This window comes from Chinchilla lanigera, unplaced genomic scaffold (assembly GCF_000276665.1).
Source record: "Chinchilla lanigera isolate Chin_1 unplaced genomic scaffold, ChiLan1.0 scaffold00011, whole genome shotgun sequence".
Classification (NCBI taxonomy): domain Eukaryota; kingdom Metazoa; phylum Chordata; class Mammalia; order Rodentia; family Chinchillidae; genus Chinchilla; species Chinchilla lanigera.
The window spans coordinates 14185917-14258005 of record NW_004955412.1 but is presented as its reverse complement, the minus strand read 5'-3'; the positions used below and the strand labels follow the sequence as shown (position 1 = coordinate 14258005).

Here is a 72089-nt window from a genome sequence, read left to right as displayed (position 1 = left end):
TCTGCATGCCACTGACAGACATCCTTGCTTAGGGAGCTCTCCTGCTCTAGACCTTTGGTGCTCTGCAGGGAAAACTGAGTTGCTAGCCTGCCAGTTCTCAGTTCTGATTCTGAATCATGCATCCTGGTACAGGTTGAAATGAACAAGGTGATGGATATGCACACTTCAAGCCAGACCCAGAAAAGACACTGAAGTAGGCAGAGAAGAGAAATCGTCATCATTTCTATACTCTGATGCCTAGCATCAGACCTGATATGCAATAGCTATTTGTCTCTTGGTATTTGGAAGGGAGAATGGGTGAATAAAACATGTCTTCAGATCTTGTTAAGGGCTTTACTACCCCATTGTTTCTGGACTCCCCTCCTACCACTTTCCATCGCTGTAAAAAAGATTCCCCTCTCTAAATCCCTCTCCCTCCCCACGCCTCTCACCAATATCTCCTGTCTTGTGTCCATTACACTGGCGTTTTGCTGAGAGACAGGATAGCTCAGCAGGTGTGCCAGCTGGTGGGAGACTTGATGCTGAGGAAAGAGCTCTTCCCAGTGACTTTGTTTTTTTTTTTTTTTTTTGGTTTTTGGTTTTTCTCCGGTACTGGGAACTGAACTCACGACCTTGCGCTTGCCAGGCAGGCGCTTTTGCCGCTGAGCTAAATCCCCAGCCCCTTTCCCAGTGACTTTGTGACAGGAGTTTGCGCGTGCCTTTTAACTTTGGTGGCCCATCCTTGCCAGCCTTATCTCCAAGCAACACGCCCTCCTGTCTGCCCCTGTCCTTCTTCATACACCAGTCACAAATATTCTGTCGTTTATCACCTGTGGGTCCAGGGCCACCTTCTGTATAGGAAGAGCTTCCAGCTATTGAAAAAGAGAACTAGCAGACTTGCCTCGGTGTTGCAAAGCTTGACAAGCACAGAGTTTGTCTTTATGGTATCTGTTTATTGAGGGTGGCTGAGGGCCTCCCATAGAGAACTTACTTGGGGAGTTAATGTTTACAGTTTGCAGAACCATCAACTGTTGATTATGTCCTACATTTATACCTTTGTTTGCTTTCCAGGGGCAGGAAGGGCTGTGTTCCTGCTATCTGTCTGGTGAGATTCTATTCACCCACCAAGGTTCCATGAAATGTAAGATATTTCCTACCTGGATACCCTTGGTCCCTGCAGAATGTACTTCTGCACCCTGGGCCTGAGAGGCAACGTGGCTACACCGTGACATGACCACGTCAGTCAGCAGCATCACAGCCTGATAGCCCAAGGATGTGCTGTCCCTATTCAGTGCCAGACAAGCGCTGGGCCCTGCAGGCCTCAATGCACTTTATAACTGTCCGGAGACAGCCAACAGAAAAGGCAAGTGGGGGACAGGAGTCAAGGCCCCGCTGGGCACCTAGCCCTGTTCCTTGGCCTGGGGTGAGACCCACCTGCAGGAAGGGAGCATTTTCAACCCACAATGGCCCAGATCAAGCCCTGTACTAGATGAGTCAGACTGGAGTACCACGCTTTAGACAGAGAGCAAAGATACCAACGTGTGCTCGGAGCAGCCGGCTCCGATGCGAAGAGCAGGATCCTGCTGGCGCAGCCCTGTGGTACTGTCTCAGCTCCTTCACCTTTTCACAAGTAATCAGTCACATTCAGCATTCCACAACTTTGTGCAGACATTATTGAAAATCTCATGAGCAATAAGACAGAGCATTTTGTATCTCACACATGATAGAACATAACCTCCGTAATCTTCCTGGCCCATTTGTGTCCTCTCTCAGCTCTGCTCCCATGAGAAGCACAATCATTTCTTTCTCTCCTGGCACAGCCCTTGGCAACAATACCTCCCAGCTCCTAAGATGTGCTTTCTTCCTTCTGTGTTCCCTTCCTCCTTAACCCAGCTTATGGTCCAAATCCACCTCACCTCCTACTTCAGACTGCAGACCTCTTTCTATCACAGCTCAGCAACCAAACTTCAGCTGCCAGGTTGCCTATTTCTTCTCTTTACTCTTTTCTTTTTTGCCTCTCCCATCTCCAGACTAACAATGACAAGGTAAAAAATACCCTTCTGTTTCACTCATCTTCCAAATAAAATATGACTTCCATGAGGGCATGGGTGGTGCATTATTTGCCTTTTTCTGCCTGGTGAGTCTTAGACTCAAACTCTCTTTCACATACTAGTTGTGTGAGCTTGGGCAAGTTCCTTAGCTTTTGTGGACCTCAGTTTTCCCATCCATAAAATGGGATCGATAATCATACTACTGCAGAGAGTTATAACAAATGAAATAACTTCAATGCAGTGATGCATGTAAGTGTTCTATAGATGTTAAGTTTATCAGTAGGTATTTTCACTATTACTAAGTGTTAGTGGCATGTGTACTGAACAAGATGATATTCCTCCCACTCAACTTCCAGACACAGTCACCACCAATAGTACCCAATGCCTTCTCACAGAAAACCCTGCCGCGTATGTACTTAGACATGAACACAGGAACTTTTTTTGTCCAAATAAAGTATCTGTATCTTAGCACGGCTTATCCCCAGGATTGTACATTTTAAGGATCTGTGACTGCTGGGACTTCTTTCAGCCTCAGGGCCTTGCTGCTCTTAATTGGTTCAGTTTCAAAATAGCTCAGCCCTTCCAGGCAGAGGAAGCTGGAAGATAGGTCCTGACCAACAGTTAAGAGACATGTGTGGGCAGGTGTATATGTAAATATTTAACAACTTCAGAAGAAATGCAACTCGGAGCATGAGCACAAAATTCATATGACAGGCCTGGGGATTTAGCTCAGTGACACGGTGCCTGCCTGGCAAGCAGGAGGTTGTAAGTTCAATTCCCACTACCAAAAAAAAAAGAAAAAATCATATGACAAGTTGGGGACCTTCACTAAAAGCCTGTCTCTGAAGCTGCCTAGTGATAGCAGGCACATTTGATTCAGTTCAACAGATATTTGCTCAGCATCTACTAAGTTCCCAACATTGTAGCCACTGGTGCAATGTATATAAAAGCTGTGCCCCATCTTGCTAGATAATGCTGCGTAACAAAAACTCCAGCACCTGAGATTTTTTTCCTCACCTAGCAGAGGTGATCCAGGGTCGGATGGTCTAGACAGGACTGAGCTGCAGGTCTAGGAGTCAGCTGGGCACTGTGCCTTGTGTGTTTCTCATTATTTGTGGTCCCATCAGATACTCCAGTGATGTTCTGTGCGTGGTCATGGCAGAGGAGAAAACCCCGTCTAGGCGTGCAAGATTCTGCCTTGTTGTGGCTATTCATTCCATTGTCCAAAGCGGGCCCCAGTTAAAGTGCAAGAAGATATACTCTACCTACTACAAAGACAAATCATGCACACAGCCATGCCATTATCTGTAGAGCAGAAAAACATCCTATCACCAAGAAGGTGAGAGGGGAAAGTGAATATTTCTGTGCAGTAATTGTGCAGAAATCATTCATAATTATTTCATAATTAACAATAATTTAATTATGATTCAGTATAAAATAGAGCTGCATTTTAACTCCAAAAGTGAGCTCAAGCTTTGCCAAAAAGAAGTGGTGTTTGAGCAATATGAGTGTGATTTTTGTTGCTTGTGTTATCTTTGGAGCTAACAGGACAAGGAATAAGCAGGACTAGCACTCAGAGCTGGTGTTGTGATTCCTTCTAGGAGTGTCTCAGTAGTGATGCTTGTACATTCTCAGGCAGCAAGGTACTGTTTGAAGCTTTAATTTCTCATTGGAACTGTTATATCATGCTCTTTATTTCTGGATAATTTTCTCTGATAGCTTTGCTCAATAACTTTTGCTCAAAGGTTTCTATAAGTATAAATAACATGCTGGAATAGGGTCAGTAGTTTCATTAGATTGCCAAAGGGGTAGTAAATGAAATGGGAGAATGTTATTCTAGCCTCCAGAAACAAAAGCTCCATGTTGAACATCAGTAAAAGTCCAGACTAGATAATTAAGGAAACAGTTTCAGAATCCTAATAAAGTGGTGATGTCTATGGCTAGCTTCCATTCAAAACAGCCAAACCAAATTATCTTATTTCCTTTTGGAAAGTTTGTGGATTTCAGTAAGAAATTTGGCAATGACTGCTACAATACTCTTATAGTCAAACTAAAAATATGGGCAATATAATAATGGGGTCAGGCCAAATCTTAGTTATTTAGAGTGCTATTTAGAAAATGTTGATTAAGATCCCTTTGAAGGTCTGTCTCTGGCAATGTGCCCCAGGACTGAGCTGTTGGCCCTCTACATTGAATAGTTTTATTAATTGCTTGAATGTAAAAATACCAGAAAACGCACTAATCAAGTTAGTGGATGACTCCATACTAGAAGGGTCAACAAAAACAACATGGACAAAATACACATTTAGATAACAGATTAAAAATGATAGATGAAATTTTACAGATGGAGTCACAAAACACCAGAGTTTTCCTTGAAATAAGGGAGGCAGTGAAAGTCACCTGCCCTGACCACAAGTTAGGTGCAAACACATGGAAATGCAACTTAATAAGGATACAAAGATGACATAGCCACCCAAGGAGCTGACAAAACCTAGGCTACATTTACAGGCAGTAGGTTCCGGGCCACAGAAAGTCATAGGTTCCCTGAGCACACCACTGTTTTAGAAAATTCTCTCAGTCTGGCAATGGCTTAAGATGACTTGATTTTTCTGCCCATATAGAAAAGCATCTTCTAGTTCTCTCTGACACTTTTTCCTCATTTTCCTTCTTGAAATTCTACCATTATGCACAGAAAGTATGGCTTTTGATTTAGCAGACAAGTACTTCATGCATTCAACAAATATTCCTGTAGTGCTTATCATACGGCGGGCATTCTGCTGAGCACCTTTTCAGATGCTAGAGGTGGAATAGAAACCAGGGTAAACCTCAGGAGACCACAGTAATGGGGGATGCATACATGCACACACACACAAACACACATGCACCTGCACACCCACACACACCCCCCTTACAATGGGATAATTCTAGAACAATGGTGTCTGTAAAACGTTGTGTTAACATAGCTTACTCCAGACTGAGCTAGAGTGGATGTGGTAGAGGGAGCCTGCACTGAGACAATTTCATTCCCAGGGCCAAACATGAAGCCTAGCATAGGGTATGCAGTACATAGATGATGAATGGAAGGAAGGAAGACAGTGTGATACTTAAGCTTAAGTGTGTCAACTTGCTTGGCTTTGGAATCACCAAGGAGAGTGATATAGCACACTTCTGAGTGTGTCTGTACAGGTCATGGAGGTATGACCTTGGGTACTATATTTGGTCCCTGGCTCCTTCCTCTTGGGCACTGCCCCCCTGCTGTGCTTCCTGGGCACCATGAACTAAGCCTCTTTGCTCCATCATGCTATTCTGCCACGATGCTTCCATGTTGCAGCCAGCCAACCATGGACTGAATCCTCTGAAACCATGAGCTGAACTAAACCTCTCTTCGTTTAAATTGTGAGTGTCAGATATTGTGCCCCAGTGACGGAAAACTGACTGGCACAGATGGCCCCTGTTGTCTGAGATTAAGCCCTAGCGTTGCCATCCCAGCCAAGTCGAATGAACTCACTGAGCCTCAGTTTCTTAAAATATAGAGATGGTGACCCTCATCTCATTGGTCTTTTTTTCAACTTAAATTAAATGGAATTGGCTAACAGGCATAAAAGTACCCATCAAGGTACCTGCACCTACTACAAGTAAACTTCAGTACTATTTCCCTCTCAACTGTGTGCCAGTGAGATCATATATGGATAACTGAGCATGTATTTACAAATTATAATCTGCTCAGAGAAAAGATCCAAGTGAAGAGAGGATTAGGAAACAGGAAAGTTTGAAAGGCTAAGGAGGTTAAAACAATTCAAGAGTATTTTTTTGGTAATGGGGGGAGGTATTTTATTTCATTTTGTTTTATTTTGTTTGTTTTCAGCCTTCCTTAATGCCCCACAAGTCTCTGTGGGATTCCCAAAACAGGGATGAATTTGAAAATTTCAGTTTCAGCTCTAGTATGGAAGAACATTCTGAAAATTACAGCCACTAAAAATAAAACGAGCTGCCTTATCAATCAGAGAGTGCCTCAATACTGGGACTTTTAAACCAAAATCTAGAGGAACATTCCTTTGCCAGGAATGCTCATATAGTCATTCATCAACAGAATTATTTATTGAGTACCTACTACATGTTCATTTTGTTCCAGGGAACTTTGGATTAAAAAGGAAAAAAAAATCATAGTCACTGAATCTAAAATAAAGTACTCACAAAATCAAATAATTGTGTGTTTTATTCTACAAACTGCTGTGTGATCTTTGGATTTTGTAGGGGGGATTGTACACGTGGGTGGGAGGTGGGACCAACGAGCTTTAAGGTCTCTTGGCTCCTACTATTTGATGATTCCACGTAAATCATAATCGCTTTCTACAAAGAATTTGCTCATCTAATCCAAAGATTTTTCTTGGAATTGAACTTTGGACATCCAGGTCCCTAAAGCTGTAACGTAAGACTTCACAAATGCAATAATAATGTGTCTTATGTCAGCAAAGCATTTTCTCTCTAATCTTCTGGAAGAAATTTTCTACTACAACATTTAAATTCACATCTAACCTATGCTCAAGGCCATGTTTAAGCAGATAAAGACGTGGAGGAGCAGGACATCGACATGGAGCAGGACATGGAACTCACCTAAGTCACCCAGCTACTCACAGCAGAGCTGGGTAGAACTCAGGTCTCCTAAGTCTCATTTGCTTTTCTTGCCAAGAGACCAGAATGCATTTAGTTCCCTCCTTTGGTGGGCTTTGTTCTGGACTGTTTCTTTTTCCCTCTGCCTCCTCCCCTCCACTCCACTCCCTACTGCAAGCCCAAATTCTGGCAGATGAATGCCCTGGTGATCTCCCAAGCTTCCCTCTGAAATGTTAAACCTGACATCTTTACATTTAGAATTCCAAACACAGCCACTGCTGTGTCAGAAAAATATTAACTGTTTGAGCAGTGGGCCTTGCCACCAGCCCCGGAGAATGATAAGCACCGACAGCAAAGGAAAGCCACTGTGTGCATTTGCTCTTGCTCGGCTCTAAAGGAGGAGGCCTGACTGGGGGTGGGGTGGGTAGATGCTGCTTTTTAAATATAGGAATTCAGAGGCCTGTGCTGAGAGCATCAGCTCTATGGGGAAACAACTTTCTCAAAGAGATCAATGCATGTGTGCTTTGGCTTATTTATTCAGCTCCATTGGAGGTTGAAGTGACAACCAGTGGGCAAGTTTTGAGGCCAGGCATCCTGTAAATGCTGGGCTATTTCAAATGCCGGCAGTTATGGTGTCACTTTTTATCCCTCTGAGTGAATCACACTGACAGCCCAGCAAGGCTGCTAAGAGAGCACACGGCTCCTGTTTCAACAGTTGTCCCACCAGGCTGAGTAGCCTGATGTCTCTTCACAAGCAGAAAGCAGGGCAGGAAGAGGACAGAGCAAGGATGTGGAACCAAGGAGACCTGCCGAGGCCTGAGGGTGATGGCCCGTGGCCAGGTGCCCTGTAGGTACCTCTGAAGTTGTATCAGCCTGTTCCCTGGGCTGGTTTGGAAATCTCAGTATTGATCCTTCAGGTGATTTATGTGATTTGCTTCCAGAAACACCAGAGAGACAAACATAAGAAAATCTCCAGGCTTTCATCTTTCTCAAATCTTTCATCCAGGAAAGATTGAGCTTTGAGGAGAATTCCTAAAAGAAATTTCATATTTCTGGACACAGAAGTATCTTTGGAAGATTACTCACACCTACACCACACCAGCACACCCACACACACTTTTACTCACTCATCTACATACACACACACTCGTGTGCCTAGCACCTTCTAATTCCCTTGTTTTGCTTTATTTTTCCCCATTGTACTTAACATTGTTGGAGTCGCTTATATTTGCATATTATCTGTCTCCTTGCACTGGAGAATATTAGCCCCCTGAGGGCAGGGACTTTGTCTGGTATTCATTGCTGCAGCCCAGTCCATAAAACAGTGACAGACACATCGTTAGTTCTCATTAAGTAACTGTTCCTTCATTTTAGCCTAAAGTCTTATTATTGGAGATTTATTAACTTCCTTTTCAAAGACTTGAAAGTTATTAAATGCAAACATCCCTAGATTAGCACTTTAAACTTTAATAATAGGTTTTAGCTAATAAATTTTGAGGATGGGAGGCTTTGCTATGACATTACAAAGCACGGATACTTCTAGAATTGTGCTTAAGAGACAAGTATTACAGGGCACAAGAAGCTAAAACGCAACCATTAGAAACAGGAAGAAGACAGTGATTAAGTCTTGAAATGGGCCTCTTGATTATTTCACTCCAGTCAGTCCCACTAGCAGCCATGATTGGCCCTCTGGCCTCCCTGAATCCAGCATCATCAAATCCTACCTCACCTTTTACAAAAAGACCCTTTCCTCTCCGCTCTCACTACTAACACCGTAGTGCAAGACCTCACCACCTAGTTTCCCCATGACACCAGTGATTGCCTAATTGGTCTCCTCATTTTACCTTTGTCGCCAATCCCTTCCAGGCCAATCTTCCAAAGTAGCACTTTCCTCTTACTACCCTATGATAGATGTCCAGGCTGTTTATTAATATTTCTCCCCTTATGACATGTAATGCACATATACGTGACTAGTTCTGTTCAGTGGATTGAAAGTAGAAGTAACATTCATTCCTGACATGAGACCCTCCAGAGTTCTTTCTCTCTGACACTATTAGCAGCATCAGAGATGTGCTGGATCTCTGAGTGAACAGGATGGGCAAACAGCCCTGTGAACCCACAATGGACAGAAAGTAAAAAATTAACCTTTGTGTTTTGAGGCCCTGATAGTTTGGGATTGCTTATTACTGCAGCATAACACAGACTATCCTCACGAATACCTAACTCACTTACCAGAACCTGCTGGGTTTCTCATGATTTTTTATCATGAGTGCTGTACTAAATGGGCTATTATTTAATAGACCTGGGTCTAATTCCTAGTTCTGCTACTTAACACCAGACAAGATAAGCTATAAAACCTCTTAAGTCTTCTTATTTGTAGAACTGGAATAATACTTGGGGATAATGAAATGAAATAGCCTTGGTACAGCACCTGGCCTATAGCAGCTATTACCTCTTAACCTGCCCTCATTTAACTCATTAACCTGCCTCTGCTTACGTTCCCACCCATCTGCTGTTCAGTGTATCACAAACAGAGATTCTCCGCGCTGGCTTTGCATCTGAAACAAGGTGCTATATTTCCATGCCCATACCTCACCTTCACCTTAGACCAATTAAATCAGTCTTTAGAACTGTGGACAAATCTCTGGTGACTTATTGAGAGTCGATCTAGAAGCCCAATGCAGGGTGATGAATGTGGATTCTACAGCTGGTTGCCTCCTTTCCTTTTGGAGCCTCATAACCACGAGAAGTTTTCTCTGTCTCCACTCTTTCATTTCAGAGTGGGGTGAGAATAACGAAGCAACTATCTCACAAAGTCTTTGTAAATGGAAGACTGTCTAAAGAACTATTGTTGGGCCCAACCCGTTATAAATTCTCAATGAATGGGATTGTTCCTTCCCTCAGACTTCAGAGCACCCTGGGATGACCTCTTCCTCCTCAAGCGCTCTCTTCCTCAACTCCTGCCTGAAGCTTTTCTCTGAAATTCCTTCACATGCTCCTCTACTTCAGCTATGGCTGCATGTGAAACACGTATTGTGATGTAATGCATAATTCGCATAATTTCTATGTAATAGAAATTTTCTATTATAACATTTAAAATTCACATCTGACCCACACACAAGACCACGGGACCTGTGAATACGCAGCATAGGGCTGTTCAGCTTACTAAGCCTCTCTCCTCGTGAGGCCAGAAACTGCGAAAGGAAGTGACGCTGCTCCATGCTTCCTTTTACTCTCTATTTCTAACAGCACTCTGAACGGAGCTGTGCACCCGGTGCCATTTGCTCACTGATCAGTGGCCACTGAATTCAGATATTCTCAGTGTTAAGTACAGCCACCAGGAGAACAAGTTTTAGCAAGTCACAGCCTCAGGGCTGGCTCCCCATCGCGAACCTGGGCAGAGTTTAAATACATAAAGTCCTATGTGCTCCCTTCGGGGGCACATATAATAATACTTAAGGACCCAGACCCACACCAGACCACAGAGTGGAGATGACAGGGCCATCCTCCTCTCCTCAAGCCCCCTTGAGTTTGGAGACCCCACTCTGGCAGAGGAGAGAACTGAATTTGAACTTGTATACCATGACTAATGAATAGTATAACTCCAAAGAAAGAATGAGCTGGAGAAGATTTCATTTCTCCTCCTTCCTGATCTTTTGAAAGCTACTGAGAAACATTTCTCACAGTAGTAGGTCCCCAGCTTTGGTCCAGGTGACCTGGGGTCCATCTTGGAAATCACAACCTACGGGGCCCTCTTTGTGACATTCTGCGCCCACTTCAGATGGGACAAGGAAAACAAAACTTAAAACTTTCTGAGAAATCAGGTTGGGCCCTGGGCCTACTAAATCAGTATCTGCCTTCTTCCTAACCATCTCTACCATAACAGAGTAGATAGTAACTGATAGTCGGGAACTGAGGCAAAAAAGCATTGGGTTCATAGGATTCCTGCCAGGAACTCACACTCCATCCAGTGTTCTCAGGTAACAAGAGGGAGAGAAAGAAAGGAAATGAATACCACTGCCTATGCCCTGCTCCAGGTTCTGTGTGCTTTATATATTTGTTGAATTTTGTGTGTTTGTCAGTATTATAGACTGGTCTTGTTCCCATTCCAAATACAAAGGAACAGTCTCGGGCATGTAATATGACTTTTCTAGATAAGTTCAGAGCCAGAGCTGAAACCAAGTCACACATTTATCCATTTACTCCTCCCCATGTAGGACATCCTGCCAGTGATGCCAGAGTTAAAGTAGAAAGGAGGAGTAGGAGAGACTGAAGCCCACGTGAGTGTGCAGGTGTTCAGAAAGTACCCAGGATTTGTTTTAATAGGGCATAATAAGAGAACAGACGTGGAAAAGATGCTCATGAAGGAAGACATTGTTAAATTATTATTTTAATTATATATTTTATAGAGTACTGTGCCACAATTCAATATACACAAGCTGTACTGATCAAATCAGGGTAGTTAACATTTTTATCCCTTAAGCATTTATTTTGTTCATGTTCTGATTAACATATAAGGATGAGGTTTATACTCACAGATCTGTGGAAACAGGAAGCATAGCATGTCATGCAGGGCCATGTGGCAAAGTCCCAGGATGATCAGGAGAGAGAAGAGGGAGAGGGTGGAACGTGGCCCACAATTTTTATTGAAGATTTCATAACAAAGAATGAGAGGGGAAAGGAATAGATGAAGCAGGTTCAGTAAACTAAAATTGTTAGATAATTTGAGTAATTTTGGACTACAACATCAGCTCCTAATTGTCCAGCATCTAGCTGTGAGATGATATAGAACTGTAGAAATATGAGCTTGCTGTGTGAACGTTTAATAAAGGAGGTGATTGGAGAGGTGGGCTCTAGATGGATTAGTTTGCCTATCAAAGCTATACTCAGAGGGAAGTCTACCTCTAGAGAAGTCCTGAAGGACAGTACCCCTAGGATCAATGCCAGAGCAGCAAGAATACAGAAAATGAGGTAAATATAAGGTGTGACAGTGAAATCTGTAAGTGAAAACAATTGGGAGCAATAAAGTTATTTAGTCCTATGACTCAAACCATAAGGGAGGGAGGCTCTTGCTGAGATGAAAGTCTGGAAATGGCAATGATAAACTTAGGAAAGAGACAACAGCTCCTCCAGCATTCATGCAGTGAAAGAATCACATCCTTAGGGAAGAACCCTGTTTTGGTTTAGGACTGTGATCACTAACTGCAGTGTCAACTTGAATAAAAACAAATGCCTGGCTGATTGGTTTAGCACAGTCCCAGACATATCTGGATGATTGACTTACTGAAGAGGAAAGACCCACCCTGGCTGTGGGTGGCACCAACCAATAGACTTACACTCTGGAAGGAATAAAAAGGAAAAGAAGAAGGAGGTCTCCTTTCTGCTCCTTTGGAGGAGTTCCAGTCTTTACCATCACCTTTGGACATCAGTCTCCAGGCTTCCAGTGCAGACCTTTCAGTCTTCCAGCACAGACCTGTCTGCTTCCCCATAGAGACTCAGATGAGACTCTGTGGAGAGCTCTAGATCTTTGACTTTTGACTGGATCCTTTCACTTTGCAGTATACAGATGGCCCTTTTGTATTCCTCACCTGATTTTGTAGGCACCCATTGTAAATCTATCTTGTAAATCCTTTATATATCATACATATTGTATATGAAATCTGCCCTGTAGTAAACCCTAACTGATACGAGGTCAGAGTGAGGAGCCAAGAAATGCAGGAAATTGAACAGTATGATTGTTCCAGAGTAAACAATGGGTGGGGAAAGTGTGGGAAAGAGATCAGGAATAGAAGGCATCAAGCCGGAGAAAAGGCATAACACAGTAAGAAGGGAGTTGCAATGACTGAGGAAACAAAGGATAAGATTGGGACTGTATGGACTGTCCCGGAGCATGGACCTATGGTCCCAGGTAGTTCAGGAAGCCTCATGCTGCTAACATTTGATGCTACTTGCCACGGAGTTCTTGTACTTCTTAGCGAGAACTCGGGGTAGCTGTAGAAAGAATTTCTTGGCCTCTGAATGATCTAGTCTCAATAGAATTACCAAAGCTCAAGGTGTCTCAGAGACTTAAGGCTTCACCTGTGCAAAGTAAAAAGCCTGGAATATCTGAGAGAATTGTCTCTGACTTCTCCCCACAGAAACAGGGAAATGATGGACTGAATTCCTGGTGCCTATTAGTGCAATCCCTTTGGCCTGTATTTCTCAGAGGCTCTGTTTTCAAATCTATTACTGCTTCAACAGACAAGGTGAGCACACAGATAGCAAGATACAGAGACTGAGGAAGTGTACATAGCAGTAGTTGATAAGATCACTTCCAAGACATCTAGATCCAATACCCAAAGAATTCCAGGTGGTCACTTTAGGATATGGAAGGGTTCCCCAACATTCTCCTCTCACCTGGAGGAATCAAGCCTTGCTAGATTTTCCTAAGCTTGTCATGTAGAATGCCTGAAGCTTAAATTCTTCCCATGGTCTGAATCTTTTTTCCCAAATTTTCCTTTCTGATCACTTGACAGGACTGACTCTGTTGTCGCTGCTGACTTTGATTCTTATTTCCCTTCCTACCTCTTTCTACACTTTTTCCTCCATGCTTACCTTACCTGGATGCTCTTTAGTATATTTACTTCTTCACCTCTCAAATGCAGACCCCCTATCATGTTCCAGGCACTATTCTTAATGTTGACATCCCCAGAGTTCCACCCTAAATACACATCTTCAATTAACCCTGACTTGTGAAGAATCCCCTGAAGCAAACATGGGGAGCATCACAGGTGCTGGGTGTGCTGCAGGCTGGGAGAAATATTTGACTTAGTCCCTGACCAGCTGGAGCTTACAGGATGTGTAGGATACGTAACCTGTACATGTCTTCAGTCTATAAGACAAGATGAGCACTAGATGGAATGCTGCTAGGAGGTACATTTTCAGTTACAGGAAAAGAAGCATTAAAATCTCAGACTGCTCAGTGGCACCAACAAGTGCAAGGTCCTGAGTTCAATTCCAGATACCAGAAAAAAAAAATCTCAGACTGTCATTTAACTCACTGTCTGATCTGGGGTAAATTGCTTATACCTCTGGGAGTTCCAGCATATTAGGCTATAAAATGAGAATACTTTGCACCCAAAGATAATGTGAAGAGCAAATGAATTATGTCTGTGGAAGTGCTTGACAAAATGTAAAGGGGCATGATGACTATTACCATATTCAGGCAATACTAATTACCTAGTTATCCACAGGTTAGAAACAAACTGTGCCTCTAACCCTCCCTCCTCAAGGCACAGCTATAGCGGTGAAAATAATCCTCACGTAATCCAGACCTCAAAAACCAAATAAGTGATTTTTTTCTCAACTTTCCATCTCTGTAACAAAATTTTTTATTTGAGGAAAACAACTTGAAGGATGAAAGGTTTACTTTGGCTCATGACTTCAGAAGTGTCAGTCCCTGGTATGCTAGCTCCATTGTTTCAGACCCGAGATGAGGCAGAACATCATGGTGGAAAGGCGTGGTGGAGGAAAGCTGCTCACCTCATGGCAAACAGGAGGCAGAGAGGGGCTCAAGATAAAATACCCTCCTTCCAAAGAATGCCCCAAGTAACCTACCTCCTCCAACTAGGCCCCACTTCCTGGAATTCCCACTGCCTTCCAATAGTATCATCAGCTGGAAATCAAGCTTCCAACACATAAGCCTGGATGGAACATTTAAGATCCAAACCATAACCAGCAGTCTCCTGAAAACTCTGTAAACATTAGCCCTGAGGAGACACTCTGAATCACAACTCTTTCCAGTTTATTCTACAAACTCTAACCGAGCACCAGAAGCTGAAGGGGTAAGGATAGTACTTAGCTGCCTGAGATGCGCGCACCTAATCAGGGCTTCCAAACCTCATGGAGAGCCTGCATTCGTATAATGACCTGCACAGCTGTGCAGCAGCAGATATTTCCCCAATTATGGTGGCATTAGGGAAAGTTACTGGAAAGGGCTTTCTCCCACCATTGAGTAGTAAATGCTTTGCTAATTTGCCTGATGATCCATTTATGAAGGTTGCTTGCTGATCCTCTACCGCAATCTACCTTTAATAGCCTGTCTGTTAGGAAAGGCCAGTCTTCTCCAATGAACCAACTTGATTTTATTAGGGCTTCTTATTGTATTTTGTTCAGGGAGTGCCTGAAAATGAGAAAGTGGTCCACAAAACTCTCTCATCACAGGCATAATTATTGCCAAAGTGCTTAGAAAGAAAGAAAAACAAATAGTAATCTTTGCTAATTGAAACAGTAAAATATGTGCAGTGCAGAATTATGCTCTGTAGATGAGGAAAAGAACCAATACCAAATGCACACAAAGTACACACTCACACACAAGATGAAATTATGAGTTATGAATATGTAAGACTCTCCCATTTCTTGTTCACTCATCTGTCTCCCACAGCTCCTGATTTCATGTGTGTTTGAAGCTCAGTGCATTGCTACTAATTATTTTTCAGATTTTTTGGCAGGATTGTTTTATAATGAAATCCATTTCCCTGGAGGGGAATTCACCTCACTTGTTTGCATTTCTGGTCCTCCTTTTACGGAATGAGATGGGAAAAGAAGGCTTTGTTTGCCTTCATTCTGCAATTCTTCCACTTTCTCCCCTACCCTTTTCAATTTCTGTCATCCTCTGGCCCTACATACACAAATCAAGTATTCTCAGAATATTTTTGTTCAACGTGGAGTGAAATGATGGGGAAGGTGGGGTTGCCACCCATAAGAGAAGCCAACTGGTAAGTGAGCACATCATAATGCAATTCATTTTTTTCTTTTGTAAAGATACCTAACTGCAGGCTTCTGCTAGTTTTACCTCCTTTACTGAATGAGAAGCACCATGTGCAAAGAAGGCAGATGAAGTTTTGTGGAAAACATTTTGGCCAATCTGGGATGCATGTATTTAAAAATCAGAGGTAGTGTGATGTGTGAAAAAACAGAGGCATTATGGTCAAACAATCTGGGATTTAAATCCTACCTTTGCAATGAGGACATTCCAAGGTAGAATAAGCCCAAGAAATCTTCTCTCTCCCACTGACTGTACTAAAAGCTTTGGACAAAATAGAAAAAGCAATGTCTGGGAGGCCCAAAAGTAAACAAAAGCAAGCTTGGTGTGAAAACACATTTAACACCTGGAGCAGCAAGCCACATGGAGATGAGCTCCTCAGACGTTGCTTCTTTAGAATATTGCCCTAGGCAAGCGCCACACAGGGAGTCATGCTAGTTGGTAGCCCTTGCAGCTGAATCTGGGACTGAAGCACCATTTTTCTGACCAGAGGAACTGGAAAAATGAAATCCAGTGAGCTGTAGAGTATGAAAGAAATATTGCAGAACGAGGAGTTGGAGAAGTAAATCTCCTAATTCTATGGACAACCCAAGCAGGCCTGGAAGACAGCTCTGTGCTACATATGCATGAGGCAGACCAAAGCAGCACAGGGAAGGCTCTGAGAATCCATTGAGACAGAAACCACTACTGGAAGAGGAAATATGTGCACTCTGAGTCTAACTGACTCAGACTAAATCAAAGCAACAATCAAGATTCTCTGGAGGGCTTTTACAGAACACGGTCAAATGCACAACACAGCATTTGCACTGGCCAAAAGTACTTAACATGCAAAGAAGCAGAAAAATGGGACCAAATTTAAAGGAAAAGACAATCATCAGATGCTAATTCAGAAATGATCTAGAAGTTGAAAGTATCAAAAACTTCAAGGTAGCTATTCCTATCTTGCATAACCTAAAGTTGGAGTTGGGTTTCCATACTTGAAAATAATGGAAAGAAAAAAGTTACCACAGAAATAGAAACCAAGAAAAAAAAAAAAAAAAAGGAAATTTTAAAATATCTAAAATTTTTAAAATTCTTGAATAGCCTAAATAGAACTTGAAGATAGATCAAGAGAAATTTTCTAATCTGACACAGGAGAAAAATTTAAGCAGATAAAATGAACAGCTCTCAGGCCTTGTGATAGTAAGTGCAATGGTGATTAATATCCCAGAAAGAAAGGAGAAAGAATGAAGAAATTATGACTGAAAAGTCCAACTAGGTGGAAAACATAGATTTACGGATTCATAAAGCTAGGACAGTCCAAAATAGGATAAACTGAAAGCAAACCATACCGAGACTCATGATAATTAGACTATTGAAAAACAAAGATAAAGAAAAAATATTGAAGATAGCTAGAGAAACAGCACAATGTATATAGGGGAGCAGCGGTTTGGAACACTCTTGATTTGTCATCAGAATCCATGCAGACCAGAAGACAGTAGCACAATATTTTTAAAGTATTAAAAGAAAAGAACTGTTGATAGAGAATTCTATATCCAGTAAAATACTTTCTTTGTAAGTGAAGGTGAAATAAACACATTATCAGATACAGAGAAAACAGAATTCATAAACAGATTTACTCTAAAAGAAACATTAAAGGAAGTTCTGCAGGGAAACGATGCCAGAAAAGCTTATATCTTCAGGAAGGAAGGAAGAGCAGCAGATATGGTAAATATTTGGATAAATATAAGCATGTTTCTCCTCAGAAAGCCTTTGAAGGATGTGTGTCTATTGAAAGCAAAATTATAACACTGTTTAGTGAGTTTTCAATGTGTACATAATTTATATATTCACCAACTAGAGTGTGAAGGGGACTGACTATACATCTGAGATAAATCTACAGAGATCAGTATGTTTCTGAGTTTTCTGCACTTTACACAGTGATAAATACTTTAACTAGAATGTAGAAGAGTAACATGTATGTTATAATTTTTAGAGCAACCACTAAATATAATACAAAAAGAAATAGTAAAGAAAGTAGATAAATTAATATGGAATGCTAAAATTTTTCAAATAACGCCCCCCAAAGAATTAAAGGGAAACAAAAATAGAAGAAACAAACATAAAATACATAGTAAAATGGTAGAGATCTAAATCCAGCCACATCAATAATTACATTAACTGTAAGTAATCGGAATGTATCCATTGAAAGACAGAGATTGTCAAACTGAATATTCTTTTAAAATCTGTCTTTCAGGGGCTGGGGATTTAGCTCAGCGGCAAAAGCGCCTGCCTGGCAAGCGCAAGGTCGTGAGTTTGGTTCCCAGTACCAGAGAAAAACCAAAAATAAAATAAAATAAAATAAAATAAAATAAAATAAAATAAAATCTGTCTTTCCTATGTACTAGTTAGAAGACCCAAAAGTTACTTAATCTTTCTGATCCATAGCTTCTTTACAGTGTAGGGAAATAATAAAATCTATCGTGAATGGCTTTTATGCAGATAAAATGAGGTACTGCCGGTCACATGCATAGTGCATTTCAAGTGTTTAATAAACAATTTCAACAGTCTACTAATGCTTATTAAGTTACTAAGTTTGTTTGCAAGTCCTTTATTAATTTAGCCTTGCAGTCTTTTGCTTTTGAGAAAAGTGCTAACGAGAAATGTTCACAAAAAAGTAAAAATATGTCTTTCCTCAAAACATGATTTTTCTTATGTCACTTGGAATGTTACATAAAATTACTCTTTATCTTTATCATGTAGTATCACTAAATACTTATAATGTTTTAGCATCATGAATTGGTAAACTGTATAGATTAAAGCCCTACTTACACATCTTCCATCAATTCTAACCATCTATTTAGTCAAGCTCTTTCTACGCTCATCGAAATGATTTCTGCTTACAATAATGTATTTTACTATAATCTTCTTTGCTTCCCACAGCATATTTGAATTTCAGACTATTAAATGTCAAAGCAAAGACTCAGACCCCTCAAGTTCTGCCCTTGCTGATTTACATAATTAAGGCATCCACTAATGAGTGCACGTTCCCCACCAGAAGGTGCAACTTTGATCCAGTCTCTTTGTGGAGAAGGTAGGCTGCTGGATTCTGGCCAGGGCAGAGACAGAGACACACAGAGTAACAGTGTCTTTAAGACACCATGCCAAGGTGCCGAAGAGGGCAGGGACCTGAGATCCATCAGTGGTTGTCAGATTTCCTCAGTGAATATTGTTCTGGGATAAAAATACAGAGAAGTACTCATTCATAAGTCAGGGACTTACTGTATCACACAGAGTAAATAGTACATCGGAAACAGTGACATTCTGTGTTATTTGGGCAAATGACACACCCACCTCTCTCAGCAACATACTTCTTCACATTGTACCAGTTAAAACTGATCATCACATAAGCAAAAAAAAAAAAAAAAAAAAATACAGAGAATTTCTTCTCAGCGAATATATATTGAGAATGCAGCAGGTGCAGGGCACAGAGCCGGTAGCCAGGAATAGTGAGATGAATCAACAAGACTGTCTCCTTCAGATGCCTGACAGTCTGGTGGAGCTGGAAGCTAGCCATTGCTCTGACCACAGAACACTTCTGTGATCCTTGCTCTGTTTGTGCCCTCTGGAGACCTCGACACCCAGGGACCACGTTCCTATAAACCTCAGTTGTCCCAGAGATTAGTCAGGAGAATTTGCATGCTGAGAACCTGTTCTTTTCCTCAGTCAACAACTTGCACACAGGGAGGTCTGGGAGTTGGTTTTTCCCGGTGTTGTTTGCAGTGTCACTTACCATTTATGTCGCCTGTCATAAGAGCCATTATACTATTTGCTTAAGTATTTAAATCAAGCCCTTTACTTAAAGCTAGTGGTTGCTGAGCTTTAATTAAAGCATATTTGCATACATTAATATCACCCAGCTTCCCCACATTCTAACTGCATTTTTGCATTAAAAACATGACATTTCATTAACAATAGTTGTCAGTGCCTAGGCTCTTATTTATGTCACAATTACAGGTCCTGTTAATTATAGCCCTGCCTAGTTTCTCCAGCTCCTCTGACAGAGCATGTGCAGCCATGGCTTCCAATTCTTCAGTGGGTGCATTTTGGCCTCTAAAGAGCAGCTTCACCAGGCTGCAGAAGATGTAAAGATGCCCAGTTCCCTTCATCTCCAGCCCTGCTGGCACTCTGGACTTCCGAAGTCAAGAGGAGCACATGCGGCTTTTATATCTCAGACTATTGGACCTAGAAGCTCCTGGCTAGATTCCCAGTCTTTCCTGGGGGTTGGTCTAGAGCATATAAAGTTGAGGACCAACATGAACTCTGATCCAGGCTGGAATCTTCTCTGAGGCTGAAGTAGTTGAGAGAAAAAAGTAACTTTGGTAGCTGTGAGTTGCAGATGAAAGCAAGATAGGAAGTTGCTACCTCTGGAGCGTGGTAGACAGTTACTGGAAGTGAAGAGCTGCCAGCTAGTGAATGTTAATAATGAACTGGATGCTTTAAAACACAAAGGACCCAACTGGTCACCTGGTTAATTACTCCTCCTGCTTCAGGATTTGTTCCAGGTCTCCCATCCCTAGTGAAGCCGTCACTCATTCTCTTCCCTTTTGTACTAGCTCTGTTAGGACGCTAACCACTAGTGATTACATTTTTCTCTTTCCAAATAGACTATGAATCCCTGAGGGAAAGGACCATAGTTAAACCACAACACCAGGCCTCCGGGGTCTGAACTGGAGCCAGCAATCAGGTAAGGCAAATTTTAGGAAAGGCCAAGACCGAAGGCTGCGCCACACCTGGCAGTGGGACACCTGCTTCCCCAGTGGGCTGAGCAACACAGACACTGCAGGTCCTGCAGTGTGCATGTGGCACTGTTCTGCCACAGCCGTCTCTCCAAGCTGACCCTGAACTTACCCTCCCTGTGGCTTTTGTGGAAAAAAAAAAAAAAAGCTTTAAAAATCAACCAATAGCTTATGGTGTCCCAAAACTTCAGAGACAGCCAAAGAGGGGAGGTTCTTCCAAAACATCTTCCATGGCCGCAGTGGATTTCTGAACCTTGTGGTACAGCCAGAGGGGAGGGAAGTCTGCCAGGGCCTGACATTTCTACACCCAGAGGCCAGAACAATAAACAGTGTGCTCAGCAGGCAGAGAGATGGCCTGGATTTGGGCTTCTCATGTTTCCATCCAAATACTGCCCTGCAAGGCCCAGCTCACAGTCTGTTTGTCTACTGTGAGCCCTGAAGCGGTCCCTGACCTCTGGGAGCCGTGCAGAGATTCCTGGGCCTGACAACAAGGTGACAGTGAATATCTCTGTGGCGCAGAGAACAGTGAAACACACTGTGAGCCAGAAACTGCTTTGAACCAATTGGAATGAACCCAAGGATGTGGGGCGGGTGGCAGCGCCCTGGAAGAGGGAATGTGTGTGTTTGAGCTCACAGCCCTGGACAGAGAGACTTGGCCCAGTCGCATTTTAGCAGCCACTTTTAAGCTTTGTCTGTATGCTGCCTTCTCTACAAGCTTTTCTGCCTCTCTGCATGTTGGTTCACTTCAGTAAAGATATGTGAACACAGACTATGTGCCAGAAGCTGTGCTGGATTCTGCAGATGCAAAGATGAGGTAGATTTCCTAGGAGAGTTTACCATCTACCAAGAGGTAAAATAGGAAATATTTTTATGGAGTTGTGAGTGGTGATTGCAGGGTATACGAGAGGTTAAGGGAGCAGTGGGGAGGAACACTAGACCCATTCTGGTCACCCAGGAAGACTCGCTGGAAAAGGGGACATCTAAACTAAGTTCAGAAATAAATAGAAGCTATTCAGATTAAGAGAGATGGGAGAGGTGTTGCCGGCTGCACAACCGGCACAAGGAAAGGCTTGATTGTGGAACACTTCGTGGTGTGTGTGAGAAGTTACAAATTTAATGTTAGTCCCATGAAACATGTTTTGTGCAAAATAGACAAAAAGAGAAAAGGCTAGAAGGACTGGCCAAGGTCAAGTCAGGAAAGATCATAAAGGGCTTGTTAGACCAAGGGGAGGAGCTTGAAATTTCTCTGTAGAAAATGAGAATTCTTTGAACAAGCTTGGTTAGGGAAGGGGTCCAAGGTGATGACTGTGCAGAAAGATCACTAGACTGCAGTGTGAAGAAGTGATTAGAGGACACAGCTAGAGTGAAAGGATCAGTGAGGAGGTCATCACGGCCATCTAGGAAAGAGCTCCGGGAGCAACAAAGGGTATGGAGGGGGATTGAGAAGACAGCCTTGACCAGACCTGGCTGTGAGGCTCAAAGGGGAGGGAAAATGGGCAGAAGATTCACAGAGGAACCCCAGAGGGATGTGGGTAGGACTTTGACAGTATCTGCTACAAAGCCCGGTCAATATCTTAGGAACGCATCACCCTCCGTTTTGCAGAATACATGGCAAGCTAAGAACAACGTGAAGACTGCCAAACTGGAGAGCCATGACTAGAGTAGTGCTGCTGAGTAAGATAATAATGGTAATTATTATTTTATTAACACTATATTCCAGGCGTTATTGCAAGTGCTTTTCATGGGAAATTTCATTTAATATTTACAACAACTCTGTGAGCTGGGACTATTACTTCATTTTACAAAGGAGGAGAAGAGGACACCAAGAATGTTAAGTGACTTGCCCAAGGTCACACAGGTACCATACGATAACTCTGGGCTTTTGAACTCTGGGGTATCAGGCTCCCATTACAATAGAGTGCCCGTAATCTTGACCACTATACTGTGTGGATGCCCAGCCACAGGTGGTGCCTAAGGTAGCTCTCATGGTATCTGGCATTCGGTCATGGGAGGCTGTTTTGGTTCAAGTTTTCTAGCAAGTGATTTGAAAGGTGGTCCCAAAAAGCATCAGCAGGAGAGAGGAGATGGGGGAGAGTGGGAGGCTGAAGGTAATAATGTAGAGTCAGGTAATAATGTAGAGGTTACCACTGTAACAACAGAGCCTTAATCCTTCTCAGAAACCTAGGCTCAGTGTACAATATATGACTCAGAGTTATCCCGCTGAAGAGGCAGGGGCCTCTGCCTGCTCCCCTCCCACATTTCCAATGAGCTGCAACAGCAGACAGAGTGCACTCTGGTGACCAGACAAAATCAACAAGAAAGCGTGCTAGGAACTGACAAGAAGCCTTTCTGGTATGTAAGTAAGCATCAAAGGGATATGGGTAGGACTTTGGCAGCATCTGCTACAAAGCCCTGTCAAGTATCTTAGGAATGTATTGCACTCTGCTTTGCAGAAGACACAGCTACGTCCATACATCTACGAAACAGAAAACTGAGAAACCATGAGCAACTACACAAACAAGATATCCTAAGTGTTTAACCAAGAGACACCCAGAATCTCTTTAAAGTAACACCATGCAATTTCTGGAGCTGCAGAACTCTAGATAAGTTCTTGTTGTACCACTGACTACAGGAGATTTTAAAAAGGAAAGGGGGTGGGGAGAGGAGAAAAACTGAAAAGATGTTTTCTCTTTTCTTTTTTCCAAAACCATGTGGACAGAGAATGTTATCCAACCCAAACTCCTTGAGTGTCCTCTAAGTAGAATCATTGTCAGTGGCTTGTACCCACTCACAGAGGCCTGATCTGGGTGTGTATGGGAGAGTGGGTGTCCCCTCTTGTACCCACTTACAGAGGCCCGATCTGGGTGTGTATGGGAGAGTGGATGCCCCCTCTGTGAAAATGCCACCCATTTTCCCATCAGCAAGATCTCCCCACAAAAACTCACCTTGAACACAACCATATAGGCACTCAGTTTCCTAGCTCAAACCAGCTCCATTTCTGAATTTCCATTAACTTCTCTAAAGAGGAAATGTAAGCCATGCTGCAGTCCAAGGTCAAGGCACACAGCCTCTTTCCTGTAGTTTGATGCAGAAACAATGGAGAAACTGCAGTAGAATTGAATGTTAATTACAGTCTTAAAGATAATTAAGGCTTAGAGGAATTAGAGGAAGTGCTTTATAATAAGATCTGCCCATTGAAATAAAATGGACAGATCCAAAATATACAGTTTTGACTCTGTGGTCAAAACCATATGAAATTATCCTCTAAAGGAACATAAAGTTATTTGAGATGGACTGCTTAAATATGGAAGGCACACAGGCAAAAATTAAGCTTTATCAAGGCTCTTATCATCACCACCATGCTGTCAGATGGGCTGTTTCCAGGACTACTCTATTCAACCTCCAGAATTTGGTCTCTCCATCCAAAATATCCAGTAGACTCTCTTGTAAAGACAAAGAAGGGTTAGGTGAGAATGACCCAATCAATACAATGCAACGCACTACATTCGATTTCTTAATGGTTACTTTTAAGCATGAATATTTGGATGAGTTCAAGCAAGCAGTGAAGATGAAATTCAAGCAAGATCTATCAGACAACCAAGTTGTCTTTTCACCTATATTCTCTGCATCCACCCCCACCCCCAAATGGAAAGACACCTGCTACCTGAGGAGTGACTGGAGATTATGTAAGGAGGAGGGAGACAGGGGATCAGAGAAGGGAGCCCTAATGCTATGGGTCGAAAGTACTTGGGAAGTCTAGGACAAAAAGTCACCCCATAGGGCCACTCTGCAGGCCTTCCACCGTGCTATTAGGCATTCCCCGGTTGGATCACTCTTTCCAAGCATTCCACTGTTCTTTGCCTCTTTAATGTTCCACTGCTTCCACAAAGAATTCCAGACCCTCTGTAAAGAAGCATCAGAGGAGCTGGTGGAATTCAGGGGAAGGGTGTACAAATGACTGGGGAGATAGGAGACTAAGGACAGCTTACTTTCAAATTCCTTTGGAATTAAAAGATTTGATACTTTGGCTTGTCTTGAATTTTCTTCCCTATCATGGATGGAATTGGGTCCTCTCAAAAGTTAATGTGTTAAAACTTTAAACCTCAATGGGATTCTTTGGAAATAGAGCCTAAAGAGATAATCAGTCTTAACTGAATTTGTAAGGGTAGAGCCTTAATCCAATATGACTGGTATTCTTATAAGATGGGACAAACCTGGGTGCATGTACACTGAAAATGGTCATGCAGGGATGGAGCAAGAGGGAAGCTGTCTGCAGTCCAAGGAGAGAGGTCTCACCAGAAGCCAATCCTGCTGACAGTTTCAGTAGCTTTAAGAACTACGAGAAATAAATTTCTGTTGTCTGTACCACTCAATCTCTTGGCTTTGTTGTGGAAGCCTGAGCAGACTAACACATACTGGCCCTGCTCTTCCCCACCACTTCCCCCAGAGACCACAGCACCACAGTACAGTCAGCTGCATCCTATTTCTCTGCCTCCACAATGAAGGGCTGTAGTAGATCCTAAGTCACAGAGCACCTGGGATTCCATCAGCTTATGAGGAATTGTTCAACTGGAAAAGAAGAAAATATGTGGCCATTGATAGGTCCAGTGCACAGAGAGGTAAAACAGAATAAAATGCCTTTATTGTGGATGTGGAGAAGACCACAAGGAAAGGGAAAAATGTGGCTTCTAAGGATCTTTTGTGGGGTCCGAGGTTAAATAGCCCCAGGCTGGAGGCGGGGTTTAGGAGGCAGACCACCTGACATGGCAGACCAGGATTGGGTGGGAGCATGGGAGAAGGGAACAGGGTATTACAAAAAGGGAAGTAGGAAGTCGTAATTTGACTCAGCAGAAAAGGGTGGGGCTTAGTACATGGCCCCTAGTGGGCAGCACCCTATTGGCTGGATGCCATAGTGACTCAGCACCATACCACATGACCTCCAGCGCCATATTGGCTGGCTGCCATCGCAGCTCAGCAGGAATTACAGCGGGGCAAGAAACCAATCAGCCATATGCTCTGAATGGGAAATACAGCTCTCAGCTCACGTAGCACAGGGGATTCTGCTGAGTTTTAAAGCACTGTTTATGCACTTTCCAGACTATTTTTCACTTACTGCATTTACACTGAACACCTGTTAGGTGTCAAGAATGGTATCAGGTACTGATTCTTCCGTTGCCACGCATCCCTATCCTACCCTTGGTCCAAGTCAAATGCGATTGTAAACTTTTATTCACCCCATTTTTCTCTGTTCTGTTTATCACACACACTCTTTCCCTGGAGCCAGGCAATTTTACTTAACAGACAAAGATGACAATACTATGGAATATTTGTGAGAAAGAAATCAGATAAGATATATAAAAAGTTTCATACATTTTGATTCACAGAAAGTATCCAACTAGCTCTCTGAACAGTCAGCACATGACCTGTTGCCCTTTCCAAGCCTCACGTGCAACAGAGATGTGGGAACGCCTGCTCCATGCTATCTTATACCCAGATAAGAAGAAACAGGTTCTGACTTTCTTTCTTCTGTAGAAACAGGTTCTGACTTTCCTTGTGTCTTGGTTACTTTTCTCTCATTGCTGGGACAAAATACCTGACGCCCAAAATTAAGGAAGGAAAGGTTTATTTCGCTTACAGTTTGTGGAGGTTTTAGTCCATACTTGGCAGGTTACAAGGCAGAGTGGCACATGGCAGAGGGCTACAGCTCATGGCGGCAGAACACAGCAAAGCAACAAGCACAAAAGCCAGGAAATGGCCCCAAGCAGCCTCTTGCTCTCCCTTACATATGCAAACTATCCACCACAGGGCGGGTGTAGCTCTCACACCCATAATCAATCAAACTCTAAAAGCCTGCCCCATGACCACATGAGGCTTTGGGGGGGACACCCAGACACAAACCATAACACCTTGAAGCAGAAGTGTGCAGAGTTAGTATCTCATCCCTTTGAAGTTAGATGTGACCATGTGAAGAGCTGCTGGCCAGTGAGATGTAAGAAAAAGTATGGCATCAAACTTCCAGAAAGACTACTGTTTTTCCTTGAAAGCATTTTACTTTAGATTGAAAAATGAACAGCTTCTACACTGTTCATTGCAAGACACACAGTATTCATGAATATAGCGCTAGTCATTTAAGGACTTGTATATACACCTCAATTTCTCCTTCACGCTTTTTCTTTTAGAAAGATACTGTTTACCAAAAAGAAACTTCAGCAGTACAGGAAAAAATATGTTCCCAATAAATTTATGAAAACCTAAGATTCCCAACAGAATCAATATTATTTTCCTGCTACCACCACCTTAGTATAACCCCATGTTTATTAGAACACTAATATTTACACCCCAAGAGTACATACTTCAACAGTAATGGTGACTCTTAAAAAACAAAAAAGCAAAAAACTTCATTGTGGTAAATGTAATCTCTGCAAGTATTTTAACTGTCTGAAATAGGTAACTAATACTGGATTTAATATTATTTTATAAATAATTGTTTCCTTAGCAGTAAACATAAGTCCACACATTCACAGTAGTCTTACAAAATAAATACTGTGATTATTCACAATATGTTATGACAAACTAGTTTCAAAAAACAAAAGCTCAACATCTTGATAAAAATTCTGATCTGAATAAAATGCAACTCTAAAATTTAAAATTTCAGAAAGGCTACTTTAAAAGACCTAATTTTACCGAGAAATGAGCCCTTAGTTTTTCTCCCTGTCTTCCTTCCTATGGCTCACTGGGTGTCATTATGGGATATTATTTGGGATGTTATACGTATATGGGAGATCCCATAATTTGGGTGTCACTACTGGATCTCAAGCAGCCGTTTTGGACAGTGAAGTACTAAGAGAATTAAAAAAATGTTGAGGGTGGCAACAAGAGTGAGGAAGTTATTCTGAGTTCCCGATTACTCTAAGGAGACTCCAGACTAGCCCCAGGCTGTCTTTCTCTGAGCTTCATTTACAGGAAAGAATAAACCCTCTGTGTTTTAACCACTGTTATTTGGGGCTTTATATTGTAAACAGTCTTAACTTTATCTCTCAAATGCTGAAGATAATAATGCCTCATGGAATTTTTTTCAGGATGAAATCAGATAATATATGAAAAGAACTTAGTATATTCTGATTCACAGAACTCAGCTAAAGGTAGCTACAGTGATTGATAGTGATCATTAATGTTTCTTTGATTCACTGAAGAAGAAAAAGAGGGATTGATTCTTCGTCAGATCTGTCCGTTATCAGGAGTTTTCTACTTTCTCACTTTGGCTCCAGTGCTTTAGCATCTCCAGCATTTTGCCCTGATGACAGTGCCCAGCCCCAGTGGCTTACTCAGTCTGCTAATGCCAACACTGTCTTGGTTCTTTCTTACTCATTCTGTGCTGAGTTCGTGTACATCTCTACTCCCCTTGACACTGGTGCTCTCCCTGTCTGACTCCCACCATCATGCCCTCCTCAGACCTCTCAGGATCACCACACCCACCTTTTGTTTGTGCAGGGATCACTGCCACTTCAGAACCTCTTCTTCAAGTTTAACTTTTCTCAAATACATGCACAACTACAGTTTAGCTCCAGTGGCTAAGGCTAGGATGCACCTAACTCCTTTCTGATAGTGATTTTCGATGTGAGATTTTTTTTTGTTGTTGTAAAATCTAGTTCCTTCTATGTAGCAGACACCCACTGCTTCCGAGAGGCAGCCACAGGCACAGGGCACTGGTTCCTACTTTTTTGCCTGTGCGCATGCCATGGCTCCTCATGGGAAGGCTCCCTTTGCTCCTTTCTGGCCATACTGTTATAAGCAGCTGAGCTAGATAGAAATATTATAGGTAGTCAGACAATATTATAGCCTGGCCCTCCAAGGAGCCCAAAAGAAAGATACATATTTGCTGTGGGCCAGACCTCAAGACAAAGGACTAAACAAATGCACCCACCTACCCCCTAGGGATGGACATCAGGGATTGATATTCTAAATAAGTAGCTATCGCCTTGAAGAGTCCCTGACCCAACCCCGTACAGGAAAAGCCCCTGCTTTCACGCCCGCTTACTATGTGACTCGTGTCCCCGTTTGATCCCAACTTAATCAGTTTTACCTGAACAATTCTTACTGGCTGACCATAGTTTTGTCCATTTTTCTACTACCCTGGACCCACCTCACCTCATGGTTTTGCTCTATAAAAGTCCCTAGAAAATACAGAGTCTTGGGGTAACCCACTTGGGCCCCACTTCTGTCCCTCTCTTGGGCAGAAGCTTTCTTTCCCTCAATATATTCTGCTCTTAACCTCTGTCGTTCCTAAAGTTCATTCTTCAATTTTAGAGAACACGAACTTGTCCCAGATATCATTCAGGTTGGGAGATTTTACTTTCCTGTATCAATATGAGCTTGTGGTTTCCTTCCTTTATATTCTTCTACATTTTTAAAATTGTCTACTGGTGCACAACTTGCTTTTCTATACATTTTAGAGAGGTGATGTCAGTTTTTCCTAATATCCATATGTCCTCTCAGGCTTGGCTCCCAGAGGTCTTCCCTGACCCCCCAGAGTCTATGCCTCCTTTTGTCCTGGTTCTCACTGCAAGGAAAGGCAGTTCACCCTGAGATGCTTTGTATTGTTCTCCAGTAAGGGAATGTTTGGGCCCCTCATCTGCACTAAAAATAAGTCCACAAATTCTCACCCCTGAAAGAAGTGGAGCCTACTTTTCCTTGAACATGGGCTGTACTGAATGATTTGCTTCTAGGTGATGGCAGTGAAGTCCTGTGGCTTCTAAGGACCGGTGGCTTTCTTCCCTCTTTCTCTCTCGCTCTCACACTCCACTCCCTCCCTCCCTACTTCCTCCTCTTTTACTCTAGGGAAGCCAGCTGTGGTGTCAGGAGGGCACCCAAACAGCTCTTTGCAGATGCTAATATGGGGAGGAACTGAAGCTCTTGCCAATAAACACCAAGTAGCTGAGGTCTACCAACAATGGCGTAAGTCACATTCTAGAGAATAAAAGAAATTTAAGAACCAAGCTTTCTAATGAGAAATCGAAAACATTTTTGCCATCTTGACAGTAGATCCTGCAGCCCCAGTCAGGTCTCCTGGTATCTTCATGGAAGCCTCACAAGAGACTCTGAACTAGAAATACCTGCTGAGCAGCTCTTAGATCTCTGGTCCTCAGAAACTGTGGGAGGTAATAACATTTTTATTATTTGAAGCCACTGAGGTTTAGGGTTGTACCACAGAGAGCCCATAAGCTCATTGAGGACCACTTTGTGGCATCTTTCACAGTGACTTGTACAGGGTTGCTCGCCTGACAGACATATGTTAAATAATTATCAGACAGTGCTTTGACTGGGCAAAACTGCCCAGGAAATAACAGACTAAATAGACAGAGCTTTGAACAGGCTACAGCTTAGACATTCTGGGTAGTAAAGAGAATATAAAATGGTGAACTAAGGACAAAATGTGATATAATGGCGTATTAGTTTTCTATGGCAGCTATAAAAAGTTACCACAAACTTGGTTACTTCAAATAATAGATTCAGTCTGCTATACTTCTGGAAGACAGAAGTTGAAAATCAGTTTCACTGACCTAAAGTCAAGGTGTTAGCAAAGCTGGGGCTCCAGAGAAGGATCTCTTTCCTTGTCTTTCTGATATTCCTTGGCTTGTGGCTACTTCTTCCACCTTCAAAGCCAGCAGGTTGATATCTTCAAGTCTCTGCTACTATACCCACACCACCATTTCTCTTATAAGGGTGCTTGTAATAACATCTATCTCATCTGAATAATCGAGGATAATGTCTTTATCTCAAACTCTAAAACGCATCATGTCTACAAAATCCCTTTTACTATGTAAGGTAGCATTCACAGATCCCGGAACTGGGATGTTGGCGTATTTGTGGGACCTTTACTCAGCCTACTTCCGGCAGAAAAGTCCCGGTTCTAGGGTCTGACAGATTTGAATTCAGGTGTTCTGATTAGTACTTGTGTGGTGCTGAAAAAATAACATTAAACTAAGCCAAGGTTTTCTTATCTCCATAACAAAGATAATAAAATTTATTAAATGAATACTACTGATATATACAAGGACCTGCCACTTAGTGATTTCTAAAGAAATGTTAGCTCTTTTCTTCCTTTCTTGTATGACTAGCAGGGAAGAAACAGACCTGAGCTAGAAAGAAAGCTTTGTAACTAGTTTTATATAGCATTCATCATTTACAAGGCAGTTTTATATTTATTATCTAATATAACTATTAGCCTTATTTTACTGAATGGGAAAAACAGAGAGGCACAAAGATGTTATTATCCGCCAAAATCAGCCTGCTAGTAAGTGTCAGAATTGAGTTTTCCGACACTAAATCCTAAACAGTTTTCTTTTATACCACATGCATTTAGGTAGGCTGAAGTCATAACAGCTACCAAACAAACTAAATGAAATGAGAGAAGAACATCAAAACAGTGCCGTATGAATGAGTACAGAGCTGGTGCACAAGACCTTCAAGGGGATGGAAAGGAAAAGCAATTTGAGGAGCTAGTGCTGCTTAAAGCAGGCCCAGGTGGGCTGGCAGGAGACAGGAAGAGGGCAGACCTGCCTTCACTGTGGTGTAAACCTCTCTAATTCTCCTCCTTTCACAAAGGTGCACAGAAGTAGTGCTGAGACTTATCTTTGACCTTTGGTACCAAGCCAGCTTGGAGATGTGGCTAATCAGTTTGGCTCACCTGATGGGGCCCCATCACAGGAGTCAAATGCCAATCTGGATGGTATTGGGAGGGAGCTGTATGGCCTCATGCTGTGCCACAGCCTGGAGTGTCCTCCTTGGTCATCTGCCAGAATGAAGCCAGACTCAGAAGGTGGAAGAGCGTGCTGGGGGCTGAGTTTCACCCTAGACTGGCAGTGAGGGGACATGTCTGTCTGTTCACCAATGACAAAATAAAATCAATTTAAAAAAAAAACCCACATCATATTTAGCCTTCAAAGTCTGCAAATCTAGATGTGTTAATCTACACTCTTTAATCTACATTTTCTCACTTGTCTTCATAATATCATGCTTATTTTATAGAAAAAGAAATGGATGCCATGAAAGAGTGACCATTATTGGATGTTCAATATGCACTACTGAGGAGGGCTTCCAACATTATGTAAATGTAAGCACCCAACTTTCTCTGAGAGGTAGGTTTCCATACCTCCAGATGGAGGACTTAAAAGCTCAGAGATGTTAAGTAGTTTGCCCAAGGTAGACACCAGTTGACAAATCAAAATTCAAACATAAGGAGGCAAAGTATTTTCTAGCGGAAGATCTTAAATGAGAATGCCTAGCACCTAGAAAACACTTTGAAAGCAGTGTTGTTGACTATGATTGGTATTCTTAGAAAGGCTTTGGTCCAGTCCTTATCTAAGTGTCAACTGCACCATCTTGCTGCTTTAGGCAACTCTTTGCTTTAGAGTTAGGTGAAGACATTGCTGACTCCAAGCTCTTCTCCATTAAAAAGTACCTGTTATGACTTGTGTCTAGATGTCCCCCCAAAAACTCATGCAGTAATAGGTGGGGCCTCTCAGAGGTGGCTGGATTTAAAGTGTGTGATTCTAAGATTAAGGGTGTGTGTATCACTGAGTGCTTTACTGGAGAAACAGATATAACACAGGATGTACAAATATAAAAGAAATTACAAGATCAGCTTATGATAGTCAGCCAGAGTTGGATAGGAAGTGTGCAGAGGATGTCTGCCCACTGGAGACCGAAGGTTTCAGTCCAAGGTCTGGAGTTCACTGAAGTGTCCATGCAAGTCCATATCAAGAGGCCGGTGGGTCTACAACAGAAGCTGAAGAGTCTGCACTGGAAGCCAGGTGATGATGTCCAAACTAACCACGAAGACTGGAGCTCCTTCGAAGAACAGAAGCAGATCCATTCTTCCTCATTTCCCCTTTATGCTATCCAGGCAATGAGCTGTCTTAGGGTATAACACTGCTGAGCTGATTTAGGTTAAGCTTCCAGGCTTCTCCAGTTGACACAATCAACCAACCATTACAGTGTATAATTACTAAATTGGCCCGCTGATTGGTTGGCGTAGTTGTGGCAGTGGATAGGATATAATGAACAGAAAGAGGGCTGCTGTGGTTGCTGCTTGTCGCTTGTTACTGGCTGCTTTTGCTGCCTTCTGCCTGTGTGAATGTTTCTCCCCTGTGATGCTCCTCTGCCATGCCACCCTGCATTGCAGCCAACTGATTATGGACTGAAACCTCTACAAACTGTGAGTCAAATAAGCCTTTCCTCCTCTAACTTTCAGTTTAGGGTATTTTGTCTCAGCAATGTGAAAAGTAACTAAGACACTGGCCTTACTCCTATGGGAAGAAATGAATGAACTGCGTTCTTACTACCATCACACCATAGCATTAACCACTTTTCAGAAGGAACATCCCCCAGGAGGGATGGAGGCTATTCCCCTCCAGCTACTAGAGAATTTGACAAGCTCAGGGTGCAGCATGGAACGGTATGCAGGGTCTGCCTTTATGAAAGAAGCCTCACATAATTAGAGACTGGAGTGCCTCATATAACTATTACTCCCCTGAGGCCACCCCCACAGAAGACATGATAGCTTTTTCTGTATTATGGTCACAGCTGCCTTTGGAGCCTCCTCAGGCACCATGGATGTCCACTCATAGAACAAATATACGTAAACACCCCAAAGTCTCCTCCTGCCACAACAGACTCACAAGCTATGAAGATCAGGCCCAGAAGAGAAAACTGGGCCGCCCTCCTCTGACCAGTAGGCATCACACCTGAATGGATAAAAGGTTGATGGTGTTCAGGAACCGTGGCAGATGGCAAAACTTTAGGTGTTGCAGGGTCGACCACACATGGTCAGCATGTGAGGGAAGCCTGGGAGAAAATGAGAACAAGAACACTGAGAGGAAGTACAGGCTGACTGTGGCCAGAGCCCAAAGAACACCCAATTTGCAAAAAAGGAAAGGAGAAGAGGAGGAAAGAGGCAAAATCAGAGTGATCTGCATTGCAGGATGTCCCCCTAGAGCTTCGGGGCTAAGGCTACCATCAATGACGTGCCTCAGATGAGCAAGAGCAGCTGTTCAATTCATGTCTTCCTTGGCTAGTGGAAAGAGGCTGGGTCATTTCTAAAAATTCCACCCTGGTCAGCTGATCAGATGAGAGCTGAGTCAGCCCTGTAATCAGGGCCCTTGCCATGGCACTGAACTGCACCCTGCCCATCCAGCTGAGAGAATGGCGAGAGCCTTTTCTGTAGCCATGTCGGTCCTGGTATTTCATTTGGTCTCTCTGGGGAAGAAGGCCAAGAATCTTCCTCAGAGCTGGAGGGTGAGGGCTGAGTGTCACTGAGTGGCCTTGCTTGCTTTTCTAGTGTCCTAGTACCTGATCAAAATGCACATCTGAAAAAAAATAGTCTTGGATAAAGTACAGAAAATTAAGTCAACTTTCCAAAGGCTCTCTGAGCATGGGAGCTCGATCTCCTGTGACAACTGACTTCATTCTTTCTCAGCATAGACACACTTACAGTTGGTGGACAGATCCAGCCATCCTTCAAATGGGTCCACATGGGGACAGGAGTCTCGTGGCTTCATGATGACCTCCTAGAATGATTTTTCCCCTTCTGGTTTACTTCTATTTCAGTGTAAAGAAACAGCTCCCTCTTGGTTTCTCTCCCATTAAGTTTAACTTTAAAAAAAAACTTCCTAAAATATAGAATCAGAATACTTGTCATGGCCTAGAAAACAAGCCCAAGTCATAGCAGTGGCCTGTGATGTCCTGACTCCGGATGCCTGAGCCACAGATGGCGGGGACTGGCACGTGGCACTGTGTGTGGGAGTGGTGGGGAAAGGCAAGTGTAACCAGATGGGGACTCAGGTGGGAGAAGGCGGGCACAGAGAATAAACCCAGGCCAAAGTCCTGAGTGTTAAGGTGAGGGATAACCCCAATGATTTCTTCCTGCTCTGTTTCTCTGGAGAAGATAGAAATCCTCAGGCTGCTGCTCAGGGGCCCCACTTCCCCATAATACAAAATCCCACTCCCTGAGGAGATGATTGGGTCCCTAAAGTGTGGAAGACAGAGTTACGGTTGGAAGAGATAGGTTTTAGGGCAGGCAGAGTAAATCAAACTCAGGCCTCCACTGACAGGCTGAGCGACCAGGAGCAAATTGTTCAATTTCTTTATGTCTCCTTTTCTTCCTCTGAAAAAGGAGGGTGATGATATACACCCCAGAGGCTTGTTTGTTTAGGATAACCAAAGTTTATGAGTACATGGAAAAATGACCAGAGAAGGGCCTGTCCCATAGGTACTCAATAAAGTTTCTGTTTCACTACCCTTTTGTGAGGGTAGGGTCAGGAAGAGGGCCTGGAGGCTAGCCTCCGAGCAGGGTCTGCCACTGGAGGGGGCATGGCCCACAGGGGCCAGGGCAGAGACCCAACCCTGATGCAAGGACAACCTAGAGCAATGCTGGTCATTGGTTGGGTTCTGTTGGCATAGAGCCCCCAAGTCATCCACGAAGGCAGCCACAATTATGAGATATATAACATTTTACAAACTTCTAAGCACCTTCACCTCCATCTTTACAGTTAGCTTTACTCTACCCTTTGAAGTGGGTAAAACAGTTGTGTGTTTTATCTTTTTCATTTTAAAGATGAGAAAGTCAAGGTTTTAGCAGTTCATACAACTTGCCCAAGGTCACAGAGCTAGTAAGATACAGAACTGGGGTCTGAACCCATTTCCCTGGCCCCTAGTCTGGTGATTATGCTATGACTTCCTACTAATGAGTATCTTTTTGCCAAGGCAGGACCTGAGGTTGAGGATGAGCAGATAAGAACCCATCTAAGGTCAACCACCGCCTCTTGGTTGGGAGCTGACCTCTCTGGAGTGGCTTATTCATTTAGTGCTATCTTGACCCTTTCAATTAGCTGCCGGACTGAGCCAGGCCCGGGGGAGATGGACAGCGGGTCTTAATGGAAACGGGGATGCTGGTGACGATATGAACAATCTGAATTATGGTCTCAATTTGCACAAAGCCTGATGGATTTGCAATAACTCCAAACCAGGTCAAGTGTCTATGTCTCCTCTTTTGCTGATTTTACACAAAATCTCTCCATTTGTCAAGCTCTGACTCCTTCTGAGTAGCCGCTGGCCACCTCTTCCTCCCTACATTAGCAATGTTCTCTGCTGCTCCCTTCACAGCACTGTGTCCCAGGGAACCTCTGCAACAGGGCCCCACAGGAACTGAGGCTGCTACGGCACAGGATATTAGGAGCTCTGAGACCATCCAGAATCAGACAGTGCACACCAAACTGAATAAAAAGGCAACTATCCGCTGTCCAAGGGCCTCATCCTGTGGCTGTTTTTGAGTCATGGTTATGTATCTGTGATAGTTAACTGTGTCAACTTGAGTAAGAAACATCCAACTAAATTGAATCAATATAGTTTTGAGTGTGGCTGAGGGGATTAACTGAAGACAGAAGACCCACCTTAGAGCAGCTTGTCACCTGAATTGTATAAAGGAGCAGTGAAGAAGGAAGGCATTCTTCTGTTTCTTTGGAGGAGCTCCAGTCTTCACTTTCAACTTGGACATCACTTCCTGTCTTCCAGCACAGACTCTTCACCTCCAGCACAAATCCTTCAACTTTCTGGTGTACAGCCTTCAGCCTTCCATCACTGATCCTTTGGCCTCCTGGTCCTGACTCATACAGGACACTACAGTGAGCTCCAGGCCTTCAACTGGATCCTTTGGACCTCCAGTGCACAGACAGACCTTCTGCATGCTACCACACCCTCTCTGTGGTACCCACGGTAAGCTAGTCTTATAAATTCTTATATATTTGTATATCTTAAAGTAAACCTGTTCCTCTGTATGCACTGACACAAACCCTGACCCAATGGGTTTGTTGTCAAGTAGTTCCTTTAGAAATGTCTTGCCGGTCAAAAGTGTTCCAGGTCCTTTATAGCTCAAACAAAGACTTGGGTGAGACAAGTCAAAAACAATGCCAAAAGTTTATTTGAAAATTGTGGGGTGAAGGAGTAAGGGAAAAACTAGCTCTGCAGAGCAAATCTGGGCCAAAGAAAGACAGGAAAGGATAAAAGCAAAAATAAAAGTGTATTCTGTGTCTAGAAGATTCAGAGTGGTCTACCGCAAAGATTCACAATAGCAGGCTCCTCGGCCATCTCATCTCTTTTATTCCATCCACATCTCATGGGAGTCCATGAGAAGTTCCACATAACAGGATCATGGAAATTATCTGGCATTCTGTTTGGATCTTGTCATTGACAGGCCAAACTTTGTTCCAGCCAGGTTTGCCATGCTTCCTGTCCTATATCGGGTCCATCAGACATAGAGGTCTTATGGCTATAATTAATGGATTTTGGTATACAGATTGCTCTTCCTGTTCAAAAACAGCAGATGAGGTTGGAACAGTAGTCTTTTGGGCAGAGGAAATGGATCAAATCTAAGCTCTCACCTCACTAGTTGAATGACCATGAACAAGTTGCTTAATTTACTTATGCTTCTTTCCATTCCTTTTAAAATAAGGATGATGATATTCACCTGTATTAGTCAATTGTTCATTGATAGAACAAAATACAGTGGTACCTTGGCTCATAAACTTAATTTCTTCCACAATTCTGAAAAAGATGGCCACAGTCATGTTTGTCATCTGATGCAAAGTGCACAAACAAAAACAAAATTTTGCCAAACACTTGTTTGTGAACCAAACTGTTCACAAAAAAAAAGCATTCATGAACTGAGGAGGTACCACTGTACCTGACACAGAAAAACTAAGAGGAAAGGTTTATTTGGGCTCATGGTTTCAGAGGCTTTGAGTCCATCATCAGCTGGCTTCAAGGCAGAAACATCATAGGGAACAGCATCATGGAGCAAAGTTGATCAACTCATGGTGGCTGGGAAGCAGAGAGATTGGGTGGAAAACACTGGTGAGATCTGATAGAGTTACCACATTCAATGTGCATATCTTATACTAGCCTGGCCAAAGTACTGGAAAGGACCTGTGTGGGCCACTGGCGCAAACTCCTACCTGATTTGCACCTTTGTTTCACAAGTTCCCTAGCAAGTGACCATTCTGCTTGGCTTGAGTGACTTTGAGGCCAGGACAGCAGTGACTTTATAGGGTAATCCATGCCAGCTTTAGGTTGCCGTTATTGTTCAAATGTTTTTCTTTCCACTGAGGAAAAAAAAAGTATCTCCTTATACCTCCCATCCTCTCTATTATCTATAGAAAATAAAAGCTAAGAAAGTAATTGTTTATTAACTTCCTTTTTGTGTGCTTTGCTTAGGAACTTATTGCAGCATCTCTCTCTTCTGAAGGGAGATAATCCTTGGGCTACTCTACAGTACTTGGCTAGGGAACAAAAACTCAATTCATTTGGCCCACACTAGGAGCCTTGAGCACTAGCTTCTGCCACTCTATGTGGCATCTTGGGCAAGTCTGTCCAAGGTCTTGTCTTCCCTCTTAACTCCTGGTGTGAATCAATTTATATAAATTGCTGGATAATCCACAATTTCTCTTTCTCACCTTTCTATCTTAAGGAGTAAGTCCATTATGATCTTCATTGTATGGATGAAGAGAAGTTAAGTAACTTGACAAAGATGGGGTAACTGATGGAAAGATGGCAATAATGCATTTTCAGCTCAAGTTTGTCTTGGTCCCAAAATATGCTCTTAAGTTTTATGCAAAGATCCAATACAGTCTCAAAGAGCCTAAAATCTAATAGCGAAGGGGAAAACCAAAACCTGCAGGATAATGAAGCAAAGCTGCACAGAAGATGCTACTCTGTGCTGTGAACATGGCCAATGCCTTGATGAGAGATGAGAGAGCAGTGTGGGCCAAATGAAGGAAGGAAGGTGTCTTACAGTGATCCTTGGAGGACAGGGAGACTGAGGCCAGAGCATAGATGTGTTTAGTGAGTACTGAGCAGACCGGAGATGTAGAAGAGTGACTTAGAGTATGGAAAGCAAAAGGTCTGGAAAGGATGCTTAGATACATTATAAAGGGCCTTGAACGCCATGGTAAGGAATGCAAAGTTTATCTTATGTTCAGTTTGGAAGAAGGGCTTTCCAGCTGGAAAAAGCACAGAAGCAAGACTGATTATGGTGTGTGGGATGGAGAGCTCCTGGCCACCTGGAATCCATGACCTCCTTGACACTCAGCATGCCTTGTGCCGCTATGGATCTCAGTTGAGTATACGAACCAGAATATAGAGCTTTAGTAGATAAAGAGACTCATTAACACTTCCCATCTCCTGGGCAACAGGAAGTTGGAAGAGAGGAAAAAAGAGAACAAAGGCAGGCTTTGGTGTGACAGAAGGCAAGGAGGTACAACAAGCCAAGCCCTCAGTCCTCTGAAGGCTCTGGATGAGCTCAGCTGAACTCACCAGAATGCATTGTGGGGTGTAAATGACCCCAGCCTGGGGAGTTGGGAAAATTGCTGGTCAAGACATCATGACCAGGGTCGGGGGTGTAGCTCAGTGGCACAGCGCCTGCCTGGCAAGTGCGAAGCCCTGAGTTCAATCCTGGTACCAAAAAAAAAGACATCATGACCAACTTACTCCTGAGCACTGCTCCTTGGGTAGGTGCTCTATATGAGCTTAGAAAATCTCTTCTCATGGAACCTGAGATGGGTGCAGCCAAGCCAACTGTAGCTTGTGTTTAGCTACTGAAAGGGCGAGGCTGGTGAAAGTGGGAGCTGTGTTTCCACAGCTTGGCTTCTCTTCTGGCAGGATCTGAGGGTGGCAGTGAACTGAGCAGCAGGTGTGGCAGCTGCTGCAGGCAGGCAGCCTCAGCTGACCCAACAGGAAATATCACACACTGGCTCCAGAGATGGTTCTGAGATAAAGGCCAGGGAGCCCCATGTTTTGGCTGTCCTAGCAGCACTGTGCCTCGTGATGCAAAAGCAGATGACATGTTCAGTCTGGGAAGAAACAAGTAAGACCTGGGAAGTGGGGTGGGAAGAAGTCACAAGACTGAAGGAAATCCCAGCTCAGCAGCAGCTAAGCGCTGTAGGAAGACACTGATCAGTCATTCCTTGGAAAGATCAGAAAGTCACTGTTTTTTCTGACCAGAAGAGTGGGACATAAGCACCTGAAATCATTTGTTCAACACTTCACAATTTATAAAAGGCTTTTGACTTGCATTGCCCCACTTGGTCACCACCATAGCCCACTGAAGTAGATTAAACAGATGTTACTTTACATTTTATAAGATGAGAAAAATGGCTCAGTAAAGGCTGTATCTTGCCCAAGTTACATACTTCATGAGCAGCAGTGTGGAGATTCCCCCAGTACTTTTCTCTTCACAGCCCTTGATTCTATACAAAACCATGTGACCTACTCTACAGTGACTATTGGGTTTGCAAGACAAAAGAGAAATGGTAAAAATAAGAATCCCAACTTGTCACTATGGGAGTACACTGATCTTACATAAGAAACTGTTAAATAGTTTCAGTGTAGGTTACTCTCTTAGGTCCCAGAAAGGAAGAGACTCAGATCTAAAGGTGAACTGAGATACACTAAATATATTGCATGGGCTATGTATGGTGTATATCCTCATTAACATTCATTATTCATCCATTCATTCTACAAATGTTTCTCTAAGTTAGGCACTCTGCCAGTCATAGGAACACAATGAGAAACACAGATGACATAGCTCCTACTCTCACAGAATTTTAATCCTAGTAAAGATCACAAAAATAGGTAAATAGCCAAAAAAAATTAAAACTCTGCATTATGCTAAGTACAATGAAGGAAAGAAATTAAGGACTAAAGTAGAACCTCAAGAGAAAGAGGATATGTTCTTGAGATGCTGTGGATAAGGATGACCCCTGAGAAGAGGTCTCACTGGAAAAGTGAAAAGAAAGCTGCTATGTAATGAAACCATGGAACACAATTCTGGGCCAATCATATGGCCAAAACCACAGGAGGGGGGATCTATGGAGTATTTAAATAAGGCCTGAGTCTCTGGAACAAGCCGCATGGGGATGTGGAACCTAGAAAAGGGGAAGATCATAGACCAGACCATTGTACCAGCCAGGGAAAGAGCTGGCTTTCATCTCATTGAGAGGTTTTATGCAGGCAGGTGATGTGATTTAATATATCTTCTTAAAAGGTCATCTGTATTGCTGTTGTTGGATTGGATAGGTTGGGGTTAGACAAAGGAAAGAGTGAGGAATAGCTTCTGGAATTCTGATGTAGCAGATAGGTGGGTGGCAGTGATATTTACTGAGTTACCGCAGATAAGGTGAGGACAGTTTTGAGTGAAGAGGTGGAAGTAAAGTCTTCTCTTTTGGACATATGATGACACGTCAGTGGGATATTCAGGAGAAGATGTGAAGTAGGTAGCTGGATACGTAACCTCACACTCAGACAATAGGGCTGGGCTGAGTTTATAAATCTGAGAACTGTCAGAACCTATGTGGCATTTTAAAGTCATGAGAATGAGACTCTCTGCAAAAAAGAATGTAGACAGGAGAAAGAAGAAACTTTTGGTTCAGACTCAAAGAAGTCCAGCACTTAGAGGAGGAAAATAGAGCAAAGCAAACCAGAAGGAGTGGGGAGGGGGTTAGAAAGAAAATTGGGGGTCAAGAAGTCACAGAATCCACCAGGAGTTTCAAGTTTCAAGAAAGAACTAAAATCCACAGTGTCAAATTCTGCTGAGAAATCAAGATGAGAAGTGTTTTGGCCGCCAGAAAGCTATTAGTGACCTTGAGAATTTCAGTAGCATGTGGAAGCAGTGGCCAGATGAGAATGAGTTCACTAGAAAATATGTGAGAGACTAAACAACTCCCCCCTCATTCACCAACATAAATAGTAGATAGATTGCACTGGAGTTAAAGAAAGGTTATTGTTCTTGATTTTTTTAAGTTGGGAGATGCTAGAGCAGGTTTTCATGATGTGAATGATTTCATAGAGTGGAAGAAATTAATGATATAAAGACACATGATGTAACCAAAGAAATACAGTCTTTGAGAATAAAGAGAGACAGAACCAAAACATCTAAGTAAAAATTGACCTTAAATAGGGCAGAGATTCTTTCCTCACTGCAGTAGAAGGAAGGAGCCCATGCCAATGGCAGTGAAGTTGTATGTGCAGTAGGGAGTTGATCCTCAGTAGTTTCTATTCTTCAAAAAAAGACTGAGGTTATCAAATGGGAATGAGTGTGGAATAAGCAGATGGAAGGTTTAAAGAGAGAGAAGAGGCATGAAATGATTATCCTGGGAAATGAAGAGTAAAGGCATAGAAAGACAACATGGAGTTGCCAGGCACTGATGAGTGACCAATTGAAATGTACTATCAAGAATTAATACTTTAGTCACTTTATGCCATTAATATTTAGCTGCTTGGGAGCCAGCATAGAAAAGGAAAGCAGCACTGAGAAATCCAACAGAGGAGTTTTACAAGACAAGTTCAATGGAGGGAGACAGGAAGAAAGGAACTGAAGCTACTTAGGAAGTCATTATAATGATAGAGCTCAGAATTTAGGCTGGGCGGGGTTGGGGATTTAGCTGAGCAGCAAAGCGCCTGCCTGGCAAGCCCAAGGTCGTGAGTTTGGTTCCCCGTACCTGAGGAAAAAAAAAAAAAAAAAAAAAAGAACTTAGGCTGGGGTAGGCAGGAAGTAAAGTTAAGCAGGTGTTGACATAAAATGGGAAAGGAAAGAGGTCAAAAGATGAAGGATGTAGTAGTTGACTTCTCATCACTATAACAAAATACCTGAGACAGTCTATATTATAAAGAGATAGATTTATTTTGCTCACAGTTTTGGAGGCTAGAAGTCCAACCAGCATGAAACAGGCTCTTGCACATCATGTCAAGAATATACACATATATCTAAGTTGACTTTCTCCCTCTCCTTATAAAGTCACTAGGATTGAATCATGAAGATTCCACTCTAATCATTCCCAAAGGCCCCACCTCTAAACACCACAGTGAGACTAGGTTTCCAACCCACTTCATATCATTAACATAACACTCCATGGATTAAACTCCTGCATGAGTTCAAGGACACAAATATACCCAAACCATAGCACAGGGTCTCCATGAAGCCAAAGAGCTGTGATAGAGGAGGTGTCTGTGCAGGAAAGGTACAGGAATACATGAGTTGGAAAATTATGTGTTTGAAATCCAGACTGAGGAAATGATAGAGTCACAGGAATGAGGAATAGAAGAAAACATAGCTGAATATGAAAAAGTCAAGGAGCAGAGAGGTCAGGGTGCTCAAGGACTCACCTCTCTGCAAAAGTGTACTTATGCTTTGTTTAGAAACAAATAGAAGAGGCATACAAATATGTACCTTGACACAGACCCACCATCCTTAGTTGCAAATGCCTTGCTTGAGTTAAGATGCTCTATTCCAGAGTGACTCAAACTTGTACCATATGGGTGTGCACCTACCGGTTGTGGTGCTCTTTATAGAACATCATGAAATATTGGTATATTAAATTTAATATACTTCAACATAAAATTTTTTGCAATATCCGATATCATCTAAAACCAAATTCTAGTTTAGATAAGTGGTGTAGCTGGTGTTAAAGGCTTAATAGGATGAAATTTAAAGTGGAAAAAATTCTGCCCATTAACTTACTGCTTTCCAAATACCAATAAAAAGGACTCATTTCCTATTGGTTGTTTTTTGCTGGAGAATGGTGTATACCCTATGCTCTAGTACATGGATCTCCACCACTCTGAGAACTAGAGCAGGGACTTCTGGCCTAAGAGAAGGAAAAGGTGAGAAACTCCATCCTGAGGACCTAGTAATAAAGGAAAACAGTTTTTCCTCTTCTTCTAACAAGGGAGTCTAAGAAAGGTTTCTAAGAAACAGCACAGTGGCCCCATTTATGTTTCTATATAAATCACATGATAGCTTTGGAAAATTGCCAGAATCTTCATACCTGAGACTAGGTTGTTGATTTATAACTTAGCTTCTTTCTTTCTTTCTTTCTATTTAACTGGTGGTTTTTAAATTCCTTAAAATAAGAAATAAAACATGCTTCAGGAACAGTAGGAAATAAGGAGCTGGAAAAACATGCCCTCCTCCAGAGACAGTCTTAGAAAGTGCCAGAGAATGATGTCAGTGAGCTAACTTCAATCATTTCCAGCCAATTTCTATTCTCCTTGGTCCACTCAAATGGCTTATCTGAGTTGAACACTCTGTAACATGCAGCAATTAAAAAAGAAAAGAAGCCTATTTATTGTAATTGTGCATGCACAAAAGGAAAAGATGGAGAAGGCGTCATCAGTCTAGCAGCCTCTATTGTCTATTCTGGGTAAAAGATGATCCCAGATCCAGGCTTACAAGCGACCTGATGCAAGAGGCTAAGAGAACCAGAGAAGAGGGATTGGATCCGGGCTCCTCACTCTGACAGGCTGAGTCCAGTACCAGGATATGTCAAGCAACCCAGGATATAACCAGTGCCAGTGGCCTTCTTCCAAATCCCTTCTTCAAATTGCAATGATAATTTTATTTCTGGGGGTGTTCAATAAACCACAACAATCTTTTGATGGTTTATATGGACCACAGGAAATAGTTTTGAGTTTACAATGCCTTTGGAGCCATTATTTGAACCCAGGACAATGAAAGAACCTTATGTCTATCTTTTCCCCAAATAAGAAATATTTAAAGAAAAGATCTCCAGAAACAGAGTGCACAAAGTGAAATTTCTCTTTGTTCCTTTTAACCCCCCAAGGTAAGACAATCACAACAATAATTAGAATTCTGAAAAGTATTCTCTACTCAAAGAAAGAAAACTCCAAGAGATAGAACCCACTGTGGCACCTATGATAAAAGACAAAAAGCAAGCTAAATCCCTATAACTTCAGAGAAGAAAGGACAGGTGGTCTGAAATGCTGCTTCCCAGGCTGGAGGCCTCTTGGAGTTCTCCCAGCCATGATGATGATCGTTGTGGAATATCTACATCCGAGACTTGATGAAGTAGCATGAAGCAGCTCTGGAAAGAAATGCCTTTCTCAATCCCTGTGAAAAGAAAGCATTACCACTTGATAATTCACATTGTCTAAATGCACCTTAGGGAAGCCAAGGGAATCAGGTATCGAAAATTTGACAGAAAGGATAGAAATTTAGAAAAAGCTTAGAAGGTGATGAGATTTGGGATAAATGGGGAAAGGGCTCTTTAGCATGACTAAAGGAGATAAAGAGGGTTGTAGGAGATAAAGAGGTACCCATTGCTGAGACACAATGCCCAACACCAACAATTTAAAGGAGAGGCTTAATACGGCTCACGGTTTCAAGGTATTCCATCCATAGTTGGCTGGCTGAACAGTCCAGTTCAAAAAACAAGCATCATGGCATAAGGGTATGGCTGAGCAAGGCTGCACAGCTCATGGCAGCCAGGAAGCAGAAGCAGGAGAACAGCATCAGAGAGAAAGGGACCAGGAGCCAGACATAGAGCCCTCCCAAGGCCACACCTCCAGGACCCACCCAGACACACCCACAAGTGCACTCTACCAATCCGTGGGGTGGATCCCAAAGTCAATCAAGTTGACAGTCTACCCTGACTGCCACAGGGGTCACTGTCTCCATAATGTTACTTCTGTTTTCCTGGTTTCCTGGTTTCTTAGTCCCATTTTTTTTCTTAGATGTCTTTCAAACTGCTTCCAGGACAGACACCATTAACAACACGACTGCTGTTACTGTAAGATGAGAACACTACAATCATTTTCTGGTTACCTACATTTAACTATGTCCACTTCATTTTCTGCTCAAGCCACAAGTGGTATAGGCTTTAAATTAGTGTTAGGACTCAAACACACTGTGGGAGCACCTTGGAAGTAAATATTAAAACTCCTCCAAGTGAGTACATTTGCTTGGAGTGTTGTCGGAACTCATTCTGGGGAAGTGAAGAGGCGTGTGCTAAAAGACTGCACAGCAAGAATGTTTACCTCAGCACTTTTTAAAGTCATGGAAACTTTAATAGACTTCATGTCCAGTAACCCGGAATTGGTCAAATAAATTGTGATACATACACTCATAAGCTAAAATGTTAGGTAATCCCTAAAAATAATGTTGTAGAGAAATATTTATTAACTTAGAAATGGATTCCCAATGTGTGTTAAATGGAAGAGGAAGACCACAAAATACTATTCAAAGAACATGGTGTATATGTTAACTCTAAGTCTATGAATAAAACAAGATAAACACTAATATATTAACAGAATCATGAGATTATGAGTGTATAGTAGTTTCAGTTTCCTGTTCTGTCTGTATTTTCAAATTATTCCATAGTGAAGTATTTTTGTAATAGGGAAAAATGTTTTCCTTAAAAACAAGTCCTCCTCCCTCTTCCTCATCATTCTCACGTCTCCTTCTCAGAAGCAACATTAATTAATGGTTTCCTGAGTGACTTGTCAATGGTGCTCTGTGCATGCAGAAGCCTGAGTGAACAAAATTTCTTTTTATTTCTCAAACCTGATTCAAAATAAATCTTAACCAAAAAAGTCAGGAGACACTGGCTGCTGAGGAAGGAAATATTCTCAGTTTACTTTTCAATTGCCTCTGACAAGCAGAGCTCAGACCAGGATGAAGTGAGTAAGGCACTTGCCTCAGGCACAAAATTTAAGAAGGTGCCAAATACTCAGTAATTAAGATGAAGAATATGTTAAAATGTGAAGTATTTTAAAAGTCCAAATTAGTGTGAGTAACTCATGAAGAAGAAAATAAAGACAGAACCAGTGTTACATTTTTTTTCCCTTTTGCCTCAGGCTCTAATATGGCTCCATATGGCACTGTTACTCTCAGTGACAAGGAAAGAGGAGCTAGGAGGAGAGAATGTTAGAGCAAGGGGAAAGAAGGAGTGGCCTGACCTACACTGATTATTCACTCTGTGTCAGGGACTGCACCTGGCTCTTCCCATACATCGCTGTGAGGAGATGGAACCCATCTATCTCACTCATGATGGTTCCTTCTAGGAGGAGGAAGCTCCTCAGGGTAACACTGTCCTCCTCTCCTGCGCCAGGGAGAGGAGTTCAGGGAGATGGAAGGAGTTCCTTAACAGCAGGTTTAGGAGAAAAATTATGTGTATATAGCCACACTCTTTCTTCTCTCTTCCTTAGAGGTTATCTCTCTCTTCTGCAAGTATGTGGGAGCTAGCAGCAACTCAATATTTACTTTACATTCTCAGAGAACTTCCTCCCTCAGTCTGGAGGGAAGGTTCCTGGCAGCTATGTTTGTACGATGTACTTTTCTTCCTGTTCATAGCAGATTAGACCCAGAAGACATCTGACTGAGCAGGGGCAATTAGTCTCTCTTTTGAATTTTGAAATTATAATCCAAAGAGAGTAAATTTGGTCTGTGTGGAGATAGGACTAAGAGAAGCCAGTTAAATCTCTATGATTGTAACAGTGAATCCAGGAGTTAGGGGAGGGCTCACTATTTCAGATAAATGCAGTCTGTGGCAACTCCAACATGAACAGAGGTACAGAAGCAAAAGATAGTGATAGGGTATGTTGGTTCCTTTTCTCTCATGGCTGAGACAAAATACCTGATGCCCAGAATTAAGGAAGGAAAGGTTTATCTAGTTCACAATTTGTGGAGGTCTCAGTCCATACTCGGCTGGCTCCAAGGCAGAGTGGCACATGGCAGAAGGCAAGAGTTCATGGTGGCAAAAAACAGCAAAAGCAACAAAAGCAAAAAGGGAGGAGGAGCAGAAAGCAAGCCTCTTTCCCTCCCTTACACTGTATTCAGGCTACCCGCCCCAGGGCAGGTGTAGCACTCAAACCCACAATCCTAGCATTGGACCATGACTCAATCATAAACTCTAGAAGCCTGCCCCATGACTTCATGAAGCTTTAGGGGGACATCTAGACACAAATCATAACATAGGGTCTTTACAATTTCCAGGTCCTGATTCAGAGGCTTCAAGAGCTGTGTTCCTGCTGTTGACCTCCCACGTACTTAGGTAAGGTTCTTTTTCCAAGTTTAAACTGGCTTGTGTTGTTGCCTGATACTTGCATCTGAAGAGACCCAACACAGTCATCACTGTCACTGTCAGCATCGTTATTCACACCCACCATCATCATCAGACCAAGACCCTGCAGACTTAGGCTCCCAGATTACCTTCCTGTGTTCTTCCATGATTCTCACACAGAACTTTCCTTCTCTGGATGACTTATTCCCTGCATACTTCTCCCTGTCTGACACTTTTACTTCCTTTCCCTTAAAAATATCCACCACCCCCCATGAATAAGTACTACTTTGCATTAACTACTTCCAAGATGTGTTGGTCAGTGTAAGTAATACTAGCTATAAGAGCAACCAACCCAGCCCTGGGGATGTAGCAGCATAGAGACTATCTGGCAAGTGTGAGTCCCTGAGTTTGATTCCTGGTTAAAAAAAAAATCTCAGTAACTTAATACAGTGAACTTTTATTTCTCACACAAAATCTAGTATGGATGATCCTAGTCAGACATCTGTTTTAGTTGGCTCTTGTCTAGTGACTCAGAGACCCAAGTTCCTTCTAGTGTGTAACTCCTCCACCTTCTAGGGCTCCATAGCCCTCCATTTCTTGCCACATGGTTGGTGCATTAGTCACTTTTAAGTTGATAGGACAAAATACCTGACATCCAAAACTTAAAGGAGATGAGGTTCATTTTAGCTCACAGCATTCAGTCCATGGTGGTTGACTCCGAGGTAGAAATGGCACGAATGAGGAAAACACATCCACCAATGGTAATCAGAAAGTAAAAAGAAAAACGAGGAGTCAGGAAAAAGCACACACTTCTGCGGTTACACACGCACGGTTACACACACGGTTACTCACACAGTTACACATACACTGTAACGTGGACTCTTCTCACAAGGTCCTAACTCCCATCAGCACATTCTAGCAATAAACTTATTGGAGGATTAACCCACTGACAAGTATAATGCCCCCAAGATCTAATCAAAAGCCCATCTTCTGAACGGATGAAATGTTGGCAGGGTGGAGGAGGGCATTTTAGATCTAAATCTGGACAGTTGGGAATAGGAATAGAGACCACAGAGGATCTCATTAAATGTTTTATTGCTATGCATGTCTAGAAGTACCACAGGTCATTCAAACTCACATTCCATTTTCCTAGATGCAAAAGGAGGTGTTAAGCTTGAGACACTTCTAGCTAAATAAAGGCACCTTGAGACTATACTCTCAAGTGAAATGAATAGGACGCACAAGTTTAAATATTACATTGTTTCTCTGGTATGACAAACCAAAAGTGTAAATAACGACCAAAATGTGTAACAGACATTGGGAAATGGGAAGAAAATGTTTAAATGAGAAGGGGAACAAGGTAGGGGGATTGAGGAAGGAAAGAAGGGACAAGAAAAAAAAGAGAACAGAAGGAAAAAATGGAAACAAAGCTTTTGTAAATAAGGAGAGGAAAAGGGGATGAAGGAGAGAAGGGGAATGGGAAAAAAAGAAGCAGCAAGATACATCATGTACAGGTACACATTCCCTATGCTAAATGTGATCACTATCTATATCTAAAATGTACCAATAGAAAAATAAGTTTTAAAAAACAGTTGTGGAATGTTGTTGACTATGTTTGTTGTATGTCTGGAAAAAGAGGAGGGCAGGTTCTGTGGCACAGGGAAAGGAATAAGGTCTACTTTTAGAGCAAAGTACATTTCATCCAGTTCTATAAATCTGAGAAAGCCGTTAGCTCTCATTTTTCTTATCCTGTAAATTCACTACTCAAACTGTGCCCTTTGTTTCACAAGAGGGGCTCTAGCAGCAGTAATTGCTGGGGAAGCTGGTACTGGCTCCTGAAAGCCAACGGTTAGATTTTCAGAAAATGTGTTCTCCTGTTCTTCATTGAACCCATTAGCAAATATTAAATGATGATACATAAATTATCATTAAGTAAACTATAGCAAAATAAAGGTAGTAAATATAATGAATTTATCACTGGGTTATTTTACCAGATTGTCTTCTTATCTATATTCTTGACTTGTTTGCATGAATTGTCGGTTTAGTGTGAAAATTGCAGGCAATGGTGCTGTGAGCGATATTCCGGCTCTGCATTCAGTGATGTCACATCTGCAGCTTGAAATCAGTGGGCGAATTCATGCCATAAACATCTGAAAATGCTACAGATAAAGTTTCCCTCACCCCAGAGCGAGCTGTTAAATAGTTAGAGGGTGGGATTGTTTGCAGGGAGAGGGAGGGGCTGTGAAAAGAAGAGAAGAGACGCAGAGGTGGAAATGCCCCAGAACCATGCTCCTTCCCATCCACTTGGATCAGAGCGGACGTGGTCCTGTGAGATGTATATACTGGCATCCATGTAAGCTTTTGCTTGATAAGGATTTTGGAATGCTTGAAAACAAAATCTTTCAAACTCCCGGACTATAAGATTTGTAGAGTCCCTTCTTGCCCATTCATTCTTTCCTTCCTACTTTTCACTGAAACTTTACTGATGCTTATGTTGTACAATACAGACAGAGCAACAGCCTCTTCGAAGTCAATTATGATATCAGTTAGTGCTCCATTCTCTTTCCAGGGGAGAGGAAAGTACAATACCATGGACTGGGTGCCTATAGACAGATATCCTCTGATCATGTCCATCACACTTACAGAACAGGCAAATGGAAGTGTAAACCTATCCAGGTACCCAGAGGGAGCAAACGGATCTTTCCACCACTCCCCCTGCTCATCTCACCATAGCTTGAGCGTTCATTCAGTAACATTCACTGAGCACTTACCTTGTGCCTGGCCCTGTTCTAATGCTTGCTGTACACCAATGAACTCCTAAAGAGGAATTAATCAAGTTTGGGCTGATTAGGATTTGACCAAGAGAAGATTTGACCCAGGAGTTGTATCTCTGGCTAATTTGATTCTCTCCTTGTCTCCTTGAGAAGCATACACCATTGATTTTCACACTATGGGCAGGAGAGAGCTGTGTAGCAGATGAATGCTGAGAAAGAAGCGTGAGTTTGTAGAAAGTGAGTCACACTGACTAAAGTACTCCCTTGCTAGGGGTGTAGCTCAGTGGTGGAGTGCTTGCCTAGCATGTTTGAGGCCCTGTTCAATCCCAGGGTGAGAAGGGTGCTCACTAAGAATAAAGTATTTCTCAGCATTTTGCTCCCTTTTATAAACAGTGGGAGCCCCAAAGTCTTTGTCCCCTGAAATTTGCACACTCCTTCAGGCAGCAGTGATGTGCAAATCACTACAATTTCAACCTTCTACCTCCACTGCCCACCCCCCGTGTGTTCCAAGACCTGATGCCATTTGAGGGGGGATGGCTGATTTCTATTTCTTAAAATTTACTAAAATCAGATGAAGATTTTAAAAAATTGTATTGAGTTCCTTTGGTCTCTAGTGAAGCAGCAAAGCAAAAATCAAGGGAGTTTCTACTTCCATGCCCCACACAGCGGCGCGTGGATAGCAGCTGTTGGGTGTCTGTTAGCTGCACAGCACTGTGCCAGTCGCTACAAGGAAGCAGGAGAAGATAGAAGCAGAAGGGGCTGGGGATTTAGCTCAGCGGCACAGTGCCTGCCTGGCAAGCGCGACGTCGTGAGTTCGATTCCTGGTGCCAGGAAAAAAAAAAAAGATAGACGTAGAAGATAGAAAAGACACCACGATTAGTGTGAGGCTGCATCAGACACCCAAACTCCCTGCTTCCGCTCCAGTGTTCTTTCTGCTGTGGCTTCCCAGAGGAGGGGCCAGGCCACGGGGTGTCCATCAGGTCCAGGGCTCCTACCACAAGCATTCCGCTCTGCTCAGCAGCCCCGCGGAGTTTCCAGCCAACTCCAGAAACTCATTTGTGGAGAAGGACATTCTTTGATTAGAAAGCACTGAGGACACACAATGATTTGTTTATAGTTGCAAAAATGGACTGAAACCTTTCACCTGAAGATAAGAGTGTATTTGAATTGCAGGAGATTCCTATTTTTCAGTCTTGCCATGCATTGTAAAAATTAATGGGAAGTAGGGACTGTGATTGTAGTGGATTGATAACTGGTGGTCAACTTATAACCCCAGATGAACTGAGTGAGCGTGGTGCTGGGTGTGGGAGGCCCACCTGGGGACTGTTGCCAGCAGCATGAGGCAGAATTGGAGAAGGATAATGCTTTAATTACTAAAACATTTGGTATCCGTCCATTTGTACTGGCTACGCCCTTGGGTCTCCCTCAATAAAAGGTGACTGAGATTGGTAATTGGAGCGGCAGTTGGAGAAGCTGTAAGTCCCCTGATCCCAGACTTTTGCCTCTCTTGCTTTTCCTGTTTCTCTTACTTTTCTTTTCATCCGCGGGCACCTCATTCTCTGGACCTGTCACCCTGGGTAGAAGGACACTCACTGAGTTGCTTTTGTCCTCTTAGACTCTAGACCCACTCAACTCATTCTGATATGAGGGCTTCTGACAGTCTATAAAGGGTGTACTCTGTCCTCCAGGCTTCCAAGCTCCCCAGGATGACCACATTTTTACATTCTCAGGAGTGTGCTGCTCTGTTATGAACTCACTAGCATACATCCTACCCATCTTACCCATTCTCTTCTCCCAGGTTCCTGAGAGTTAAAGTCCTCTACTCCTAGAGCAGAGAGCCTGGCAGGAAGACATCCCTGTGTCTGCCTTTGAAGAAGGCAATGGAGAGGGGAAATGTACTATTTAGCATTTTCCAGAGAAACTGGGCCAATAGGTGAGGGAGAGAAAGAGAAGTTTACTTGAAGGAAAAGGCTCACATAGCTCTGAGGCTGGGAAAGCCAAATTTTGTAGGGATGCTCAGCAACCTGGAGACTCACAAAAGAGCCGATGATCAGCTCTCTTGGCTTAGGGTCACAGGAGGCCGCAAACTTGGAAAGTGTTCTTGTGCTCTGTCTTGAAATGTGATTGTTTCTTCTACAAACCTCATCTTTGCATGTAAGGTTTTCAGCTGGTGAGAAGAGGCCCACCCAGCAAACCTACTGACAGGAATGCTGCTCACATCTGAAAGCTGCCTTCTCAGGCCCATCTGGGCTGATGCTGGACTGAACATCTGAGCACCATACGCTACTCAAACTAACACTACAATTAACCATCAGAGAGTCCTATCTGAGAGCCCCTCTGTCTTTGGCCCTCACAGTGGGTAAAACGAACTTCACTAAGATCCGAAAGGAGGTTTGAGGAACAACTCTCTTCTTCATCATTAAATCTGAAGAAGTGAACCACACATCCTAGAACCAGAGGAGGAGCATGTTCAGAAGAAAGAGAGATGAAATTAGCTATTGTGAGTCTCTGTATGAAGTAGGGAGCCAACAGAAGGCACACAGAGCACATTAGGATTATTTGAAAAAGTTTAATGAAGACTGCTTACAAAAGTATACGCAGGGCATAGATGGAAAGGGAACAAACAGTGACTCAAATAAAAGGAAGTTCAGTGACCATGTTATGGTTTGTGTCTGGGTGTCCCCCCAAAGCCTCATGCAGCCATGGGGCAGGCTCTTAGAGTTTGATTTTGGGTGTGAAAGCTACACCCGCCCTGGGGTGGATAGTTTGCATATGTAAGGGAGAGGAAGAGGCTGCTTGCCGCCATTCCTCCCTTTTGTGGTTGTTGCTTTTGCTGTGTTCTGCCGCCATGAGCTGTAGCCCTCTGCCATGTGCCACTCTGCCTTGTAACCTGCCAAGTATGGACTAAAACCTCCACAGATTGTAAGTGAAATAAACCTTTCCTTCCTTAATTTTGGGGGTCAGGTATTTTGTCCCAGCCACGAGAGAAAAGTAACCAAGACAGACCAGAACCCAGAAAAGGCAAGCTGACAGACAGCACTTTCTTGGCATGGGCAGTGTTCGAGGAGCATGGGCTACTGGAGATGCCCTTCACCAAAGGCAGGGACATAGAGGCCCCAACCTTCCCACCCACTGGTCACCAGCACTCCTCACTGGCCCAACCCAACAGAAAGTCAAACAGCAAGGGTCCAGTGGGTAATCTAGCAGGTCAGCCCTGAGCAGTGGATGCAGAGTAGAGTAGGCTAGAGATCAAGGTTGCCTCTGAGTGCCAGGGATCCCAAGAGAGACAACCAATGCCTATCTTAATCTCAAAATCCCCTACACATGCAGGTGAGTGCACTGCACATACACACACCCCTATGCAAGGCGTCTTAGTTACTTTCTGCTTGCTGGCACGCAGCACTTCACACCCAGAACTTAAGGGAGGAAAGGCTTATTTTGGTTCATGTTCTCAGCCTGCCGTCTTCTGGCTCCAGCAGCATGGTGGAAGGGCCGAGGCAAAGGAAAGCTGCTCACATCACGGTGGCCGGGAAGCAGAGAGAGAAGGGAGGAACGAGGAAGGACTCACACCCTTCTGGTCAGAACCCCAGAGACTCACTCACAACCAGGCCCCACCTCCTGATAGGAAGTGAGCTGCAGCGCTCCCCTGACCCAGTCACCTTCCAAAAACCCTGCCTCGGAGCACAGGAGGCTTTGAGGGGGCATTCTTGATCTAACCCATAAGTACACACATTCACATGTGCAAATGCACACACATACATATATATGCACAGGGATACATACACCCATATACATATATCCACATGAACACCTGGACACGTACACATATGGGTGTGCATGTGTGCTTGCATATATGCATGTGTGCCCACAAACATGCACATACATGCGTTAATGTGTGCACACATGCACACATGCTCATGCATACATACCGCACTTCGTAGTCTGTGGAGGCTCTTCCAGCTCAGTCAGAAATTATAGGAGATAAAAGCAATGGAATTAAAATGAAGCTGAGAAAAAGACCAGGAATGATGTGCAGACTTCTCTAATTGGTTCTATTTTTAGAGCCCAGACGGAAAGTGGCGAAAAAGGAGAGCGGGCCTCCCGTAAGCGGGAAGCTGGCCAAAGAGCCCACTGTTTTCTCCATTACTTAAAACAGAGCGAGCTTTCCCCTTTCCTCAATTCTCCCTCTCGCTCTCGCTCACCCTTTGCACCCCTGGGTCTCTCTCTCCCACCCCAGAAATCGAGCCCCGAAAGAAAAGAAGGTAGTTCAGGCCAGAATGGCGAAGGTGACCTGACTTCCTGAGTGCGTGACCTTGAATGTGTTCCTAAGGGCACGCTCTAGACGATGAGGTGTCTGTGTGCAAAGAGAGATGACCCTTTTGGGCAGATAAATAGGCGAACACCCTCTGGTTGGATGCAGCACTCTAAGGATCCTGACTCGGCAGATGGTGCACGGCTGCATCTCCAGCTTCCCGGTGTGTGTCGGGGGAGGAGAGGGTGCTGAATCCTAGCTGCACAACAGTCTGCAGCAGGCAGATGTCACTTCACATCTGCACACCTCAGCTTGTCCTCCCTGTGAGTGGGGATAACATCAGTGAAAGGTGGGGTATCGAAGGCAAGATACAAAAAGCAAGGTGACAGCCACGGATATAAGGAATAAATTGATTCAGCCTCGGTCCTCTGCCGTCTACGCGAAGGAGGTGAGCCAACTTTTACTGGCGTCTTTAAGTGAGAGGTTGGAGGATTTAGGGATACTCAGTGGCTGAATTTTAGGTTACACCGTGATCATCTTCTTGATATAGAAGTTCCCAGCACTTCCTGATCATTGCAGAGTGTAAGCCATGGGCTTCAGGCTCCCACCTTTCCAGCTCTTAATTGATTTGGGGTAATTCTATTCCCTACTCTCTTCCTGTACAAAATAAGGTAAGTGGAGTTCCTTTCCTACAGAGGAATCACAAGAATAAAGTGAAAGGGTATGAAAACAGTTTGATTCATATGATATCATAGGATTTGTTCTTGTCATTGGTTGATAAAAATATTATTTCTGATGATCCCTGGGCTCTATGCCAGCCCCTATGTTGAGTTTTGTGTGCAGTCTGCTGGGAGCTTTCCTGTCAGCTCAGGAGGTAGTGTCCATTTTCTGCTCAGCACATGATGCAGGAAGTACTGAGAAAACTTGAGGTTAGACATAAAGCAGAACTTCCTGACATTGAAGCCAGTAAGTAAATAATAAAGTCAACTTTATCCTTGGGGAGCAGACAGGGTAGAAGACATGGGTCTTGGGAATCAGGAGGGAGACCCCCATCTGGTGAAGGGAGTGATTTAGAGGTGTGTTTAGATTTACTCCTGGGACACTCTGAGCCGTGGAGATAAGAGCAGTACTTATAAGCCCCTTCTAGGCTCCTCTGTAGGCTCCAGAGGTTAATGTTTCCATTTAAATGGAAATTGAGTGCAAAATTATTAGCAACTGTTCAAAAAGAACCAAATTACAAGGGGCTGTTCTTTGCACAGTACAAACAGAGCTGCTGCCGACGTTCTGCACCTTAAATATTAGGTGAGTCCCGCTGAAGGTCACTCCTGTACTCACGCAGGAAGCTGAACCCCTGGAAATGTTTCATTCAGAACACGAATGATGGAGCCAGAAAACTCCCCTCGGGCATTGTATCCCGGTAGGCCCCAAGGAGGGTCAGACGCAGACCCTCCAAGAACATCTGCGAAACCTGAGTCACACCAGCCCTCCTCAGTCGTCTCCAGGCACAGAAGATCAATCCTCATGACTTGCTGATTCCACATTTGCAAGTTCACCTACTCGCTAAAATTTGTCTGGAACCCCAAAACCAATGTTCAAGGCACCCTCGTGGGCATCCACCCATAGGTATGCACAAAGCAGTGGGTTTTTTTTCCTGGTATTGGGGATTGAACATAGACTTCACACTGAACTACATCCCCAGTCCTTTTCATTTTATTTTACTTTTCTATTTTGATACAGGGTCTTGTTAAGTCACCAAGTTGCCCAGGGTGGGCTCCAACTTGTGATCCTCTTGCCTTAACCTCCCAGAGGGCTGACAGGAGTGAAAATTTCAGTAGCTCACTGTGCACATTTCCAGCTCACATCAAATCAGGTGGTGCTCTACTCCCTTGTTCTCTTACTGTAAACTGTCCCCGTGTCTATTTAGAGCCACACTTTCTGTCTTTTTGTGCCCTTTTTGGTGATTTTACTTTTTAAAGTGGCCCTGAAGTGTAGTGCTGAAGGAATTTCTTATATTCCCATATACAAGAAGACTGTAATATGTCTTGCAGAAATCATGTGTGCATTGGAGAGGCTTTATTCAGGCATGAGTTATAGTGCCATTGATCATAAGTCTAATGTTAATAAATCAAAATATGTACTAAACAAATAAGTGTTTTGGTTTAGCTCTTAAATGTCCCCTAAAGGTCCAGTGTTAAAGGCTTGGTCACCAACCTGTGGTGCTGTTAAAAGGTGGTAGAACCTTTAAGAAATGGAGTCTAGTGTAATGAAGTTAGGTCAGTCAAGTCATGCCCTTGAAGGGCATGCAATCTCTTTTTTTTTCACTTCCCAGCATGAGGTGAACAGTTTTCCTCTGCCACATATTCCCGCTATGTTGTTCTGTGCTCCAAAGCCATAATGCTAAGTGACCATGGGCTAAACTTGTGAAATCTTGACCCAAAGTAAATGTCCCCTTGTTATACATTGTTTTTCTCAGGTATTTTGTCAAGCCAACAGAAATCTAACACAAGTGGCTTTACATAGAACACACAAAATACAAGAGCATGTAAAAAGAATTAAGATGTGTTATGTATATATACCAACTCCCCATGATGAATATTAATTATTATGTACTCGCAAACATGTATTAATAAAAAATGAAATGCTTGGTATATAAAAAACATGCCAGGCAAAAGAAAATAAGTGAAGTAAAAAACTATATGATCAGAGACTCCCAGGAACCTATCCTGTATTTCCTCTAGAAACAATGATTCACTATTTAATTCAGCATCTGTGGAAACATTGTAGAACACCAGTTCCATAAATACCAGGAGCAGAAGGTAGTAGGTATTCAGTGAATAGTAACTCTGATCTCACAGCTCTGTCTCAGGCTCAAATGCAGAAGTGCTATTCTCAATGAAAGAGCCTCGTAGTTCACTGGACCTCTGGCCTAAAAAGGCAAGTTTATAACCATTCATTATGGGTTCAGTTTGCCCCCTACAGGACTCCTCCTTTATCCCCAAGTGTTTTTCAAGCATTTCTGCTGAGTCCAGAGAACTCTCATCTGAGTAGGATGAGTTTTTTGTTCATCTCACCGCATTTGTTAGACACTGGGTCCCTAGAAACTGCCCAGCTGGCCTAGCTCTTTTGGGGTCTGGCAGCAGAACCCAGAGAGCTGAAGAGAGCTTGGATTGGTTAGTCAAACATTCCAGGCCATATCTGGGTCTGGATTTACCCATATGTAATGTGCTGTCAGGCTGGGTGCCAGCTGCTAACTCCAAGGAAGGGTACACACACACACACACACACACACACACACACTCACACACTCACACACACCCCAGCTGAGGCCAGCTTAAGGCCTGCGAAGTTGCACATTACATGTCCTAGTAAGAGCATCCTTTGCTGTGCAGAGCAGTGCCACCCAGATGACCCCTCAGCAGCTTCCCACCTAGTCAGAGCCACAGAAACCAGAACCTAGGACTTGGTTCCTGGAAGCACCTGGATGACTGGTGTGTATTGTCCACTTCCATGGCTGACCAGGCCTTGTCTGCCCCACCCCGCCTCCAAGACTATTCCAGACCAAGCTGTCTGCAGGGAAACTCCAGACTGAGATGCCACTGGGAGACCTGTACCAGCGAAGGCTTCGTGCCTACCTCCCGAGGATTAGCACTGGTTCCTGGAATCAGAATTTTTCCAAACAGCATTCTAGGAAGAAGAAAGCTAAGTAGAAACAAATCTGCTTTGATTTTTTAAGCGAAAAATATATTCGGCACCCATTTCTATCAAAATCTGTTAGATAGAAAGAAAAATATCAGGAGTCAGGACCCTCTTCGAGACAGTCCACCAGACCTGGTTTACAACATACCCGAGGTAGAGTCAGGAACGGTGTGCTGCCTCCCTCCCCTAGTCTCCATGCCTGGTTCTGCTTTCCCGTCCCTGCTTCTTCACTTCCTCCTCCCCCAACTGGCTCTGTTTTTGTCTCTGTCTTTGTCTCAGTCTCTGTGTCTCTATCTCTGTCTCTGTCCCTGGGTCTGTGTCTGTGTCTCTGACTCTGTGTGTGTGTGTGCGTTTGTGTGTGTGTGTGTGCCTGTCTGGAAGAACTGAAATGTACAACCACGGGTTTCTCAGCTAGCTGGCTGGCTACCAAGACCTGCCTTCTTTCTCTCAATTGCAGGCCGTGCAGCTGCAGTTGGCTTATAAAACCCTGGTGCCACCCAAGCCCGTTCAAGGAAATTCCCCTGGCTCCACCTTCTACCTTCTACTTTTTACCTCAAACCTATTTTCTTTTCACATAAGCTTCCATCTCCTGCTCGACTGCCTCATCCAGGTGGATTGGCCACCTTCTTCCCAGATTCTTTGGCTTAATGGCTCCGTTTGGTGACCTTGGCTCTAGTTTCTGTTTTTGTTTCTGGTTGTGTCTTCCAGCTTTCTTCATCTCTACCTTGCCTGGATCCACTGGCTGCACTTCAACTGTAGGCATCAAGAAGGTGTGACAGCCTCGGGAAACCGCAGCCCCCAAACACCTCTCACAATTCCACTTCATAAGACTGGCTGGATCTCTTGGCGCTGGCCAAGGGAAGCTGCTCAGGTTCATGTCTTAAACCCCAAGTTACTGACCTGGAGCAGAAGAGAAGGGAGGAAGGAACCACCTGAGGCAGGCTGGAGAAAGAATGGGACTTGGGTACTGTGGAGAGTGAAAGAACTAGAGAGGAGGGAAGGAGTTTCCAAGAACTTTACTGTGGATTGAGAAAGGGATCATTCTTCGCATTCTTGAAGAGAGCTAGGTAAAGGTTGAGTTTCCAGTTGGTGGTTGGATTGCCCTGGAGACAGGTCTGTACAGAAATGAAACACCATGGCACCACAGCTCCCTGAGATGTCTGAGGGGTCTTCACTGGCCTCTCTCCCTGCCAAGGGCCTTCTCCCTGTACATCTTCTTGGCGATTCCGTCCTCTGCCCCAGACACCCGGATTCTCTCCCTTGCTTGAGCAACTTCCTCCAAATTCTATACTGAGTCTCTGAACACTTCTGAGAAGGTGTTGTCTTTAGTGTCAGTCCCTTAGTCTTCAATACCTCACCATCCTTTGCTCGGAAGTTAGTGACTTAGTCAAGCTCCTGAAGGAAGCATCTATGAATGATGAGCTATGTGACCTAGCAGGGACTGCTAGGTTTACAATTTATATTTGTGTGCAAGACCTAACACAGATATCTTTACACAGTTTAAATTTTTCCAGCCTTGAATTAGACCAAACCCTAGAAGAGCAAAAGATACTCCAAGCCTCTTGGAAGGCAGAGCCAATCTGCTTTCTATGGCAGATCCTAGGGAGGTTGCTTAGCAACAAGACCTTTGAGGTTTGGCTGCTGAGGTCCAATCCCCAGCTCGGCCAGGACTGGCTAATCAGTAGTGGGCTGGCTAATCAATAGTGCTTATCCTCTTTAAATCTGAGTTTCCTCAACTGTAAAATAGCTTCTCCTTCACGGGGTTTCCATGAGGATTAACAGATATTTATGTAGAGTCTCTATAGAGAACCTGACACATGGTGTTCAATAAATGCCAGCTTTATTTTTGGAAACCTTATTTAGGTATTTGGTAGCCTAGTGTCCAAGCAAGACTCTGTAGGAGCCATGTGTTGCTGGAAACACCATGGTGAAGAGCTGTCATCGGTGGCTTAAGGCTCACTTTGGGGCTCCAAGAATCACCTTCACCCTTGGCCCCCTTCTGGGTGAATCTGAGATGGGAGTCCACTGTTTTCCTTAGACAGCTCTAGGAAAGATACACACTGGGAAGTATGCTACACTAGCATTCTGCAACCCAGGGCTGGAAGGCCCAGGTCCACCTACTGTGACTGTAGATGAAGCCTACCATCTGTCCTGCAGATGCATATAACAAAGTGCCTGGACATTACCACTGCACCCACACAGGTCTCCAACCCCTCCTGGGCACTAGGAACTCGAACTTGTGTTTCTGTTGTAGGCCTCCCCTCATCCACAGCTCCCCCTCTGAAGATGCAGTCACCAAATTAACCCTGTCAAGCAGTACCCTTGGGTGGAATGGAAACTGCTTCCTCACAAAGACGCAGTGCTATAGGCAGTTGTCAAGTCTTCTAGCACCTTCTGAACCCTTTTTTACATGAAAGCATTCCTCACTCTAAGGACATGCTTTCCAGATGTGTACAAGAGTATCACTCCCCTGGATTCCTTTGCAGCTGAGGCACAAGCAGGCAGTAGAGGGGCTATAGGAAAGGCAAGGTGACGTGCCAGGGCAGATGTGGCATGGACTCTGAAGGCAGTAGTAGCAGCGATGGTCAGGTTCCCGGCAGTGATGCAAATCTTAGCATCCAGCTGGTGGCAGCAGCAGCCACAGCAGTTTTCCCATAAGGCCAGATCTGCCATGTGCAATGGAATGTTATTCTGGATGCGCAGCCTCGAGCCTGCTTCTCCGGGCTCCACTGATGCTGTGAGACAACAGACGTCCTTTAACTGAACCTTTCCTGTTTAATCAGCCAGAGTTGTCTTCTATGCTTATAGCACGGATCTCTGATTCTTATGGATGAGAATCATAGGGACACATGGTGACAATTTAAAAGTTCAGTCTTCCTAAAATCTCTCTTGTTCTCTAAATCTGTCCCACAGCCTTTTAATTCCTTGTGCCCTGGTCCTGTCCCAAAGGAAAACCTCAGTGTCATATGGTTTCTAGGCAAGCAGAGCAAACAGTAACCCTGGACATTACCACTGCACCTGAGAGGGGAGAGGGAACATGAGTATTTGTCAAAACAGCTTCTGCTAGGAGAGGTCCAGTCTGTCTTTGTCGGGATGATTCTAAGATAGAGCTACAGGCTGAGGCCAAAGTCAAAAGACAAGCACAAAGCAAAGCGACCTGGGTCCCAGGCTTGAAGGGTTGGAGGTGTGAAGTCAAGACCAGGCAGGAAGCATGATAGGAAAGGAGTTCAGGACCAAAAGGTGAGACACACTATCTATTCCTTGGCCACAACTCCTGTCCAGGCCTTCGGAGAAGTCACCAGGTTAAGCTCTTAAAGGGCTCGGCACTGCTATCAGAAATTATGGCAAGGCACCCAGTTGAACATCCACAAATTAACCTCCCTAGACTCTTGGGTAACTGAAGAAGGAAGGCTTGGGAGAACTTGAAAGCTATGCTAGGTTGTTTATCCTCTCCTGCTTAGGGCCTTATTGTTTCCAAAAACTCTATGATCAGAGCAATCGTCTAGGATGCAGCTGGCTTTTGGGTAAAGAACAGAGGAGGGGTGAAGACATGGGGTGGCTGAAATGTGAGCTGTGGGTCCATACTTTTCTGAGCCATCTCTTTCAGGTAACTGGCTAAGATAGGGAAGTGCAGGCCAATAAGGATGAAAGCCAAGCAGAGAGAAAGAAGGAGGAGGAGGAGGAAGAGGAGCAGGAGCAGGAGGAGGAAGGAAGGAAGGAAAGAAGAAAAGAAGAAGAAGAGGAGGAGGAGGAGGAAGAAGAGGAAGAGGTGGGGAGAGGAGAAAGAGAGAGAGAGAGGTTTGATGGCATAGTGTCAAGAAGTTTTCCTTTGTGCTCAAGCTAGTTTGAAGCGATTTCTGCTCCTTGCGGCCAAAAGAGGCCAGGCCATCACAAGCTCCCAGGACAGAGTCTTATACGTACCTACTTCATCTTCCCTCTCTAGTTCTGTTGGTGTTAGTGGGAACTGAGCCATCATTTCAGGGAAAATGAGTGATGTGCTTCTTTTGGTGAGCAGCATCCCCCTTTCACGCATTACTTAAGGAGTTTCCCTCAACAGAGCCCATCATAATCCAAATACCCACAAAAACACCAGCCTGAGGGCATGCACTAAGTCACAGGCTCTTAGAGAAACTTCAGCGTTAAGTCCCCAGAAGTCTTTAGTCTTTAATTCCATATAGATTTCATCAGAGAAAAGTTGCAGGCCCCTTCCTTCCCTTGGCCCTCATCTTTGACCCTTGGACATCAGATTGCCAGGCTAGAAACTAGCTGGTTGTCCCTACCAAGTCCAGCACTACGAGAGTCAAATAAAACAAGGCTCTCTCCCACCTGGAGATATCCATATTTGGGGATCAGCTCCAAACTGAGCCAAACTCCCTTGTCCTATCCCGGGGATGCTGGCACAGCCCCCAGGCCTTATCCCAGCAACAGCCATTGCCTTGTTTCCTGGCATGGAAAGTTCTCTCTTCTCTCAGCCTCATTCATTTAACTCTTAATTAGACACAGTCCCCCACAGGGCTGTGTCCTCCTCCGCTGTGATATCTGACAAGCTCCTGGGGGCCTCTCTGAGACTCCCCACTGAGTTACATGATCAGAAGGCAAGTCTTCCAGCCCTGCATCTGATCATGGCTTACCCTCCAACCCCCCAGGCCCCAGCGCAGAAAGGCAGGCACATCCCCGGGAGGCAGCTCTCCCAACCCTGGCTTTTTAGCTATTAGAAACTCCTTTTTAGTACTGAGCTAAAATCTGCCTCGCTTCTATCCCATTCTCTTCCCATTTTACCACAGAAGTACTTCACTCTCATATCCACAGGATAAGGCCTGAGTTTATTTGAAAACAGATTATTTTGTCCTTATCCCCCAAAAAAGTCTCTTTTCCACGTACACAATTTGCTTTCTCTTTTCTTCCTTATGGTTCTCTGGCACATCACCACTCTATCCACTCTTACATGGTTCCTTTCCAGTTTATAAACAAACACCAGATTTACCTTGTAGCATCAGAATCAAAATCTACTCTAAGTGAGGCATTAAAAAAAACACACATCAGTTAACTATAATGCTATCCCTCTCACACAGTATCACTGTACAACTATAGAATTTAAATAGCTGGTAAGGCAGAAATGGCAAGTTGCCTCCATTTATCCCTTTCCCTTTCTTTTTATTAGCAGAACCCAAATTTTTAGTTGGACACAAATGAAAAAGTTCAACCCTAATCCTCCACTGCAGCTGTATCATCCTGAAAGCAACTTCTAACCAAAAAGACAGAAGCAGAAATGTGTAAGACACTTCCTGGAAGCCTTCTTCAAAGTCAGACAGAAGATCATTCTTTCCACCTTCTTCTCCGTCCTGCCTCTTGGAAGTCAGATGGTAGAACTCATATTGGACCGTGAAGATCAGGATACACTGGAGCAATTAGACAGAAGGAGTCTCCTCCCTACCCGCCTCCCCCGTGAGGCTGGCTTACCAAGTTGGGCTTTTCTAGCTGTACACTTGTTTTATGCACAAAATAAACCACGCTTTTGTTTAAGCTATAGTTTGAGGGTTTTCTGAAATATGCATTCAGACTTTATCCTGAATTTACCATACTGAGGTCATTGTGATGGGTTGTATATATACGCCTAAGAAATCTCTTAACTGGATAATTCTAAAAAGAAAAAAAGGAAACTCCAGTTCTCCTCACTAGTTCTTTTTTTAATTTTACTTCTTGTACTGATTAAAGGAACTTTACTGAAGCTCAAGGATGATGGAAAGACATTATAGTAAGGAAAACCTAAATTTTGATGTATTAGTTTTCTATGGCTGCTCTAGCAAATTACCACAAACTAAATGACTTCAAACGAGAAAATTTTATTCTTTTAGCATTCTGGAGGCCAGAAGTCCCAAATCAGTATCACTGGCCTGAAATCACTTTCTTGACAGAGCCATGTGCCCTCCATGGGCCTGAAAGGAGTATTTTTTCTTGCTTCTTCCAGCTTTGGTAGCAGCCAACACTCCTCGGCTTGTGTTCACATCACTCAAATCTCTGCCTCTACCTCTGTGGTTCTGTTGCCTTTCTTTTTTAGTGTTATATATCCTTCTTATGAGGGTACATATATTTCACTTAGGGCCACCCAAATAATCCAGGATAATCTCTATATTTCAAGATCCTTAATGAAGTATGCAAAGTTATTTTTGCCATATAAAGTAACACATACCAGTGCTGGGAATTAAGATATAAACATCTTTGAGGGGCCATCATTTCAGCCTACCCCATACACATATTAAAAATGGTTCTTAGCAGAGTTTAAGCCAAAAGGCCACAGTGGTGGTTTACAACAGTACCCCCCCCCCCAACCCCCAGTTCCTGGTCTGCTGCCATGCCTCAGGAACAGATTGCTGTCCTGCACAAATGTCCTGGTACATTTCCCCATAGCCAGTGTGCGCTTATATTACTGACTCCCCCAGGCCCAAAGAGAGGAACCTGTTGCCAATGCTTTTCTCCGCCACTGCCCTCACATCCCACGGCCAAGTTCACCTGTCCCATTTTCATCTTCTGTACCAGGATTGGCCTCTTCCTGGGATGATTGACAGCAGGCTACCCAAAGAGAGAAAGTCACATCCTAATATTCTTAAAGTAAACCAACCACCTGGAGGAGTCCAGGGGCTGACACCCAAAACTATGATGCTCTGATATGCTGATAATTTTAAGTTAAAGGAATTTAGGAAGCAGGGGCTACTAGAAGAGGCTGGATTCTTATATACCTTTATCTGTCAAAAGTCTGGACCTTCTAAAGAAGAAAAAAAAACTATCTAAAGTCTCTTATCTGAGTTTTCATTAATTTTTTATCACAGGAAGAAACACTGAAGTTTGTCAGGACAGATCTTGGGAATCATTTACAAACCACAGTCTGTCCTGCAGTCCAGTGGATATTGTTCCAGGCCACTGAATGTTCTCCAAGCCCACGGAGTTCCCCCATTATTTGCTATCCTCCTTACTCTCCCTTTTCTCCCCTCCCTTTGGAGAAGGTTGTAAGATTCTGAATCCTGTTGGGATAGTGGGTAAATACACTTTGTGATCGCCTTCATGTACATTCATAAAATGTGTATCTTTACTCCAATTAATCTGTCTTCGGTCAGCCTGTCCCATTCACATCCCAGAGAGTCTTCCTCTGCAGATGGTCAATCCAGATCAGATCCCTACACAAGTCATCTACCAGTGGAACATGTTCTCCAGTACAGATTTGAACAAAGTATGGGGACGAGTCTGTTTGCTTATGCATTTCTTTGCCTGCCACTTTCTCAAACAGGGCTACACAAAAAATTCAAAGAAGAGAGCCTTTGTGCACAGGTCCCTGCTTTGCAGTAGGATGGCTTAGGGCTGCTGGCAACTCCTCTTTCTAAAAGCAAATGCTGACTTGGAGAGACAGTCAACCCACACAGGATGGACCCAGGCCTCGGGAATTGCACCCATACCCTCTGCTCCTCAATTACTCATAGGAAGAAAATAGCCGCTGATTTAGGCTTTTAGTTACATGCTAAAAACTGGAGGTAAATTAATTAAGATATAACTTCAACAACACCAGCCTTCCCTCATCAACAGTTCCTAAGACAGGACAGGCAGCATTAATTGTTGCAATTAATTAGGCATTAAACTGATAATGGGTACAGCTGCTAACAATTAACAGCTAATTATGTCAAGCACTTTAACCATTTCACAAAAGAAATGGAAATTGGAGGGAAGGGAGAGGGAGATGAAAAGAAAGAAAGCGCTTACCTTGTAAACAAATGAGAGGCGGTTAGTTCCAAATGCAGCTGGACCCGGCTGTAGAAATGACGCACAAAGTTTGAGTCCTGTCCCCAACAAAGCTCTACTGCACGGAAGCCACATGAGTCACGTTTGAGTAGGAAAGATGGGGTAGTGATCAGAGCAAACTCTTGCCATGTTGCACCCTCAGTACTTGGCGTATGATGGCACATGTAATCCCCACAAAAGTACTTTATGGTAGTGACTATTATTGTCATTCCCATTTTGTGGATAAGAAAACTGAGGCAAAGAGAAACTAGATGACTTGCCCAGTGTTACACATTCACTACTGTTGGTTAAAGCCTGGGTTCAAATCAAGGTGCGTTAATAACAGCCCAAAACAAAATGGACCTCATTAATTTGCTGAACCCGTAATAGTCCTTAAAAGCAAGAAAAGTGGTGTCTTATTGAACCATCAGCCCAACCAATCAATTTCAAGAGAAAAGAAAAAGTAGTTCAAACTGGAATGAGCATTTTCTAAAGGGATAGAGCTGACAGAGATCCGCAAATTCAAGTCACCCGCATCCAGACTTATCTTTCATTTGCAGTGCTGACTTCGAAGACCAATCTGCTGCTGCACCGTGGAGATCCATTAGCCTGCTGGGAGCTGCCACGCATCTCTTCAGAGAACCTCAAGATCCATTTCTCCGGTGGATTTCACAGCAAATATCATTGGTTGTTTTTTACTTGAGGCCTTTGTTTCAACAAGTTTTATTATCTCATGGGAGAGAAGGGGACAGGAAAAGAATTGGGCCAAACTAGTAACACACACACACACCCTTGTTAGATGACCACGAACAAACAAAGGAGTTACAGCATAAAATAGAAGAAAGGATTTGCTTGACGCCCCATGGGGTGGTAAATAAAGCCAAGGCTGAAAACCAAGGTTCCCGGGGCTGGGGATTTAGCTCAGCGGCAAAAGCGCCTGCCTGGCAAGCTCAAGGTCATGAGTTCGGTTCCCGGTACCAGAGAAAAAACCAAAAAAAAAAAAAAAGAAAACCAAGGTTCCCTCCGCTGTGCATTAGTGGATCTCAAATTTCCCAGAACTAGGCATTCCCAGAGATTCCGATTCAGGAGGCCTAGGAAGGGCCAGGTAGCTGCATTTCTGAGCCCCTGAGTCAGTGGTGGGGAACCCACACCACACGTGCTGCAGCCGCTGTCTGTACCACTGAAAGCTCTGACGGGCTCACCACTCCTGCTCTGAGTGATGTCACACTGCTGGAACACAGAACACAGTGTGAGAATCGCTGCTCTGTACGGTCTCATGTGTGGTCCTTCGTCCTGATCCACAGCCTTCAGTTTTCAAGGCCTGCTAATCTTCCCCAGGGTGAATTCCTTTGCCCAGTCTACCCAAGGGGCACTGGTGTTTGCACCAGCTCCATTTACTTGGTAGTTCAAGTTACAGTGCTTGATTACCCTTTAACAGGACCTGTTTTTAAAGAGAACCAGGGCCAGAGCCAATGGCCTTCGTTCCCACCCTTTTCTCCTACCTCCTGTCCTTCCTAGCTTGAGAGTGGGAGAAGGTCTATGTTGATCAGGAGTAAAAGGCAAGTCTGCCAAATTAGAACAGTATTGGCGTGACTTCTCAGGACATAGGTGCTCCCTGGCCTTTGTTAACATTACCCTTGTCCCCACACCAAGACTTCCAAGGAGGCTGACACCTGCCTTCTCTCTTTCCCAGAGGCAAGCCCTTAATGCCCACCCCTGACCTTCATGGCCTCTCCTTAATCCACTCCCCCATCGTCCTGCTGGAGCTGACTGAACCCAGAGCTACAGGGGGAGGTGTGGGTGTCACACCTCCCGAAGTATATGTGCCCAAGGATGGTCTGTCCAGAACACAGGGACTGGAAGTTGGAGGTATATGGAATATATCACCACCACAAGAAGCACCTTTATGCCAACTGGTTTTAGGTGGTATGCTTGAGCTATGAAAGAAAAATGTCCCAGAAACAGTTGGCCTACCCAAAGTAAAATTTTGAATCTTCTGCAACCACATATCTCTCTCTTCTAGAATTTATGTTCTCTCTCTCAAAAAAACTTTGGCTCTGGAATCATAACGGGAAGTCTCTGGTAAAATATGGGGAACATCATGATCTCCCCAAGGTCATTTAAGAAAAGATCACAAGTCACCTTTATACGCTATTTGTAGAAATTGAAATTGTTCCCTTCTCTATGAAAGAAAACACAACCACATAGAAAAGACCTTTAAATATGTCATTTTCCTTCTTGAAATTGGTTCTGAAAAAAATAACTGGACAAAGGTGAATGTGCAAGGACATTCACTCCAGTATTATTGATAATTGTAAAAGAATAAATGACTTAAATGCACAACTAACAACAGAATTTTGGTCAAATGAACCATAGGATATACACTCACTGAAATATTATGCAACTAATAAAAATGATGTTATATACACACAAAAATGATTAATAACAGTGCTAAATTGTAAGAGTTACTCCATAAAGCAGTACACAATGAATAATATTATTTTTGTAAAATTGTATGTGGCTGTATATTACCTCTGGAGGGGAAAAAACATTTAAAGGACACATATAAGAATGTTAATAGTGATTATCTTTACATGATGAATATATGGGAAATTTCTGAGTTTTTTGTTTTATGCTAACTTTATAAATTTTATATATTTATGTATTTTCAATGTGTCTCCTACATCAAGCATACACAGGAGTCTGAAAAAATCATAACATAAATGAAATAATTACTGGTAATATGATTTTAGGTGTCAGGAATGGACCAAGATAAATATCTTGGAGTGGACTCTTCCTATTGTTTCTGAAATCTATTTCTATAAAATAAACCTGGAAAGATAATTGCAAAAACAACAATTTTTTTTTTAAAAATCATCACATGTATGTATAAGTGGGCCAACATACTAATACAAGAAAACATGTCTTCAGTACATAATATACATATTCACTGGTCCCGTCTCTGCTATCCCCTGCTGCAGCAACAAAGATATTTTTCTCCATAATGTCTCCTAGCAGTCAAACACAAGAACTGCTAATGAATATTAATTGACCTAACATCTTGTGGTGATGCAACTTGCACATTTCCCTGTCTCATTTGGTTGCTAGGGAACCGCATGAGACAGCCATGGTGCCCTGGGACCCAGGCTTTTTAAATATAGGGCCAAGTTAAACCACAAATCAGAAATGCTCTGCCTGATTAATTGTATATTCAAGCAACTATGCATACGTGGCCCTGTGAGCTAAACAAGAAACAAATAAATAGCAACAGACAACTTGGCAGTTAGGCAAGCAAGGCGGTAAAGATGGGAGTAGATTCTCAGCCACTGGGGTCCCTCCCCAGGGGTCCCCTGAAGCCATTCCTTCTTCTGCAACCCCTTTCCCAGGGGCCTACTGGCACCACTATTCCTGCCTCATGATCCCCTAAAGTCTATAGTGGAGCCCTGAGTTGGGTCCTAGAGACAGCACCTGGGAAGGGGGAAAAGGGAGCATAACAGTGGGATGTAATTCTCTGAAATCAGAGACATCATGACCTAGCATCCAGGTGCTCACATTAGATGGAAATAAGCTGAGAAGAACACCTGGTCTACCTGCAGTTTCCCTGTTGTGCCTGAGTTTGACTCTTTTTCCTCTTCCCTTGCTCCTTTCTTCTGTTCATTCAACTAGCTGTGGTCTCATCACTCACAGCACTTGTCCCTTTGCACCGCACAAAGAATTAACTTCATTTTCCAGGGTCTGGGAAGACAGCCTCCTGGAGACCCTCTCATTCGCTCAGCCTCCTACTTCACTTCCTTCCTATAGTTGCTTCCTTTATGTCTCTACTTTACATGGATTTTCCTGGCCACTTCTCCTTTCCTCTTGCCAAACACCCTGCCTACAAAATAAAGAAGCACCTGTCCTTGAATCCCACATCAGAGACCTCTCTGTTCTGTTAGAAGACTCACTAATGGGGAGAGTTGGGCTCTGGTGGCGTCTACAGACTTGGCTGGGAAATGGAAGGGTGGATTCTTATTCCTGCAAGTAAAAGAGAGGTTCTCTGCCCTGGGTTCATCTAGTTTCCCCTCAAATCAAACATAACCATGAGGATTCATTTTTTTTCCAAAGATTGCCCTGTCTGTCCATATAAAAAAAATCATGTTCTTGCTTATTTCCATCCATCCATCCATCTATTCAATAAATTTTTTTTATTAATTAAGTTCATTGGTACATTTTAGGTATATAATGATCACATTCATTATACGGAATTTGTACCTGTACATGATATAACTTGATTCTCTTTTTTTCATTCAACAGATTTTGAGTACTTACTCTGTGTCCAGAATTTCTGCTGGGCCTTGTGTGTAGTCAGTGGTGATTCTAATTAGACACAGTCCCCAGTGCTATGGAGCTTAAAATACTATGAGGAATCCAAGACATAATCAAATAATCTCACAAATAAATACAAAGCCATATCTGAGGCACAATAAGGGGAGAGACATGGAGTCATTAGAGGAGGGGGATGTTCACCTAATGGGAGGGACTGGTGAAGCTTTCCTACTTTACTGACCCCCACACTCACTGACTTCACATCATCAAATGTGAATGCTTCTTCCTTGGTGAAAAGGAACTTGGGGTTGGGAAGGAAAGAGAGTCTAGGCTCTTCATGATGGTGGAAAGTATATTCACTTTGTCTTCTTTCTCCCTTTTCCCTCCACTGAACTTTAAAATGTTAAATCCTCACCAAAGATTCAAAAGGAAATTCCACATCGTGTAGCACAGAGACCATTGGTCCACAGAGATGGCTTCTGCTGACGGTAGGCTTCTCACTGTTGGCACAACAGGTGACGGCAGAGGTGATGGTGTATCCAAGATGAGAGGACACAAGAAGTCAAATGGCTGTGTTCAGGAAAGGAAGAGGTAAAGAGACATCCAGAGGGGAGGAAGAGCCGAACGTGAGAAGAGAAAGAAACAGACAAGGCAAAATAGAGAAGAAACGAGTGAGCGGGGAGAGAGACCGGGAGAGCCATTAAGGAGAACATGGCGGACAGGGCAGCAGCTGCCTTCCCTGCTGTCCACTATAAGACCTCCAGTCCAACCCACGTTTCCCACATACCTAGTGGAGTAACTTTGTGAGAAAATATTGAGTCTATTCAAGGTTAGCTTGGAAAAGCAGAAACTGCCCTCAGCCACAGCAGGAGGACCTCAGAGTTGGAAAGAGCCCAAAGAGGCCATCCAGCCCTTCCCCAGCAATTCTCTCCTTCATTTCTCCAGATAAACACCTGGCTTCCACTTGAACAGGAACAAAAGGGAACATGGCTGAGCCCCTCTGCTTCCTAAGGCACTAATTCTAATGCAGAGGAAGCTGCTCCCTATTTTAGAAGAAAATCTGCCCATAACATCCACTTCCTTGGCCATGGTGTTCATCTGGGAGTTACATAAATCAGATTGGTTCCTCACTGAAGGGGAGTCCCTTAAATACAAGAGGACACAATTTTCTCCTTTATGTCACTGACCTAATTCATTCATCCATTCATCCCATCTTCACATGCTACTGTGGCCTGCCCTCTGATGTACAGTGATTAGGCATCTACAAGCCAGCTGTGAAGAAAGCCAGCTTTCCTCAGCAGCCCGGCCTTCTTCTGGTAGAAAGCAGTTTTACAGTTCCAATACAGAGACATTAGGAGCCCAGAGAAACGCCCATCCTTTATCAAAATATCAAGAGTGTTTTATGACCCACTAAGAAGGAGTTAACTATATTTTTTCTATTTTTTATTTTACTTTATTCAGTCTTTATATTTTATGAAGATATTTGTCATGTGCAAGGCTACAGATGGAGGCTGTCTATCCCAAGTGGTAATCCAAAAGGGCTTGGTGCAGGGGAGCGAGCGGGTCTGGTGGGCTGGAACAAGGCACACCAAGTGGATGGACAAATTCTGCCTTCTTCGTCCAACCCCACATACTGCTAATGAGAGGCAGTTCCGTGTCCAGGAGAATGTCCCTGCAGTCCCTGGCTCCACAGATCTCCTGATTCTGATAGCAGAAATGCCTCTACTGCTTCTATGCAACAGAATGTGGCAACTGGGGTATCATGCTGGGAACAGTTTGGGCTTTGAGTTGGATCCCTTCAGATCTACCTCAGGAATTTGGGCCAGAGATTCTTGGCTGGCTAGAATGGGAGTCAGCAAAACAGCAATGCCTGGAAAACAAACTTGCTTAGACACCACAGATTTACTAAACTCTCACAGAGGGTTCACATCTCCCTCTGCCTGTCCCATGGCAGTGTGTGGAGGCCTCGCGTCTCCATCCTGTGGACGGGGCACCTGGGTGATGCTAACAGCAGACACGCCAAGCACAGACCAACCTGGCCACAGTGCAGAGGACACCAGAGCCTGCCGGCCACAGCCATGGCCGCCTTCTGGTGTCTCAGAGTCTAGAATCTAGGACAACAGAATGCTCAGTGCTTTCTGCTAATTCTACTATTTGTTTCGGTATC

At 43.4% G+C, this 72089-nt stretch overlaps 1 long non-coding RNA gene across 4 annotated transcripts; it reads left to right on the top strand.

Annotated features, from left to right (window-relative positions):
* The first annotated feature begins 20869 nt into the window (after positions 1-20869).
* LOC106147854 lies at positions 20870-66509 on the top strand. 4 transcript variants are annotated; one of them, XR_001232862.1, is made up of 5 exons: positions 20870-21072; positions 21943-22080; positions 31251-31360; positions 35793-35993; positions 66178-66509. It is a non-coding gene; the product is annotated as an uncharacterized LOC106147854 (long non-coding RNA). The 4 variants fall into 4 exon arrangements; XR_001232861.1 differs by lacking the exon at positions 66178-66509 and adding an exon at positions 63015-63379; XR_001232860.1 differs by lacking the exon at positions 66178-66509 and adding an exon at positions 63012-63379.
* Positions 66510-72089: the final 5580 nt, after the last annotated feature.